At 31.8% G+C, this 70,315-nt stretch overlaps 7 protein-coding genes and 1 pseudogene across 11 annotated transcripts; 3 read left to right on the plus strand and 5 right to left on the minus strand.

Annotated features, from left to right (window-relative positions):
* Positions 1–5,229: 5,229 nt before the first annotated feature.
* Positions 5,230–6,214, plus strand: LOC112421754 (uncharacterized). Of its 2 annotated transcripts, none has more exons than XM_024783316.2 (4): positions 5,230–5,370; positions 5,468–5,552; positions 5,652–5,732; positions 5,836–6,214. In XM_024783316.2, the coding sequence occupies exons 1-4, from the start codon at positions 5,357–5,359 to the stop codon at positions 6,073–6,075; spliced, it is 420 nt and encodes a 139-aa protein (XP_024639084.1). In that variant the 5' UTR covers positions 5,230–5,356; the 3' UTR covers positions 6,076–6,214. The 2 variants fall into 2 exon arrangements, 1 of the variants encoding a protein (XP_024639084.1); XR_003011977.2 differs by having other exon boundaries at positions 5,235–5,370; positions 5,464–5,552; positions 5,836–6,189.
* A 1,239-nt stretch (positions 6,215–7,453) lies between these two features.
* Positions 7,454–8,107, plus strand: LOC11415795 (18.1 kDa class I heat shock protein). The gene has a single exon (XM_003616488.4). It carries the CDS (start codon positions 7,528–7,530, stop codon positions 7,978–7,980), a length of 453 nt encoding a protein of 150 aa, XP_003616536.1. The 5' UTR covers positions 7,454–7,527; the 3' UTR covers positions 7,981–8,107.
* A 3,528-nt stretch (positions 8,108–11,635) lies between these two features.
* On the minus strand, positions 11,636–15,222 carry LOC11409666 (uncharacterized). 3 transcript variants are annotated; one of them, XM_024783394.2, is made up of 4 exons: positions 15,096–15,222; positions 14,496–14,768; positions 13,803–14,171; positions 11,636–12,368 (listed from the first exon to the last, which is right to left on the minus strand). In XM_024783394.2, exons 2-4 carry the CDS (start codon positions 14,661–14,663, stop codon positions 11,748–11,750), a joined length of 1,158 nt encoding a protein of 385 aa, XP_024639162.1. In that variant the 5' UTR covers positions 14,664–14,768; positions 15,096–15,222; the 3' UTR covers positions 11,636–11,747. The 3 variants fall into 3 exon arrangements, with proteins under 3 accessions (XP_024639162.1, XP_024639161.1, XP_003616538.1); XM_024783393.2 differs by lacking the exon at positions 15,096–15,222 and adding an exon at positions 14,995–15,068; XM_003616490.4 differs by lacking the exon at positions 15,096–15,222 and having other exon boundaries at positions 14,496–14,986.
* Positions 15,223–20,476: 5,254 nt separating this feature from the next.
* On the minus strand, positions 20,477–23,109 carry LOC11413730 (uncharacterized). Its single transcript, XM_003616491.4, has 2 exons — positions 22,446–23,109; positions 20,477–21,103 (listed from the first exon to the last, which is right to left on the minus strand). The coding sequence occupies exons 1-2, from the start codon at positions 22,844–22,846 to the stop codon at positions 20,869–20,871; spliced, it is 636 nt and encodes a 211-aa protein (XP_003616539.1). The 5' UTR covers positions 22,847–23,109; the 3' UTR covers positions 20,477–20,868.
* Positions 23,110–35,658: 12,549 nt separating this feature from the next.
* On the minus strand, positions 35,659–36,962 carry LOC120580688 (rRNA 2'-O-methyltransferase fibrillarin-like; annotated as a pseudogene).
* Positions 36,727–37,918, minus strand: LOC11406067 (glycine-rich cell wall structural protein 1.8). 2 transcript variants are annotated; one of them, XM_003616494.2, is made up of 2 exons: positions 37,758–37,918; positions 36,727–37,664 (listed from the first exon to the last, which is right to left on the minus strand). In XM_003616494.2, the coding sequence occupies exons 1-2, from the start codon at positions 37,840–37,842 to the stop codon at positions 36,985–36,987; spliced, it is 765 nt and encodes a 254-aa protein (XP_003616542.1). In that variant the 5' UTR covers positions 37,843–37,918; the 3' UTR covers positions 36,727–36,984. The 2 variants fall into 2 exon arrangements, with proteins under 2 accessions (XP_003616542.1, XP_024639643.1); XM_024783875.2 differs by having other exon boundaries at positions 37,749–37,899.
* Positions 37,919–51,814: 13,896 nt separating this feature from the next.
* On the minus strand, positions 51,815–57,692 carry LOC11406068 (FHA domain-containing protein DDL). Its single transcript, XM_013598786.3, has 7 exons — positions 57,565–57,692; positions 54,984–55,050; positions 53,910–53,967; positions 53,718–53,810; positions 53,505–53,619; positions 53,195–53,265; positions 51,815–52,024 (listed from the first exon to the last, which is right to left on the minus strand). The coding sequence occupies exons 2-7, from the start codon at positions 55,026–55,028 to the stop codon at positions 51,921–51,923; spliced, it is 486 nt and encodes a 161-aa protein (XP_013454240.2). The 5' UTR covers positions 55,029–55,050; positions 57,565–57,692; the 3' UTR covers positions 51,815–51,920.
* A 5,521-nt stretch (positions 57,693–63,213) lies between these two features.
* LOC11422552 (proline transporter 1) lies at positions 63,214–68,089 on the plus strand. Its single transcript, XM_003616498.4, has 7 exons — positions 63,214–63,597; positions 63,688–63,912; positions 64,704–64,798; positions 65,594–65,783; positions 66,726–66,850; positions 66,954–67,169; positions 67,657–68,089. The coding sequence occupies exons 2-7, from the start codon at positions 63,765–63,767 to the stop codon at positions 68,032–68,034; spliced, it is 1,152 nt and encodes a 383-aa protein (XP_003616546.2). The 5' UTR covers positions 63,214–63,597; positions 63,688–63,764; the 3' UTR covers positions 68,035–68,089.
* The last annotated feature ends 2,226 nt before the right edge of the window (positions 68,090–70,315 follow it).

Consider the following 70,315-nt stretch of genomic DNA (forward strand, 5'->3'; position numbering starts at 1 on the left):
TTCATCCTCAATCTTGTGTTTCCATAATTTTTATTTCGATTTCGATTTCAACCTCTTTGAAATTCATCCTCTTTTTCGATTTCGACCAACACTGTGTTTCCAGAATTTTGATTTGGATTTGGATGAATTTGCTAACAAAAAGGATTTTGATTTGAAGAAGATGAATTTTGTTTTCTAGAATTTTGATTTGAAGAAAGATGAATTGATGAATATGATTGAATGGAAGGTGAAGAAGAAGAGGAAAGCAAAAGAGATCTGTAAATAAGAAGAGGAGGGTGAAGTAGAAGGGATATGTTGTTTTTAATAAATTATTAAAATAAACATTTTTTATTTCATAGATATATTTTTTGTTTTTTTAAAATGTTTTTAAGTAGTTAAAATAAAATAATTGTCACTTGTATGCCACATGTACTTGATTGTACAATCATTAACTGCAATCTAGACCAAAATGTGCCAAATAAACAGGAAAGTGCGGCTAATGACTTTTTTAAAAAATAAAATTTTGCAGGGATGAATTTCAATTTTTTTTTTACTAGGGATCAAAATCCAAACTCGCTATATTTGCAGGGACCAAAATCATATTTTAGCCTTTTATCAAACACTCTAATCTAAATCAACATTAGTGAATATGTAACTTTGATCATTTTTTTCTCAAACTAATGGTTACTTGTTAACTTAGGGTGTGTTTGGATTGAAAAAGAAAGTGTAAGGAAAGATAGTAAAAGGAATGATTGTTGTAGGGATGAAAGTTAAGAGAAAGTGATAAGAAAGTAAGATGATTTTTTTAGTTGTTTGGTAATAGTGAAGGTGAATGGAAAGTGAGAGGAAAGAATGATGACTATTCGATAAAAGACATAAATATCCTTATAGTAAAATGAGTTGTATCTTTATTTATTACTTTTAAATAATATATTCATAATATATATAAATGCATAAAGATTAATAATTTAACAAATGTACATGAATATAAATATTTATTTATGAAAATATAGATAGTTATTCATAAGTGTTCCGTTGAATAGGAAAATATATCAATTTTATAATTTACATATTTTTACGTGCAAATATGGGTAAAAGTGGAAAAACACAAAAAACAAGCACTTTCCTATCCTTTCCGCATGCGTGGGTCCCACAAATCTTTCTTTCTTCAAAACCAAACGGTTGAAAGTTTTTAGATTTCCATGCTTTCTATCCATAGGGTTTCTTTCCTTGAGCTTTCATGGGAACCAAACATACGATTAGTGATTCAAGAATATTGAAATTTATTTGGTAGGACAAAAATGTAAGACCAAGTACAATGAGTATGTTGAAAGTAGGGGTGGACAACAATAGTCGACCCGACCCGAACCCAGCAAACCCGTTGGAAAATTGAAAGTCTGGGTGGGTAGCGGGTCGGTTTTCGGGTTGGGCGGATTGAAGGAATGGTTTCAGATGGGTTTAGATGGGCGGGCTCGGATTGAATTTTCAGGCCCATCGAAACCCAAATCCGACCGAGCCCAACTAATATTCAATCAGTATTTTTTTACCCCTAAGGCCCTATTCTTGTTAAGTTGCTGGACTTTTGCTTGGATCAAATTTAAGCCCAATTCTTTAGATCCATTGACAACAAACTAGGGTTATATCAAAACACACACTCATACTTATCCATTCATTGAGAGAAAGAGAGAGAACGAGTTCTGGAAGTTGAAGGAAAGCCAGTTTCACTGCACCGCCGTCGTAAACATATTGACCACCACTTCCTCCCTCTCTCTCGATCGATTTCATTTTGAAACCCAAAGAAGATGTCTGTCCATTTTCGTTTTCGTTTTCGTAAGTGTTCATTTTCGTAAGTTCATTTTCGTTTTCGTTTTCTTCACTTAATCTCTTGATTTTTCTGTTATTCATCTAATTAAGTTCATCTTTTACGGATGTGTTTGACAGATGTTTGGTACTAGTAGATCGATTTTCACAAAGGTACGTGTTGTATCGTATTCACTATTTTGTTGGCTAGGGTTTGCATTTTTTCATCATAGAAGAAATCAAAGTTTACTGATCCATCTAACCAAGTTTTCTTTTTTACTTTGTATGTTCATTTTCTCTTATCTGAAGAACAAATCAAAGCTCAACTTAAAGAAATAGAAGGTATATGACTATATGCTTGTGTTCATTGTTTTTCTTTTTTGGTTTGTTTTTACTTTTTTGGTTTGTTCTTACTTTATTTCTAATAAATTCAAACTGGGTTTTAATTTGTAATTTTTGTTAGAAATGTAAAAAAAACTTTTTCTAAACTAAATCAAACAAGTTTTTGTAATTCTTTTTTGTTTTGGTAGTTTCTTTACTGTTTTCTTTCAAAGTAAACGCAAGGACTGTCATGATAATCTTGAATCAAAGAGTTGCTGAAGCATGCTTTATTTTCAATGTTCAATTCAAGCTCAACAAATATATTCGTGCAAAAATGATTTAACAATAAATTTGAGAGTAAAAAACAATTATAGAAACAAGCTTTACTAACAATTATCCTTTTTATTTTTTAAGGTTATTGGCCTTTTGGTGGTATTTAAGTTTGTAGTGATTATTGATTAAGCTGTTGAAAAGGTAAGTTTTTTAATCCATCCTTTTTGAACATGTAAATATAAAGCTATGAAATATTTAAGTTGATGTGGTTGACGTTTTTTTATTTAATCTTTATGTTTTCAGTAATGGAGAGTATAAGTCAAAATTTGTCTTCTACCTTAACATCTGGAAGCGCTAATGTTGCTGAGCCTACTGAACAAGTAGCAGTTGCTACTCAAGTTCCTGTTGTCGGGCTTCCTCCTCTCCCTTGTCTTGCAAAAAGGAGGAAGCCTAATGCTGGTGGTCCTAGGAGAACCTCTCCAGCCTGGGACCACTTCATTAAGTTACCTGATGAACCAGAACCTACTGCTGCATGCATACACTGTCATAAAAGATATTTATGTGATCCAAAAACTCATGGAACTTCTAACTTGCTGGCCCACTCAAAAGTATGCTTTAAAAATCCACAAAATGATCCTACACAAGCTTCTCTTATGTTTTCTAATGGGGAGGGTGGTACTTTAGTTGCTGCTAGCCAAAGATTTAATCCTGCAGCTTGTAGGAAGGCTATAGCTTTATTTGTACTTCTAGATGAACATGCTTTTAGAGTAGTTGAAGGGGAAGGTTTTAAGCTCTTATGTAGACAGTTGCAACCTCTCTTAACCATTCCATCTAGGAGGACTGTGGCTAGGGACTGTTTCCAGCTCTTTCTTGATGAAAATCTGAGATTAAAAACATATTTCAAATCAGACTGTGTTAGGGTAGCTTTAACCACTGATTGTTGGACATCTGGTCAAAACTTTAGCTATATGACCCTCACTGCCCATTTCATTAACAATGACTGGAAGTATGAAAAAAGAATCTTGAGTTTTTGCACAGTCCCCAATCATAAGGGTGACACAATTGGTAGGAAAGTGGAAGAGATTTTGAAAGAGTGGGGGATAAGGAACGTGTCTACAATAACAGTGGACAATGCATCTTCTAATGATGTAGCTGTTGCTTACTTGAAGAAAAGAATTAATAACATGGGAGGTTTAATGGGTGATGGTTCTTTCTTTCATCTTCGTTGTTGCGCTCATATCCTAAACCTTGTGGTGGGGGATGGTTTAAAACAAAATGAGCTCTCTATTTCTTCAATTAGAAATTCTGTTAGGTTTGTGAGATCGTCACCCCAAAGATCTGCAAAATTTAAAGAGTGCATTGAGTTTGCTAGAATTACTTGTAAGAAGATGTTGTGTCTTGATGTCCAAACAAGGTGGAACACAGCGTATTTAATGCTAGATGGTGCTGAGAAATTCCAACCAGCCTTTGAGAAGTTGGAGGGTGAAGATTCTGGGTATTTGGAGTTTTTTGGGGAAGCTGGTCCTCCTAGTATTCATGACTGGGAGAATGTTAGGTGTTTTGTCAGGTTTCTAAAAATTTTCTATGATGCTACCAAGGAGTTTTCCTCATCTCAGGGAGTGTCTTTGCACAAGGCATTCCACCAACTAGCTTCTGTTCATTGTGAGTTGAAAAGATCAGCCATGAACCTGAACACAGTTTTAGCTTCAATGGGGTCTGACATGAAGCAGAAATACAACAAGTATTGGGGTAAAATTGAAAACATCAACAAGCTTATTTACTTTGGTGTGATTCTTGACCCTCGATACAAGTTTAGCTATGTGGAGTGGTGCTTCAATGACATGTATGGTGACCAACCTACATTTTTTACTGATCTGATTGCTATGATCCATACTCAGCTGTTCAAACTGTTCAATTGGTACAAGGATGCCTATGACCAGCAACATAATTCTGGTCATCCATCTGCAAGTCCATCCGAGTCTAGTTATGTTAGCGAGAATGTGATCCCAGCTGAAGTCCCATCTCATTTGGCAAGGGCTGAAGCTTTTAAGGAGCATCTTAAACTGAAGGAATCAATAGTTAAAAAAAATGAGCTTGAAAGGTACCTAGATGAGGAGCGTGCGGAGGATGTCAACTTTGACATCCTTCTTTCGTGGAAACAAAACTCTTGTCGTTATCCTGTTTTGTCATCCATGGTGAGGGATGTTTTAGCTACACCAGTTTCAACTGTGGCTTCTGAAAGTGCCTTTAGCACTGGAGGAAGAGTTTTAGATACATATAGAAGTTCATTGAACCCACAAATGGCAGAGGCATTGATCTGTGCACAAAATTGGTTGAAACCCACTTTGAATCAATTCAAAGACCTCAACATAAATGAGGAATTTGAGCTGTCTACCACTGTTGTATCAGGTATTTAATATGTTTATTTTAACTTTTAAATGTGTGGCATTTATTCTTGTTTAAATGCCATTAACTAATCATATTGCTTGGTCCTTGTATTTGTATATAGAATTTGATGGACCATCAGCTAATGGATCAACATCTTGTGGTGTTAGAGCAGCTGTTGTACAAGGAGATGCATCATCATCTCAATCACAGCCAATGAGCTGTGATTGAAAAAACTAATGTTAGTGATTATATTATTTTTCATTATTTGTGTTTATGTTATTATTTATTTTATTAAGTTATGCCATTGTTTATTTTATTAATGTAGTTATTGTTTTTATTTACAGGTTCTTAACCCTTTTTTGGTGTCATTAATCATAATGATTAATGACTTTGCTTAGTGCATTTTTTGGGAGAATCTACTTTTTGTGGAATATACACAACAACTCTTTTTGGAAGCATCTGGAAGATGATGAAGGATTTTAATCCAACTTGTATGTTTGAAGACATTTTGAAATGTAGATGCTTGCTTGGCTCCATGGTCTCTCACATTTTTGCTTGATTGATAGCATATACACTGCTGTTTAAACGATGTTTAATGCTTATGCTAAGGTATGTTAGGCTTAGTAAGTGTTACTTGATAATGCTTGTAGTTATCATAGTTTTAAATCCCTTACTGTTTGTTTTATTCTTCTTTTTTTCAAGTCAGGGATGCAGTTATAAATCTAGAGGTCATCTCTAGTGATGGTAATGTAGGAGAGTTCACTGTTTTTATCCCAAACTGTTGCACAAAGGTACAATAATGTAGGATGCATAATGATTTTATTGTGATGATTTTACTGTGATGAAATGTGTTGGTAACACATTGCTTTTGATTTTCATTATTCAAGCAGATTATTGATGTTAACTTGGGTCTGGCTACTCTTGTACTTGCTGAAATGATGAGATGTGATATTAATTTGAACTCAATCAAGGTTAGTTTTAGTTTATTTATTGAATTTAGTCTTGATTCTAACTTCATCTATAAAAAAATACAAAATTTATATCTTATAATATTTTGTCCCTCTTGTTGTGCAGCTATATTTGTGTGACCATGTTGCAGCATCAGCAACTGCAAGCATCTCCTGCCAATGTATTTGTAGAATTATGGATGATTGTAATTATGGCATTGTAAAGTTTAAGTTGTTGGTTGTGTTGTGCAGTCTTATCAACTCTAAACGTATTGCACAGTCGTACTTTTATTTATTTGAAGTTTGTAATATTATGATACAGGAATACCGGATACCTATCACATGGATGATGAATTATCATGAATGATGTAGTTGGGCTTCTTTAAACCAACTAAATTCATGTTTATTTCCTATTACAGGGCTGAATCATGAATGATCAAATGATGTAATTAGGCTTTTCTAAGCCAACTTAACTCTTGTATGATATGACAAGAAAATATGCTTAATTTATTTGTATTTCATTGGCAACTTAGATTGAGAGGGGATGGAATCATGAACTGATCCAATTTGGAAATTATGGTTAAAAATATTTGAAAAACAGCGATGGGCCAAAAATCCATCACCGGCCCAATGTTGGCCTCATCCGACATAACCCACCCATAACATCCGCTGAAACCGATTAACCGAGACCCGCCATAACCGTTGCTTCATTTGGGTGAAATTGGGCCTTGAATTCTCAACCGTGGATTGTTTCGGATTGAGCTTTCTGAGCCCGAACCCACCCATACCCGACCGTTGTCCATCCCTAGTTGAAAGGCACTCTCAACATGTTGAACCATTGCAAGGTGTGTTGAATTTGGTTGAGAGATGAGGTGGAGGAAAGAGGTGATGAAATCATTCAACATGTTGAAGCTTGACACATGGCTGAATCTGATTGGTTGTTTGGATTTATCTCATCTTAATAATTTGTACTTAATTATTTCATTATAAATTAATTTTTTTTTAAAAAAATTTATACCAAAATTCATGATTTTATTTTTTCTATAAATAGAGACGAAAAAAAAACTAAGTTTTTCACTATTATTATTATTATCTTTCTATTAATTTTTCTTTTGAAGTTTTAATCTTCTTTTCAGTGAAATGAGCCAAAAGCTGTTTGGAAATTAATTTCAATCAAATATTTGTTTGTATTTTGAAGTTTGTTGTCTTGCATTTTAAGTTATTTGTGTGTCCATGCTTAATTTATTGTATTGCATTTTAAGTTAAGAAAATAAAAATAAATTATTTAAATAGATTTTGTTTTTACAAAACACTAAAAAATAAATTGTTAAGTGTTTTTTTATTTTATTTTAATTTAATTATATTGATAAATGTAATTGTATGTAATTATAAAAATAAAAATATAAAATTAAATAAGAATAAGAAATAAAAGATGGTGGGTTAGATTGTTGAATGAAAAATCAATGGAGAGGGTAAAAGTTGAATGAGTGTTGAATAAGAAAGAAAATGATGTGGAGTGTTGGAAATTGAAAAAGTGAAGTGTTTTTGAATGAAAAAACCATTTTAAATGGTCTAAGAAGCTAAACTCCAAATACTATTAAAATAGAATAGTGTAGAAATTTATAGAACATCCTTTCGGTTCACTTGCCTCAAAAAGAAAACAATCCTTACGGTTCATCCCTATCTCTCTATAGAATATTCAAGAAAATCCTAGATACTTATTTTGTCTCCTATATAAACCTTCCTCTCTTTCTCTATCAGCAACAGAAACAGCAACTACGAAACGATCAAATCAAGAAACTAAAACAAGGATTCTACAATGTCTCTCATTCCAAGCTTCTTTGGCGGTAGACAAAACAACGTTTTTGATCCATTCTCAATGGATATATGGGATCCACTCCAAGGTTTTCCATCATCTGCTCGTGAAACAACTGCACTAGCAAACACACGTGTGGACTGGAAAGAAACACAAGAAGCTCACGTGTTCAGTGTAGATCTTCCTGGTTTGAAGAAAGAAGAAGTGAAAGTTGAAATAGAAGATGGAAATGTGTTGCAGATAAGTGGTGAGAGAAACAAAGAGCAGGAAGAGAAGGATGATAAGTGGCATCGTGTTGAGAGAAGTTCTGGGAAGTTTATGAGGAGGTTTAGGTTGCCTGAGAATGTTAAAATGGATCAGGTTAAAGCTGGTATGGAGAATGGGGTTCTTACTGTTACTGTTCCTAAGGAAGAAGAGAAGAAGAGTGAGGTTAAGTCTATTGAAATTTCTGGGTAACCTTCAAACCATGTTGTGATGTTCCTTTTGTTAAACAATGTTTATTTTGTTTATGTTTTTTTTTTTCCAGCGTTGTAAGGTCTTGGTAAATGGTAATAATAATGTATATGCAGGGTGTTGTAAAAAATCTCACTAAATAAATATATTAAATTAGTTTTTTTGAAGGAAAAATATATTAATTTAGTTATTGTTCGATTGGTTCCATAGGTTAATTTTCATTAGGTTAATTTTCATTTGTCAATGGTTCATTTCTCAAAATCAATTATGCACCACTAAAATCAATTTTTAGTTATCCAAAAATGAAACGATATGCACGTTCAAAGTTCCAACTTATTTTTTCTCAAAGAAACTATAAAAATGGCTTTTTTTAAGGAAAATTTACTTATAACATTTCATTGATAATAAGAGACCTAATATAAATTGGGTATGGTATATTCCCGTTTTAAAATGAGCGTCGCTTTAGCAAAAAAAAATTGTTTCAAAATGAATGTCACTTTACATTCCTAATATAACTTTAATTTTTTTCTTCCAACTTGACTCTCCTCAACTTTTCTCTCACAATTATTAATTAAGTTTGTCTTTTTCTTATAAAGTAAGGGCAGTTTAGTAAAATTGCTATGTCCAATGATTATTTTATTTCATTCCTTAATCTGTGTGTAATTGGCTAAAGCGATACTCATTTTGAAAGGAAGGGAGTAATAGACACTGAGACTAGCTAGTAACGTGGTGTCTCTTGCAAGTGCATGAGCAATTCCGTTTGCTTGTCGCCTGAAAAACTCTACCCTAGAGTTAGAAAATAAAGAGTTAAACAAAGAACGACAAGAAGTAATAATGCAACCAAATTCAGAAGTGTCATTCCTGTCATAGAGAAAAGCATCAACCGTCAAATTAAAATCCGTTTCAAAATCCACATTATCAAACTGCATATCACTGAGCCATTGCAAAGCTAAGTATAAACCAAGTGCTTCGCCCATATCTATCGGAAGAAAACATGGATGCAACACCATTTTTGCCAACACAAAACTATCGTCTGACTCCCGAATACATAACCAATACCTGTTCGATTAAGAGAGTTAGAGAAAGCTGCATCGATATTGCACTTGTACCGTCCCAGCATAGGATGTTGCCAATGATTGCCATTGTGTAATGTCGAAGTAGAAGGCCCCCCATTGAGGGTCGATGAAGACGAACTGGGAGCAGTGGAAACAATAGCGTCAGGGGCGTTTGCTAATTGTCAATCAACAACCATGTTTCAAGCTCTCTCCACCACTAAAGCATTAGTTTCCGTTACATCATCCGATACTCTAAGATTACGATGTTTCCAAAGACTCCATGTCACAGTTGCGAAACGCTACGATAAATTAGCAGACAAGTTCTGAAGTAGTGAAAAATAGCATCTGTAGCTGATACGGTAGTTGAAGGAGCATGTTGAATAGAACTCCATAGGCCAATTTTCTTTATATTTTACAAATTCATCTAGTTAAGGATTAATATTAAATGAGATATGATTAAACAATGTATTATAAGTGGAAACAATCTTCACTTGATAAGTTAACTTTGTAAAGTTGATTTAGGCTCGACCTAAATTCTAATATGGTATATCAGACCTGATTATAGTTCATGATCACGTGGGTAATCGACTCATCACATTTCTGTTACGTCTCATGCTATTCAATTAATGCTATTAGGCCATTCAAATAACTCTTATTGGTACCATGTGGTATCGTCTCCTAGGTGTGGTTTGTTTTAGGGGTTACACATTGAATGACATATGACCTAATAACAAGGGACAATGTGTTTTTTTTATTTTTTTATCAGGTAATCTAGTGGCTAGAATTCAACTTATAAGGTGAATAAGTGGGATGTCTTGGGTTAGAACCCCGACCCCTGCATATAATAATACATCTACATTAATATACAAATTACAAAAAATAATTTTTATGCATCTTCATCGGTGATCTCTGTTTAAAGTTTCTTAATAACCTCTTAAGCCACAACTTTTGAAGCAAATCATTTAACTTTTTATTTTAAGGGTGAACTCTTTAAGAACTCAAAATGGGTCCAACAATTTATTTCACTCATTTAGTTAATTTTATTTTAAATTAATTATTATTATTTTGGTACCATGAACAAAAGTAAATTAGAACTAACAAGATGAAAAATTGAGTACAAATATAGTCAAAGTCAAATGAAACCTAAAAGAAAAACTATGAGAGCAAATTCAATATAAAATTAAGAACAAATTGATGAAATTCTTAGATGAAAATTGAGTGTGATATTTTCAAATGATTACAAATTATAAAACAATTTTATGAAGTAAAAAGGGGTAGAATTCTTCAAATGGTAATCTTTTTCTAACCTCTGCAGTGCATTCCCATAAACGTTGCTTAAGGAAGGAACACATATTATATCACACGTTTGCTAACTCCGTTGAAACGAACTTAAAAAAAGTGAAGTTCGTGGATGAAAAAGCAGAGAACGAACCTCTATTTATGGATGAAAATATGAATATTGAAATGATAAAGAGGTCATACATGAACTCAACTTATTTTTATCAGGAATAATAACAAATTAACAGCTACTAAAAAAAAATCAAGTTGTAAATGAAGTCCATTCAAACTAGAATGCACGAATAGAAAGCATAACACAAAAACACAGAACTTAACATACACTAATTAGTACAATGCCATGGCAGACAGCAAGATACAGACTTGGAGCAACAAATAAAGTACAATAAGACACTTGACACAAAAATCAAAACACAGAGCAAATTTAAAACATAAAAATCAAAACACAAAGCAAATTTAAAACATAAAAACACTTGATTATTTTAACAGAAGAACACAACAAAAGTACATTAAATTCCTTCAAAAAAAAAACAAGTACATAAATATTATTTGTTGGTCTACCATGGATGTGGATCGTCGTGTACTTAAAGAAACTGTGTGTTCCTAAAGTACACTTGTTTTAGATTTTTTTCCTACTAGATTAGGAAATGCATGTAAATAAAGACAAAGGAAAAAAGGTAAAGAGAAATATAATGCAAGTAGTCTCTCTTTGATCGATTGTTTGTCGAATACATTGTACAAAATGAGTATTTATAGAAAAAATGTATTCCTATTAGTACTCGTCAACATGACATGACTTAGAGTGTTTATCATTGTTCGGCTATCTGAGCGGGTAATGCATTATTTTCTTCGTCGAGGGGGTTCGTGGTGCCACACCTTCGTTCGATAGACAACTTCCTACTTCACGGCATGGTCCATTGGCAAAGTCCAATGTGTGCGTCTCTTTCTCAAAATGTGCATCCTTACTCATTGCTCCTTGCAATTAGTGGTGCTATAAATAGGGGGTGTGGGTTTAGTGACTTGTTGTCCAGTTTTATTGAGCTTTGACTCAGTTTGATCTCTTCAAGACTCACATACCCTTCGGTAGATTCAAGAAAGAATCGACTAACTCTCGTATGGTTATAAGGTACGCCTAACCTTCCATTGGCTAGGGGAAGCTCGACTAACCTAAATTTGCTCATCTACCGATTTCAGCTAACATAATAATTACTTTTAGGATTAAACTGATTCTATTGTTTTTCTTTAGTAATCTTCCATTGATCATTGTAAATTTTTCATCCTGAAATTAGTGGGTCCGAATAGAATCCAAAAAGAAATGAATTAATTTATGCAACATATAATACTATATCATATTGCTCAACTACAAACTTGACCAAACCAACAGAACTAGTGCTATTACAACATAAAACATAGTCAAATTTACATATCTTGAATGTTTTCACTAACACATGAATCATCCACATCAATAGCAGCTACTTTTGAAACACTAATCTTAAAGGAAGCAGATTGAATCTTATATGGTAACTTAGCATTACTAACAGAAACCACACCTTTTTCTTCATCTCTCTTCAAATCACTAGGAGGTAAAAAACAATCCAAAGACAACCCTTTAATATTAAAATCAACTTCTTCAATTTTCCAAACCTCATTTATACTTGTCCTTGAATGATTCTCAGGTCCTTCACCAAACCTTGACAAAGTGACCCAAGTTTTCCCACAATGTGCTATTTGAATACCATCCACTATTCTATAGTCTTGTATGAGAGATTCTGTATTTGTTTCCCAAAATATGAATTCAGTTTCAGAAGATTTTAGTTTAATCAAGTTGGTGTCTTCTAATTGAACCAAAAGTCCAGTCCTTTGGCTGAAATAGCCTAAAACTGTGTGACCAATTATTTCTATGTTGCTACTGCTTCTTGTTTGTAATGAAGTGGATTCTGCTTCAAGTTTTAGAATGAAACATTCTTCATTGTTTACTGTTTTCTCTCCTATGCATGTTGAGTTGTTGAATAAATTGGCAGTGGACTTCGGATCAAGACCCTGTTCAAATTAAGGCAATAATTAATTATTAAGAGATATGTATCATGAACAAAATAATAGTAATTTGTACTATAAACTTATAAACTAGTATATGTATTTTCTTAACACAATAGCATCAAACTAGCATGTGTATTTTCAAAATTTTCTCATATTAACATCTTTAAAAACCGAACCGAACTGCATTGTTCAACCGGTTGACATAGTTCACATTTCTTTCAAAAAAAGAAATCCATTTAAATGTTGCAGTTAATTCTTTTGATAAGGAGCTCTAAGGAACTTTGGCTTATTAGGCTTGTACATGAACTTTGTTTGGTGATATGTAACTATATAGTGTTTCAAGAAAATGAAAATGAAAAGCTGCAAGTTTTATTAAAAAGCGGGACTTAAGTCCCATGAAAATTAGCATTTTGTACTGGCGTGAGTTAAGTCACGCTACGTGACTTAAGTCAAGCAGCATTTTGTACTAGCGTAAGTTAAGTTATGTAAGGGTAAAAAGGTCATTTATTTTGCGAACGAGCAAAACCTGTCATTTATTTTGCGAACGAGCAAAGCCGTTTGGGAAATGAGCATAATTCTTTGAAGATCGTGTGGGTTTGATGTCAAGGCCCGACTCCAATCATCTCACATTGGCCCATCAAAAGGTTTGGAAGGGTAGGAATTAAAGTAAAACAAAGCTTTTTGAAAGAAAAAAAAAAAATTGAAACAAGTTGTCATGCACTAAGCAATGAGAATGACAAGCATTGTTGACATTTAGGGGTCACAACTAATTAATTGGATAAATTCAAATTTCAAACTTAGGATTTCCTTGCATTACCTATTAAATTGTTGACTTTTGATATTAAATGTAGACCTTCACTTTATGGTAGGGATAAGTTAATTTCTATGAAAAAACAATTTGGAAATTGACCTTTTTCAAATGAGAAGGGAGGAAGAACCTAGTTTTAGGTAGGGTGGATTCAATTGGGCAATGTTTGGTTAGGTAAGCTTGCAACATCCAAACTTATATTTTCTGTTATAGAAAGCTAGACCTTTATGTTAAAAAGAGAAGGGAAAAAAAAAGTGAAGTGGGAACACAACATACATTTGAACACATTAAAATCAGATTCACACTTGAAATAATGTGAAACAAACAAATTTGAAAACTAACACTAAATTTTCCAGCACTCCACCATGGAAATTGAGTCCATTGTCATAAAAATAAAGTGAAGAAAAATGAATTATTATTATTATTAAAATAGCAATAATAGTTATTTTACAATCGTTTTTTAGAAGATTTGAACTTTGTATTTTGAGGTACATAATCAAGCTTTTAACATTGAGTTGACATCTCAAAGACACTTTGAGTTCATTTATAATGGTCAGAGATTAATACAACTACAACACAAAATTAACACAATAACACAAAATGATTAATGAACTTTAAATTAAATTTACCTGAAGTAAACGTTTAAGTGGCCTAGGTGGACCTCTTGAAGCATGAGAATGATGCCAAGGTGTTTGCCTCCAAGCCACTTTTCCATCACTCCCTGCACTAATTTTGTACCCAGAAACCACCAATTCTAAACACCACAATTCTGGTCTCTTTTGCCACAACACAAAACCTCCCAACTCTTCTTTCATATCCACCTTCTTCACTTTCTTCATCACCTTCTTGCTATTCACACCTCCTTCCCCTGCCACAAACTCTGATGTCCCTATTCTCACTTCACCCATTGCATACATACTTTCAACATTATTTAAAACACTCTCTCCTCCCACGGCCGCCACATATTGTTTTACTATATACTTCGCCATCGACGCCTCCTTCAAATCACAAAATAATTTAAGAAAAATTATTTAACAAGACAAAACTTATGTATATTTCATTATTTGTTGTTCTTACCTTTAATATTTTTTTTATACAACCACAAAAAGCTTCGAGAAAATCCATTTAAATAAAATTTTGAGAAAATTATGAATTTAAGAAACTCGTGGTAGTTATGAATATTTTAACTTAAGAACAATACGAAAAATCACCTAAGTAAAAACACATGAGTTTTGTCCAATTAAAAATTGTAGTATTGTATTATAAATTTATAATTAATCTCAATCAAGAAACCAAAACAAAAAAGTTTCTTCTATACTTACAATGTTATGGCCTTTAATGTTGCGAGTGATGATGGGTTTGTACTCATTAGTGATAGGAAAAGGAATCAATGGAGCTCCTACAACACCAAGCAAAAGTTGAATATTTGTGTTTGGATCTTCAAAACGTGATGATCTTGATTCATTGTTTGGTTTCATCCATTGCTTCATGTTCTTCCATGTGGTTCCACTCTTGTTGGTGAAAATATCTTCTGGGATGGGAACTTCTAGCACAGTTTCAAGGCCATCTTCATGATAAAGGTTGGGACAAAGCTTCTTCATAGTAGAGAGAAAAATCAAAATAGAGAAAAAGATGAATAAGAGTTTAAGAAGATAATAATGAGAATATGTATCTTGGGTTGATTTGAATATTTCATACAATAGAAAGACTTTAGAGATAAAAGGGTTATATGTTATGTATGAATGACATGCGTCATCATATCATATTTAGACTCGCGTGGATATAGACGTCTGATCTTGATTAGGTGACTCATATACTGACCTCGTAATTAAGAGTTGATTTATAGAACTAGAATATTGTTCGTCTAGTTAAGATCGAATGGCTAAGATCGCGTGATTGCATGAATGTGTGATTTTTCTTACCAATGGAAATGGGATTGGAGTCTTGAATTGAAAGGGAGAAAGAAAGGGATGTATGTATGAGATACTTAATGTGTATGTAACTTTGGAAAAAGATCACCAACCAAACTATATTGGGACCCCCTCTTTGTCTATTTCGTCGTGATTGCACGCATCTCGTATACTATTACTTATTGGAAAGTTAAATTACGGTTAGTTTAAAATTTATGCTTGTTGTACTTGTTTAATTTTAAGGATTAGTATTACTACTATATTTTAATAAAGGAGACATGTTAATTACTGTGGATCGTTGATATTAAATCTAAAACAAAGGTTAGTGCTAAAAGTCCCCAAGTCCATAGAGTGTTAAACTCATCACTCATGTCATTCATTTTTATTGGTTTTAATAATATCTGAATTTATTTTATTTATATATACTTGTTTAGTCTTCTGCATATCATTGATCCCATTCATAGAGGTTTTAAATGTTTTGGTTTAATTTCATGGTATTCATTTTTATGAGTTGAGATCTTCTCCATTTTTATATATAATGTGTAATTAAAATTTACTAAGTTTGATATTACACGTTATTAAATGATATATATGCTGATACAAAATCTTTACATGTTGAGATCTTCTCCGTTTTTATATATGATGTGTAATTAAAATTTATGGAGTTTGATATTACATGTTGTTGAATGATATATGTTGATACGAAATTTTACATATTGAGATCTTCTTCATTTTTATGAGTTGAGATTTTCTTCATTTGAGCATATTTGACACAAATTTTTTACATTGATCTCTTTTAGTAGTATTAACATAGTTTTTTTAGTAACAAAGTAATAACATAGTAAAAAAATAAAATAATATAGGTTGGTACAAAATTGGATGTTGCACAAACGAACAAAACATGTTTTTCCCTTACTTTTTAGATGATAATTCATTAATTTGCACTCAAATTTAATAATGCAACAATATGTTCTCCTTTGTGTACCAAAAGTATGTTCTCCTTTCTTTTTCACATAGTTTTACCATGATTAGTTAACAATTTATAAACTGGCATTATCGATATATCATATATCATATGTGATAGGTAGGTAAAATATATCCCATAAGAAAAAGGTAGGTAAAATTCATATATTATATACTTGGTGTATCCGTTAGTTACACAAATAAGATTATGCTTTCTCTTCAATTAGACGTATAAATGTACACACTAAGCAAATTTGATTAAGATGTAAATGGAGCTTAAATTAAAAGTGAAACCAGCTAAAAGAAAAGAAAAATTCATTGCTTATGTTACAATTTACCGAAAAAAGAGGGACACTTGAGTTCAAAAGAGATTTGATTACCCCCACAACTCAAACTTTGTTACCTTATATTATGACATACTTTCACTAACTTTATCTTTTACACAACAATCATTAACTAGGTAAAGGATTCTATAATATCATATCATCATACTTATGGTTGGATGCTCTAACATTGTACCTCAAATAATGTCCACAATATACAATAAGAAAAACAATTTTATTCCTCCAACAACTTTTTAAAAACCAATCACGTCCATAAGTATCCATCGAGACAGGAAAAAAATGTATTATCCCATCCAAATGTCTACTTCTGGACGGGGTCGATTTTAAAGAATCATGAGAGTAAGAAAATGGTTCCTATATAATATGATATGGGTGCAGAGAACATAAAGATGCAGGGGTCCCAAGTATATAAGATATGCAAAGAAGATGTACGACCAACATTCTAATTCAAAAATGTAATCAAGAATGGTAACCCATGGCCCTGCCCATTGGTGGTTGCTTGCTTTGTTATTAGCTAGGATCACATGAATCTATTCGTGTTCCAAATAGACAAGGCCATGTGAGCTGTGCTTTGATCCTGTTTCTGATTTTCTTTTTGGTCCTGTTATGCTGACTAGGATGGTATAAAGCGACAAGCTATTACATTGTCCTTTCTAAATTACGAATCATTTCATGCACGTTCTTGTTCTTGTTCTTGTGAATATGCTACTATATTGATGATATTCATATTATCATATATATTGGAGCTGCAACCTCCTAGTAACTTCAATTAATCTAGGAGATCACTTATTTTGTGTGGAAAAGAATAATAATGTATTGGTTGAATGGTTCTTTTGCTATAGCCTATAGTTGATGTTGATGGATTAAAATTGTATATTTTTAAATAATTTATAAATATCCTTCAAAAAAAAATTATAAAAAAATTAATCCATTATTTCAATCCATCAATTAAAACCCTGTCCAAATCTATATGATTCATTCAATTTTTTACCTTGTTTCATACGTTTTTTCTATTGAAATAAAAATGTTATGTTCTACTAAAAAAAATCTGAAGTTTTTATTTTCCCTTGTACAATCTCGGGTAGCATTTGGATGTCATTGGTACCTTTGTATCTATCTCTCTTAACAACTTATTCTCTCTTTCATCTAAATAATTTATTTTAATCATTCATTTATCATTCTCTCTCATCTAAAATGAACATATGTCATCAATGACACTAAAAAACTATGGCACCCAAGTATTTCCCAACAATCTCCGTAACTAGTTAGAGAGTGTGTTTTGTTTATCGATTACAACATAATTGAAATCTACGATTCCCGCATAAAGAAAATGAAATTCCAACCATTAAGTGGAATGAGAATGTTTTAAATATTATAATAAGTTGTAAACACGAACAACAACGACCAAGTCTTATATCACTAAGTAAGATTAACTGATCAAATTACATAATAATGGTCTATCATAAACAATATTTAGATCGAACTTATTAATCTACAGGTCATTAATATTAATTTATCTTATAGTTTTTCTAGATCTTCCTCTACCTATAAGGATCCGAGCCGATTACCTTTCATTTGATCTAAATTGTGTTTATTTATGCTTTTCTTTGAAAAAACAGTCTATTTTTTAATTAAAAAAAAAAATCATTTTTGTCTTTTTTGTTACCGCTTGTTTAGGATTTTCGATAAAAAATAATTCATAAACAAAATCATTTTTGACTCTATGAAATGCTATAGGACTAACTTTCCGTGAAACAAGTTAAAAAATATTGGTTTTAAAAAAAGTGATTATTATGGGTGGTCGATAAACAAAAACATCTTTAGATTTTTTAACAACAAAATTTATATAGGTTTAAATATGTCTTTAGTCCTTGCACTTTCATCAGATTTTGACATTGATCCCTACATTTTTTTTTTTGGAATTGGTCCCTGCACTTTGCAAAAATATTGGTATTGGTCCCTCTATTAACTTTCTGTTAAAATATTGGTATTGAAATATATTTATATTTATAGACATGATTTTATGCTATTAATATGGATGATGTGAATTTGTTCACAAATCCATCATTTTTATTCTTTCAATGATGGGCAATGAATATCATATATTTTTGTAAAAATACCAATGTGGTTAGTGTAGATATTTTCTAATATTATATCTTCAAAACTCGGCCCCTGCGAACAACGATTTGCAATGGAATTTTTAGGATAGTGATCTTTGTGATATGATACTTCAATTCTATTAGAATCTTTATACTTCTCTTAATTAGTGGCTTTTAGAGGAGGACAGTGTCCTTCAAAAAAAGAGGAGGACAGTGTTATTTGTGATATGATACTTCACTTCTATAATAATCTCTATACTTCTCTTAATTGATGGCTTTTAGGGTGCACAAATCTATCTATCTATCTATATATCTTTGTAATCTAAACTTGCATGGGTTCTTATGCAAGTATTGTGTCTACGTGGCATCTCTAAAAAGCTTTTCTCACACTACTAACAACTTGATATCCTCTCTTATTCTATGTATCTCTAAAGAATTGATTAATTCTTAGCTCAACTGGCAAAATGCCGAAATTGTTAGGCCGGATGCCATGACCGGGGTTCGAACCCCGGTACCTCCACTTGTGTGTGTGAGTTTATAATGGCTTTGCCATTTCGTCTATCTACCAAAAAAAAAAAAAAAAAAAGAATTGATTAATTCTCTATATCTTAAATTCTTAGTCTATTGATATCCATATTGTTGTTCAACTTAGAAACAGCCCTACCATACTAATTATTGCTATCAAAATTAACTATTTATTTTTTCATATCATCAATATTATAATATAAACCATTTTGATTTTCTCATATTTGTCCAATTCATGAGGCAAAATATAAAAGATGACTCATGAATATCTATAGCAATATATTTATGTGTGCGTCAAAATAACAACTCATCTTTTATATGTCATATACAAATAATTTTTATTTTATTTATAATATTAGACAATTATATAATAATAGAGGATTGTGCCTATTTTATTTTAGTGGTTTTTTGTAAGATTGTTTTTTTGATGGTAGTATATAGTATTGATATAAAAGCCAGTTACATGTTTAGTTAAGTGCTATACATATATTCTTATTCCATTGTTGTTACATAACTATACATTTAGTTTCAGTTAAATAATATAATTTTTAACAAGCAACCCACGGATAATAAAATAACATACACTACAATTTTAACCACATAATTAATCAATTAATTAGTTACAATTTTCAATAATGTCTATTGTCATATTATTTTATTTTTTAAAGATATTGTCATATTATTTAAAAAAAAATAACTTTAGCACATCAATTACCTTTAAACTACAATTTGATTAATATTCTTTAACTTCCATTTAAATCCTTAAATATGACTCTTCATTCACTCATTGTATTAATACAAAATTTTAATAATAAGTTAGTTAATTATAATTTCATGTTCATAGTGATGATCATTGTGTATAAATATGTGGCAAGATTTTGAGATCTTTTCATCTTATCCTCCATCCCAACAAAACGAGTGTCCATAGAAAATTAGAAGAAAAAAATGGAGTACGAAGAAAGGGCTCAATTGTGAAGTTTTGGATCATCGTCCCTTTTTCCTAAGGATTTTTGGATGATACTCTTAAATTTTGTATGATAGTTTCTATTTCTTTTTCCTACTTTTCACATATTTCTTAACTATTTATTAGTTTTTGTGGTAGACAATAACAAAACATAATGTCAAATGAGAGATGTCCAAATATCACTATGGTTAATGTCAAATGGCATAGCAGTGCAAGAATTAGAAGAAACAAATGGCAACTTAATATGTTTTTCAAGAGATTCAATTCTCTGCAAACTATGTCACACTATGTTGGATGCAAAACTCTCTTATTAGTCAAAAAGATAAATGAAGCAAAACGAGGAAGCAAAATACAATATATCACGTGGCATCATGGAAGTGTGGTTGGATCCAAAGTTATTCCATATAACAACAATTAATAGTTCCCAAAACAAGATCTCAATTGCAGTTAAAAAACAATCAAAATCAACCTTCATTCAAAGTCAGTTAAGCACTTCCATAACAATAAATTCATATGCTTCCTTCACTCATGAATATTAATCATATATACACCAAAACACAACATTAAACTAAAGTATATTTTTTTCCTCCACATGTCCAACATGTGTATCAATTTAAACAATACAATTTATACATGATGGAGAAAAAAGACTTACAATGATATACAAATTTAAATAAAGATATTAAGATAACATCCTTTTGATACTATCCTAGGTTGAACAAAACAAGAGAAACAACAATAACATCATAAAAACATATATGAACATCATATATGTAAAAAAGTACACATCTCCAAATCAAACTATGGAGAGACATAAGGTATTGAGTTTGATACCTGTGTCCATAACCCTCTATCATGTTACCTGCTTCATCCTCAAGTTACACAGGAATTCAAGAGGGAACATTAAAGTGAAAAAGCCATGATATGACAAAGGCGAAAACCATACATGCTAGAAGGAAATTCAAAAACCGATGTCCCTGCCAAAAATTTCGAGTTTCTGATGGCGGTGAAGGTCCAGTTGGAGGTACAATGGAGGGATCACTCGATTCATTGAACTGTTCTGTCATTTGAACTTCAATAGCACCGGCTACGTTGTGTGCAATTGATCCACAGATTTCACAAGTTCTGTTAATCAAGCAAGTCAAAAAAATTATTGCAGTTCATACCACTAGTAAATATAATAATATTCACAAATATACTTGCGAATAAAGTGTCAAACTTAGGAACCAACATCAAACATCAAATAATTCAACTTGCTTTTCCTATCAATAATTAGTTCTATCTGCATTTAATATACTAATCCTTTCAAACTTCAACTCCTTTACATTCAACAGTATATTAATCTTCATGTAGTATAATCATTAGATATACGCGCATTTGGCTTTTATCTAGTTTTCTGAAACTTGATGCAGATATGAAAATACTCGTGTTTACAATGTCAAACCTCCAAAAGTAATCGAAACACAAAACAGAACAGATGAAAACAGATGAAACTAATACTTTGAGAAATGCAGGTATCACCAAAACTGATAACTATGCTTGAACACTAGTTGGGATGTAAATGGGATATTTTCAGCTACATTCCAATATTTTTCTTTTAACCATTATTACCTAAAGTCCTAAACCCTTTTTATAATAATGTAGCTCAGCTGAGCTAAGTTTTCATCATGTCCTTTTGATTACAAAAGAAGAATTAGATTCACATTCCACTATGAATACATTTCATAGGCACTATCTTAAAACTGCATTATCCAAAGTATTTGGCAGCAAATGAATATACTAAGGACAAGCAACAAATGGAAAAGTCAAATAGCTTAGGATAAGGTAAAGGATATGTGCCTTATCCACAATTTTTCCACAAAAAGAAAAACAAAAGAGAATTCTAAAACACTCTAGGATCATCCCATTATGCTGCAAACAAGCACGCAAGTGATCTAAAGACTGAACACCACGTCTTCAAACAAAATTTTAAGACAATCGGTATATGTATCTCTCATCACTTAGCCTACGTTTAGTTTCATGTTTGTTCCTCCCAAAATCATGTTTGGGTTAGTCAAATGTGATTTGATCATAAATTTTTATGTTTGGCTTCCGGTTGAAGAAATGATTCCGTTCCACAAATCAATTCTACCTAAAAGCTAATATACCTCGCTTATGCAGCAACTTAGAATCAATTCTGAAATTTATTGGCATACACAAAGAAGCAATTCTTAACAAAACTATTTAAACATAAATTGATAAAATTATTTTTTTTCGTGAATATATCTAAACATAAATCAATTAACTTCTGTGACGGCAGAACCAAACATACTCTTATACATTGTTCAACATCTACAATTTCATTCAATGTGGCTTCTTACTCACACATAATACTAGAACACATATCTACTCAAATATAGTGGATAGCAATATCATTCATAAATCTCACAAATTCATAACTTTATTCCAAAAGGGTACTAGTACTTACTTGTTGCCTTTAATCTTGAACCAAGCCTCAGCACAATGCTTATGAGCAGCAGCCAAATCATTTTTGCAAAAACAACCAAGCTCCATAGGAATTCCAGATTCATGGTTTGTCATATCCATACTAAGATGACAAATCCTACAATCCCTCTCCACCTTATCCAAATGCACCTTAACATCAGAAACTACACCACCACCATCCAGATCCAACTCCACAGAACATTCTGATTCAGATGAACCATCTGAATCACAAGATCCTCTTTGTTTTTCAGACACTCCTACAATCTCACACCTTTGATCCTCATTTAACCGGTCACCGGAGTTAGAACATCGTTCATTACTCCGGTGACATACATTGTTGTCTATGTCCACAACAACATGAAACTTGTCCTCATTTACCTGCATTTTGTAACAACCAAGATGAGAATCTTCATGTAATGACTAAGTGAAGCAAAGATCATTAATACTCCACCAAAGTTTGATGAAGATAGTTTGAGTTTTTATGAAGCTCAACAAAAAAGAACCAAAAGGTTAATGAATTGTGTGAAAAAAGATATTACTCTACACTGTGGTAGGTAACTTATCACTCTCTCTCTCTCTCTCTTCTGTGTCCCTATAGAGAGAGAGAGAGATGCAACAACAAAAGCTGTTGTTATTATTAACAAAAGTAAGAAACAGCATTATGAATTATGCAGTGAATCTGATAGAGAAAAATTTGGCAAAAAAATAAATAATTTTTTTCCTATTGTTTTGTTTGTTTCTATGAAATAATAGAAAAATGGTTCTTGAAAATCTAACTGTATCACAAAATGTATAGTTTTTTAATTTGTTATTTTCTCCATGTCCATGTCTATGTTGTGATGACAAATTAAAACAAGCAATATAGAAAGCTTAAAACAGGATTAGATTATTCAACAAGGGTCATGCTCATGTGAAAGATACATTTAAGAAATTATACATTTGACACAGTTGTGCATAGTAGATTTTTAAATTTAGATGTGATGTGACAGTTCATATTTTAATTATATAGTCTTTTTCTAAAGATTTAGTTATATAGTCGTAGTTGCAACATAAATTCGAAGTGTTTATAATCGATAATCCAATGCACTTGAAAGTGATTGGTCATTGGATCGAGATCATTTGATCTCGATTCAACAGGAACCACGTGAATGCATGGGATTATCAACCATAGTCAATGTGTATTCAATTAATATTTAAGGTGCTACATCTTAATGAAATGCTCTACGATGTGCAATTTAGTCAAATGCTAGATTTGTCAAGTGGTGCAAATCCAAATTAATGGTCTAATGAGATGTGAAATAAGTGGACCCCACTTTTTCTTTTTTCTTACTCTTGGCGAGTTTTGCGGGTAGAATACTGTGTGTTTTCTATTGTCTGCTGCCATATCATGAGAACAGAAAATGCATGGAACAAGGGAAAAGAAAATTAGGATTGAGATTGAAAATGAAGTTGAAGAAGGTGCTTACTTACGATATAGTTTAAACTAAGAAGTACAGAGGAAAGTGTGAAAAGCAGAATTTTTTTTGTCCTTTTCGGCATTCACTTTTCTCACTATGAATGTACATAATACTCAATATGTTGAATGTGTGTTCTTGCTTTCAGTACAAGAATTCAAATATAAACTTTAAATTCAAATGAGGTGTATTTTGATTATGAAGACCCTCGAAAGAACATACTTTTTAATACGGTCTTACGCACTTAAGGAAAAACATTAAATGCTACTACCAAGAACTGCACTTAAGTGTAGCTGAGCACAACGGTAGTTAACTATAATTCGTTTAGTGAACGTAGTTAACTGCAGTGCAGTTGGGGATATATGTGTGTGATAGCATTTTTTGAAGTGGACACATCAATTTCCTTATAAATTAGCAGTTTTGCAGTTGGGCTAGGCCTAATGGCACTAGAGGGCTCAGTTTATTGGATGTAGGAGTAAGTAGAATGAATGAGGAATGGATACTCGAGTTAGATAATTGCTTTATAGACTCCCCTGCGTTGCTGTAATACCCCTCCAACAATCCATTGCTGAAAAATACGTTATGATAGGTTGAGCAACTCGAAAGCCTCAACAATCAATCATCCTAAGGATCACATATGCAACAATAGCACAACATGATAAACTTGTACATAAGGAAAATATACATAAAAGGATGAGGAAATGTGATAATATAATGTTTTAATTCAATGTTAGATGCTGACGTTGTTGAGTGACAATTTCACGTATAATATTTTTTAATTAATTTTAATTTATTAAAAAAAATCCAAATTAAAAATGGTAAGGTTCATCAGACTTACAGAAGGAAATCCAAAACTTCATTTTCTCCTCGAAAAAATGCAATTTGCTTAGGCAACAAAAATAATGAAATTGATGATTTGAATTAGCTATCTTAGCATCTAATATTCACCTGAACGTTTTTTTTAATTAAACAAATGACTACAACGTGCACATTTTGAAACTTAACAATAACCAATATTAAAAAGAAACTAACAACACAAAATGAAATATATTAACGAAAAAGTATTTCTACCAAGCACATGATAGAAATCAAGAGTACAAATATTTCATTGCATAATCAAAACGCGGAACTAAAAACCAACAAGCTGGAAAAAAAAAAACTAAGACAAAACCATATATAAAATAGGATTACGACATCAAAGCTGGAGATCATAAGCTAAATTAAAGATTTTTATCTTCAACCATCAAAATGATAAACGTTTAACTTTATCGAACAAAGTTAAATTAGAAATTTCCATCTTCAACCACCAAAATATAAACATATGACTTTGTTCTGGCATGATAACTGTGTTGGGGAAATTCGGTTAAGGATTAAATTTCCCCGCCTATTTGATTTGGCCGTGAACCAGGAGAACACGGTGGAGGAGATGGAGAGGCTAGGGTGGGGGGGTGTGAGAGTGTGAGGGAGTGTTCTGCTTTGTTACATAACATTGCTTTGTAGAGCATGTTCTTGACAAGTGGAAGTGGTTGCTTGATCCTAATCATTGTTACTCAGTGCGAGGTGTCTATCGCTTTTTTACTACGACCGATGAACATGTGGTTAGGAATCTTGTTAATGACGTTAGGCACAAGCATATCTCTTCGAAGGTATCTCTGTTCGTGTGGCTTCTCCTTCGCAATAGATTACCTACTAAAGACGAATTGGCGCAAAGGAGTATTCTTCAATCTAATGACCTGGCGTGTGCAGCCGACTGTGGTAATTCCGAAACGGCATATCATCTTTTTATAGGTGTGGGATTTCTGACAGTGTTTGGTACAATGTGCGAACTTGGCTAGGTATATCTTCGGTTGCTCCTAATGTGCCTCGACATCATTTTATTCAGTTTTCTTATATGGCGGGTATGCCGCGATTTTTGTAACACCCTATTTCTATTAAAGCAATTAAACATGTGAATAATTCATATATTCAAGAAATAGTCGCTACTTTCACCAAATCAAAGAAAAACAAAAGCAAATCAACGGTCAACATGCATGTATATAAAACCTCATCAGTCGCAGCGGATACAAATCTCTTACATCAAACATACATGTCATGTGATCTCAAAAATGCATAAGCATAAAATCTCCAAGTCCGACACATGGACAAAATCTCAAAGTATAAAAATAATCCAACAAGATCTAGAGCTAACAACAAAACCCTAGATCAGAGCCAACTCTACTCTAAGACCCGATAGAGGAGAAAGCTCCCACTATCCACCAACATCAGGAACTCACCAAGCTACTAGTCCTGCACAACGTCTACCCATCCATACAGATATGCAGGCGGTCCATCACAGATCCACTGGGGGTAAGTATTACATCATCATAATCCAAATAACAGTTAACATGAATATTTCAATATAAACATCATGCACTTGATCAATAATAATATTCTCATATCAATACTTACATCAAACCCCAATATCTAACATTAATAATCATCAATCACATGTGTCATGAACAAATATCAATTCACAGTTATTCATACACAATCACCAATCACATATATCATGAACAAATATCAATCATATTCCATGAACATTCATTAATCACATTTCATGAACAATCACCAATCATAAGTTATGAACAATCACCAATCACATTTCATGAACAATCACCAATCATAAGTCATGAACAATCACCAATTACATTTCATCAAGTCACATATTCAATTATGACATACTTCATCAACCAATCAAATGCATGCAATGTTCTAGACTCTTCTAGATGCATGCGGTACCAGTCTCACCAATATTTAGGTCGTCGCCCATGATGCCGACAGAACATCATAATCTCACCATTTGGATATATAAAAATATCCGTCTCCATCAGTCATGTATGCATGAACATATGACTCAACAACAATGCATATGTTCACACAAACAACTCACCACATTGGATATAAAATCCGTCACCATCAGTCATGTATGCATAAACATATATCTCAACAACAATACATATGTTCATACAAACAATTCACCATATTCTCACCAATATTACTTGCATAAATGCATTCACACCAATTCGTCATTTCTCGACATATATGCACTCACCAACAATTCACAACAACATATATATTCACCCACCATATCATAATAAACAATGTATATGGATTCACCAATATCATCACCTTCACATAATTTCACATCAAATACATGATTTGCCCACTTTCCAAGTCAAGAGGAAAATACATCACCTTAAGATAAACATCACATTCAACACTCAACTAACAATCAAATACTTCCATATAGTCATACAAAACTAAATATGAAAGATTTATAAGGTGATTGGCTTTAAAGGATATTTTCATCAATGTTCGTCTCTCTTGACATTTTATAAGAATCTTCCATTTTCAAAACCAAAACCAAATAAAACTCAAGGAAACCAATCACTACCATTTTCAGTAATCATATAATCTCTATTCTATCTTAATCCCATTCCATTTCCTTGAAGATCCCATTTTTCGGAAAAATCAACGTTCTTGAGCAATTTTCAAAGTTAAGTTTTGATTTCACAAACCAAGTCCAAATTTCATTCAAGGAGATGTCCCAGTAGGATTAAGTATGAGACTAATGATTATACAAGTTAAAAGAAGTGTTTTAAGAAGTTCGAATTGGCCTCCGGAAGCTCAAAACAAAATTTCAAAAGTGCTGGAAAAAGAACTGCTCGCTTAAGCGTCCACCTGCACACTTAAGCGTCCAAATTCCAGTAGCTACTGTAACTGCACGCTTACCAGCTCGCTTACAGCACGCTTAAGCGTGCAGTCATCAGACAACACTTTCCAGCGTCGCTAAAGCGACCATTCAAAATTTCTGCAGAAAAATGTTACGGGTTCCACCCCTTTTTCACCCAAAACTCCCAATTTTGATCTCCCAATACCCAAACATGTTTTCAAAGATTGTTTATAGGTCATATAACTCACAAGGATACTCAAAAACACATTGAACATGAAAATCAATCTCACTTTTAGCCAATTCACCAAATTGTCCATTCACACCAAAACACCAACAACAATTCAAATTTTCATCACCTATTCATGAATATGCATACCCAAGCAGTGATTCATCAACAACAACATCAATTAACAGCAATAACATCAACTGAACAAGAATCATAACTCAATTCACAATGACTTAGCAAAATCCATCAATTGAGCACAATTTTCATAACTTCACATTTTTACATAATTGAACATGTGATTTCACCAACAATCATACAATTATCATCAATTCATGCATACAAACATAACATCACAGTTAGAGCACGAATTTAGCAACAGTTATCCATTTATTCAATTCAACCCATATTCATACAACAAATGAGAAATTGCAATAAATGAACATGATTATGAAGAACACTAACCCCCTTACCTTAGGTTATGATTAATTCACACTTAGACTTCACTTTAGCTCCTAATTCTTCAATCTTCAAGTTTCTCCCTTTCTCTAACCCTTGTTCTTCCTTTCTCCCTCTTTCTCTCTCTACCTCTCTCTAACTTGTGAAATGAAATGAATGAATGAATTTCTCTCCAAGTTTAGGTTTAGGTGTGTTCCCACTCAATTGGGCTCAATTCTAGACCCTAATGGGCTTAACCCATTCTAACACAATTCTAAAAAGTTTATAAACACTCAACGGTAATTACTAACAATGGTAAAATATAACCAACGGTCACTAAACGGTAAAAACTAATCACTACACTAGTAACTTAGTAAAATAAGGTTCTCACAATATATTAAAAATAATTCTCACCAAAATTACCATTTTACCCTTACCCGCCAAATGACCAAAATACCCTTCTAATACGGTAATCCATGTAAATGCACCCAATGATAATTAAATACACACAAGCACAAATAGTCACACACAAACACATAATAAAAGTAATTAAAATAAATCTAGCTAAAAATCGGGCTGTTACAATTTTCACACATATTCTTTAAAGTTGTCTGGCTTGCTTGCGTTTGTGTTCTATGGAATGAGAGGAATAACCATATCTTTAAAAGTAGAGCTTCAGATCCATCTGTTCTCATTGACAAGGTTAAGCTAAACTCTTTCTTGTGGTTGAAATCAAAACAGGTGTCGTTCAATTTCAGTTATTACGATTGGTGAAAACATTCGCTTCTTTGTTTGGGTGTCCACGAGTAATTATTTTTGATGTTTTTTTTTATGGTGTCTTCGTTTTTAGGGCACCAATGACATTGTAACTCTTTTGGATGCTTCACTCTACACAGACCTTGTGTGGGATAAATTGTCGTTGTTATTAATATATCTCATCTTGACTTATTAAAAAAAATTAAGAATTTATTCCCGCTTACCAGAAAAGTATGACTATTCTTTTTCTACTTAGGAATCCAAACACAAACTATCTAAATCACATATTTAACGAAGACTAAATAGTTCTAAAAACGCCGCGTAAATTACCAAACTATACCAGGTGGATTTCAAATCATTGCAGACCCCAAATACTCTCCCAAAAAATTACTTAACCAAATTCTACTTTTCTTTATAAAAATATGATTGTCAATGTGGTTGTCAACCAAATTGATGTTCAAATAATTGTGCTAAAAGAAAGCATGTGTAATTTCACTATTAGTTTCATGGTATTATTGAGTCTGTGATAATGTGACACTGAAGTTTCATGTGGTTGTGAGAAAACAAACAAACAAAACAATTTAAATTCGATCTCTGCACATGATAATCATTACTGGGCTCTTGCATGTTAACATGTTTGTCACACCTAGACAACTTTACTTTTCGATATTAATGTGTTTTAATATACACAGTTGAATTGTGTCTTTATCCGTGACTAGGAATAAATATCCTAAACATAATTTCTTGCCTAATTTTGTCAAAAACAAAAAAAAAAATCTCGCCTAATTTTTTTTTTTTTTTGAATTTCAATTTATCATATTGGTGTGTCAATTTTGGAGCATGTCTAATAAACTGATATCAAAAGACTCCACACAATTGTTTATGTAAATAGATACCTTCTCACCTAAAAAAAAGTATAGATATCTAGCCCTAAAAAAAAGGCATTATTTTCATTATCACTTTTTTTTTTTTTATCACGTAGTGATTTGAGCGTTATAATGTATGTAGGTACCTCACCAAATTATTAGAACTTCTCTCTTTCGTAGTTTTATTGCCATGACTTCATCCATAACTGAGGTCCACTTCGAAGCAGAGCACATTAGTATAACTAGTCAACTCTATGTTACGAGCTTACGAGTCCTGCATCAGATTGAATATGATTTAAGGATGTATTTATAAATGGAGGACAATCATCACCTTATAAATTGATTTTAAAGGAGTTGAATTATAAGAAAAGTTGTTAGCCGATTTATGATATGGTCTGAAATTAAAAATTGAAAAAAGGTTTAAAAATTGAGCTAGATTCAACTCAAATTCTAAGAATATATACACATTATATTGCAATAACTGAGTTTTCTTTTGTTATTTTCTTTCCTTGTTGCTTTATCTCGGAATCAAAGAAAGGTTTAGACTTTAGAGCTGCAATGTGGTCCATGGATGGCAATTTAAGCATTAACTAACAATAAATCATAAAAAAGGACCACCAAACAAATTCTTTACAAAGATGCAACTACTTCCTTTAAGAAAGGGAAGGGTGAGAGCTGGAAAAGGAGGAAAATCGAATTGCAGAATTCATAGACATGAAAGTCAGCTTACAACCAGCACATGTTTAGAGAATTATAAATCAATTGAAATTAAAAAGGTCCAATGTAACTTTAGCTCCTTCAATATAATGTGAATATTTTGTTATATAGAAAGTAGAAATAATGAAGCTAACTTTCAAACTTGTCATGTCAAATTGGTTAAATCAGGTCGGTGGTGCACAATAGGCATCCTTTTTCTTTTTACAATTTGAGTTTGATTGGAAGACAAATGGATTACAGCCACTATATTTTAAGGTCACAATTAAATTGCCATAATAAAGTTAGATAAAAAGATGTGAGCTACTAGTAATTTATATAAATTAAAGTCAATTTTTTTTGTGATAAAAAACACTTTTCTACAAGGTAAAACACACTTTTTTTTATACAAGGTAAAACATACTTTTTTTATTACAAGGTAAAACACACTTTTCTCAATGGATTAAAGCACAAGAAAGAATAATTATATATATCTCGAATTTCTACCTTTTCTAAATACAAATCAACCCCAAAAGTACAAACATTATCTTAATCTTAGCTAACAAGAAACTATTATCCGCAATTTCCCCTTAAAAAATAATGATTCCTTGTTAACCAAATCATCCAAATAGTAATTAGTCAAATTAAATGTTTAACTTTCCGTAACCTTTCTCCCCTTAAGAATACTGTTATGCTGAACAAAGTGATTTACCCATTGTTATGAAAATTTACCTATATCATCCACCCATAAACAAGACACAACATATTATCAGGGTCGGCCCAACAATACATAATATATTTTTCAAAACATTTGTCAGAGCTATCTGACATGTGACATACGAATATCGTTCATATATGTAGACATAAAGACATATCTGATTTTAAAGGTGTACTGTGTACATGTTTCATAGCTATTTTTAGATGGATTCATATCACCTCTACAGAGAAGATGAACACTTGCTTCAATTAGCTAGAGCTGGTTTAGATCTATACTTATATCTTCACATTCAATACATATTTCTTTGCTATTTAAAAAACAATGATTAATTAAGTCATTCCCCAATTTTTATTTAAACATAAGTGATTGATATAGATATAGATACATACTATGACAAAATTTCACCCCAAAAATGGAACCATGAGTGGAAGTAAGCAAATGAAAGTTGTTGTATTGTATTTGTGTGTAGGAAATTGATGGAAGGTACGAGAAAAACATTAAGGGCATAGGAAGCAATGTAAATGGGACACTGATTGAAAGCCCTTTGTGCTCCACTCAATTGGTTACAAAGGCTGAGAGGAACTAATGTTTGTCCTTTAAATAACAGACATATATTGTCACCTACCTCACAGGTGGTGACAGGTCACAACCTGAACCAAAACCCTACCATTTTTAAATCATATATCAGACAGAACAGGATCGTTTTAACATTTACTTCTATGTCATTATGTATGTGATATGATATATATACCCCCGATTAAACTATATGTTCTATGTCATATAGTAGACTTATAGTTGACTCAATCCATGTATTACATGTTTTATTTGGTACGTATTTTGAGAGATTACTAGCTGTTATTTAAAAAGAAATATATATGTTTTAAGAATTTTCTTAGAATTCTTTAAGAGGATGATATATATATTTATTTATTTTTGTGACGGAAGTTAACTTAACTCATTTTATTAATAATAACAATTTCAATATAAAATGGTATATGATCATGAACGTGGAAATTAATATAAGATAATGACACACTTACTATCATTAGACAACATTATTTCCTAGTTTTCTAATAAAACTTATCATAAAGTTTTGGTGGATTTTAAATGAAGCTTTACAAATATTAGTAACACCAAAAATGTAAGAAAATTGTTGTTCACACACATAAGAAGGCTGAAACACACATATAAAAGACCGAAATACTCTTCAGCAGTAGCTGCCGTCAGTTTCACTATTCATCTGCAGTTAACTGCCGCCGGTTTTTTGAATTCCTCGATAGTTAAGTGTCGAGGCGCTGTTTCATTAGATGAAATAGCCACCTACTCCCCCTACTCACTGTTTCATCATCACATTTCTTTCCTCTTCCATCTAAACCCCCAAATCCAATATATTTTTCACCAAATCTTGCTCCAAAATCATTGAAGCATCAAGCATAGGAGGTATCAACACACTTTTGACGTAAAAAAAAAAAAAAACAGGTATTAAGCATTTTAATCGGTTTAATTGTAGCTATTTTTGGGGTTTTTTATGTCAGTTTACGTTAAAACACTGTCATGAGGACCTCGACAGTTAACTGCCGAATTATGGAGGCATCGACAGTTAACTACCGAAGGGATATTTTCGTCTTTTATATGTGTGTTTCAGCCTTATCAAATGTGTTAACAACAATTTTCAAAATGTAATTGGTGTTGAGTCTCTTAGCACCAAATATGGAATTAGTGTTGAGTCTCCTAATTGCTTGCAATTAAGTTCGATAGACATCTTACATAAACCCATATTGTCAAGCCATTTTATCACTTCCTTTCGTCACCTTATATAAATTTATTAATATATATCTGTTGGAGGCATAGTAGCTAGGTTTTACCTCTAAAATTGATTATTTAACGATAGTATTTGACGTTTATTCTTTCAAAAAAAAATTGTGAACATTTTTATCTATTTAATTGATTTTTAACCTTACATTTATTTCTTAACTCACTGTATATAAATATAATCAATTTACATTAATTCAATTCACTTTGAGTGTTGAAACTAATTTTACAAAATAATTCTTTCAAAACCAAAGACACACTTAGTTGGTGTACTAGTCACTTGTTTTGCTTCCTTAACTTTTTTGAGAAACGGTAGATGCTAAATGTTTTGCTTGCACAACTTTGACAAACATCTGTGCACAAACACATGAGAAAGCACGGTGTGCTCAGGAAAGTTAAATGTTAATGAGGTGGTAGGGTCTATCAACCACCTTAAATGGATCGTTATGTGCATATTGTGGTATATGCTCATTTTTTGCTTCATTAGTGTGGACAAAATCTAACACCATCCATTATAATTTGTAGCCGTCTATTAATTGGTCGAACCAAGCAGAAGATTACTTACAAGATAGCCAATACATTTTGGGATGGTTATAGGACCGAACTAAAAATTAGGTTTAGGAAGGACCGAGTTGAAAGTATATTTATTAAAGAAATAATACTTTTTCAAATGCAGATAAGAAATTTAAGAAATGATATGATATCTTTAAAGTTAAAATATATCCAAAATTATTAAAAAAAAAAAAAAAATAGTGTTAGCCGGCTCTAATTTTAGTGGGAGAAACTCCAAATTCTCTCTAAACTTTCTTTCTCCTTCGTTCATCGAAGAAGGATGGTTTTAGGTCATTTTTTGACCTAGAATCACCCTTCTACATCTTTTTTCCCCTTTTCTTTCAATCTAAATAAGTGGTTTTCACATCTATCAAGTTTTTCCTTTTGTGTTTTTGTGATTTCGTCGTCTTGTGCGGCATTTGATTTCGCGTTTTGTCGCGGTGTTTGTTCAGTTCCTATTGAAAGATCTACATCAGTCAATTACAAATTCAACCAATGATTTGGACGTCAACGTTGCAGATCCGGAAGCATGGGTATTTCGGTGACTTAAGTTTTATCATATTATTTATAGGCATTTTGTCGTTGTATGCTATTAACTTGGGTGTTGTGAGTTTGTTCGCAGATTCACCCTTTACGTTTTTAGCGATGTTTGTATCTGATGTACTCTATCGATTTTAATGAAAGAATATCGTTTTATTTTTGTCAAAATAATAATAATAATAATAATAATTCACAGATTTAGAAAAGACAGGTATTTTGAAGCTTAAGAATGATTATATTAAACGATTTTTAAATAGCAAAGAAAGAAAATATTAAACAAAGAAAATGCAAATGCAAGAGGATGAATTCATAACGAAATCGTGGGTGGTGAATCATTGGTAATGGTTGAGAATGTGCAAACAAAATCACAGATAATGAGTCAAAAATTCTAAGTCAAATTGCAACGAGGAATTCCAAAATTGGGATGCTAGTTAGTAGTTACTTAAAGGTAATGGTTCTTTTGTAAATTGCAGAAAAAACCCCCACATTTTTTTTTCTCTTTTAGGGATATGAGTTAAGGATTAGTGCAATTAAACCTAAAAATTTAAGAGTTTAAGGTCTAATATATTGAGTAAAAAAAGTTCATTATATAACATCATATAAAGTTCATATAAGAAAAATATAGAGACAAAAATATCGTAGTAATACATACTAGTATAAAAAATATTTTTAAAAAAAAGTTTAAGAGGATTTTGGTCTCTGTTGGTTCCCCTTCTAATTCAGACGTAAATAGTTGGATGCAAAACTCAAGGAAAATGATAGGAGCTAATGAATAAAATTCCATTATTCATTATTGAAGAGAAAGGTATGATAAAGATTAGTGACTAGTGAGCTAGACTCAAATGTACTTTGAGCATTCTCTAATAACCGTATAACTAACATTCTTACCTATCTAACAACTTTGGTTAAGTATCTAACACTATGGTTGTTGAGTTAGTTGTTGAGCTGACATCATTAGATTGTAACACAATCCCACAAATTGAAGCATGTTAGATGTCCACAATCGCACTTGTAAGTGAGTTGAGCAAACGGCTTATAACAGAAGGAGACGTGGTCGACCAACTTGAGTCTTTTTGTGAATGGTCTCTTAAAGCCACAAAGGGATTTTCAAAACTTGGTAGAGTTTTTGATTTAGAAAAACATTGGGGAATAACCATGTATACATGGACGAATGCATTATTTAAATATAATTGATGTAAATGTCAATGATGTAGATAGGGATACACCAATTGAACAAAACAATTTAACATAAAATTGTGTTGCTTCTTATTCATTTAAATATGATAACATAAGTGATAAAATCAAAGTATGATCATTGAAAGACATTTTAATTTAAGGTAAATATGTTAATTATATTAAAGACTAGTCATGCAGTAACATAAAATGTGTGTTTTTCTTACACATATTTCACGGGATCCATAAACCCCCGATTTCAACCGCATATGCCCTCTCATCCTACTCAACCATGTCATTCTTTTTATCCTTCTTTCAAAAATCCTTCGCGTCTTTTTCTTGGGCGTTCCCTAGGCCCACAATTTTTGCCACATCTTCTTTCTCTTCTTCTCAAACCAAATCCTTCATTTTATCCTCCTTCCCAACACCCTTCGTGTTTTCCTCTACCTTCTTCTTGGTGTTCCTCTACCCTCGATTTTTTCCACATTTTTCTTTTTGTCCTCCCCAACCAAGTCCTTCATTTTCCCTTCCAACACATATCTTTCACTTCTTCCTCTCTCTTTTCTTAGACGTTCCTCATGCCCTTGATTTTTGCTGCATCTGCCTTTTCGTTCTCCCTAACCAGATCCTTCATTTCCTCCTCCTCCCACCTCTCCTTTATTTCCTCCTCTATCGCCTCTTCTAGGTCCTCCAATTTCTACTGGTCCCCAAATTTCCTCTGTTTTCTATCCATTATATGCAACCTGACCAACTTCCCAAATCTCCATCATTATGTCCTCCTTCATGATCTCCACAGTGACCACCTCCTCCAAAGCCACCATTCATATCTAATGTTAGTTTTGTTTTAGAATCTTTAGTTTCGTCAAATGTAAATCAAACAAACATGTATATTAATTACAATAAAATAAGAAAGAAAATATGAAGACAACTTATTTATATGCATATACATTGTTTCCCATCTTTTGATGGCTTAATTGCCGCAACAAAAATAAGAATTAGTGCACAAAGAAAGAACTCGACCTATCTTATTTTGGTTATTATTTTTCCTATGACAATTCTTCCACTTATTTTTGTTGTATTTGCAGCATTGTTTTGATGTATTTATCTCGGTTATCAATGTTGTTGACTTATTTATTTTAGATCTTGACATGTTGTGTAATCCATTATGGTACCGTTGTACTATATATTTTTTTTAATGTTTCTTTATTTTTCATTACAAAATATTGCCTGAACATATTACATTTTGTTTTTAATTTATTCACTATTGAGTTATATTATATATGACAAAATTAAAGATCGAAATAAAACTTCTTCAAAAAAAAAAAAGTTCGAAATAAAAACAGCCAATTGAATAAAACAATTTGACATAAATTTGTGGTGCTTCTTATTCATTTAAATATGATAATATAAGTGGTAAAATCTAACGATGGTCATTGAAAGACATTTTAATTTAATGCAAATATGTTAATCATATTAAAGACTAGCCGTCGAGTAAGCTAAAATGTGTGTTTTCCTTATACATACTTCATGCCCAAAACCCTCGATTTCAACATCATATGCCATCTCATCCTACTCAACCTGGTCATTATTTTTCTCCTCCTATCAAAAACCCTTCGCGTCTTTCTCCTCTTTCTCTTGGACGTTCCCTAGGACCACAATTTTTGCCACATCTGCCCTTTCGTCCTCTCCGAATAGGTCCTTCATTTTTCGCTCCTTCGAAACATCCTTCGTGTCTTCCTCTTCCTTCTCTTGGACATTCCTTGGGCCCTTTATTTACTCTGCATGCGCCCTTTCGTCTACCCCAACATGGTCCCTCATTCTCTCTTCCTTCCGAACATTGTTCGCGTCTTCCTATGCCTACTCTTGGACGTTCCATAGGCCCTCGATTTTCGCCACATCTACCTTTTTGTCCTCCCCAACTACGTCCTTCATTTTCCCCTCCTTCCAAATATCCTTCACGTCTTTCTCTGTCTTTTCTTTGACGTTCCTTAGACCCTTGATTTTTTCCGCATCTGCCTTTTCGTTCTCCCCAACCAGGTCCTTGATTTTCTCCTCCTCCCACGCCTCCTTCATTTCCTCCTCTTCTAGGTCCTCCAGTTTCTACTCGCCCCCAAACTCCTTTGTTTTCTGTCCATTCTATGCTACCTGACCAACTTCCCAAATATCCATCATTATGTCCTCCTCCATGATCTCCACAGTGACCACCTCCACCAAAGCCTCCATTCATATCTACCGTTAATTTTGTTTTGGAATCTTTAGTTTCGTCTGTTGTAAATCAAACAAAAACGTCTATTAATTACAATAAAAAGAAGAAAGAAATGTGAAGACAATTTATTTATATGCATATACATTGTTTACCATCTTTTGATGGCTCAATTGCCACAACAGAAACAAGAATTAGTACACAAAGAAAGAACAAGAAGGTAAAATGTTTGATTTTCATCCTTGATCTATTAACAATTTAATTATGGTCAAATATAAATTCAATTAACAACTATTTATAGTAATTAGGAGACAATATAAATATAAGAACAAAAAGAGCTCGATTAGATAATATACATTTTTTTTAAAATATAGATAATATACTTATTGTATAGTAAAAATTTGGCTTATGTGAGAGTAATGAGCCATCAACACCTATTGAGCGGTGAATAGGGACATGTTTGTCAAATGAGGTAAGCAATATTTTTAGATTACTAACTAGCAAAGTGTATGTGATTTCGCAAATGTCATTTATGCTTTACTGTATGTTTAAAATATTATTTAATAAAAAATATATTTTTATAATGTTAATAGATAATTAATTCCTCTTTAATTAATAAGAATTGGGAATGAATCTCCTTCCCTTATTTTCGTGAAAATAATAAGAAACGAGTCAAAAATAAATAATTATGAAGAAACTTACTTAAAATACTATAGAATTGTTCAATTGGTTCCAATAAAAAATTAATAATTTTTCTAAATAGATATAAAAAAGCATTTTTTTTTTCAGGATGATAAATTAAAGCAGTTTTTTGTAAAAAACAATAAATAAATAGTTATGAAATAATAATTGAAGATAAATCGTGAAAACTCTAGAGAAAAATAAGGTTGATTTTACCTATATAATTTTCAAAAAGAGATAGTCCTGAATATGACTTAAATTTTAATTTTTTTAATGAATATCCTTAGTGGTTGTTTTTCTCTCTCTAAACCGTTAAACTAACTTTATCTGCCTATTCTTCAAAAGTTCGAAGCTACCTTATTTACGAAGACTTGCTTCTTTTGAACTCCTTTTGGGCTAGTCATTAAGATCTTCACCTCCTTTACAGCGTTGGAAGATGGTTCTTGTGGGATTGAATTTGTCTTCGATATGAGATTCGATCGTTTCCGTTGTTTTAAAAAAATGTGTTTCATATGGGTTCGTGTCAGTGATGGTTGGTTTAAACTAGAGAGGTCCAGCGCCACCCTTTCTATTGTGGGTTGTTGGGTTCTCTTTGGTCAGTTCGTCAATGTGTGGGTTATGTGAGAACTTGCTTCCAATTTGTTGTTAATTGTCGACTCTTGGCCTCTTTCTTCGACGACTAGTTGCTGATCTGTTTTTACACAACTTTTAGATTGCTACTATTGCCTCGGATGCTTGGCCAGAAATGGCTACTTTTGAAACTTGTTGTGGTCGATGTAGTGAGTGGTGGATGGACATGTGTTCCATGTTTGCGGTGAGGTTCATATCTCTCTTGAGAGTTGTCACCTAAAACCCTACTTTTTTCTCATTCATCCACCAAAGAGAGGTGGTTTATGGTCAATTCTTGACCCAAAATCATCCCCTCTAAATCAGTTAAATAAGTGATTTTTACATTTATTTATTTTTTTTCTTCCTGATTTCGTCGTTTTAGAGTGACTTTGTTTTGTGTGTCGTCTTTGTGCGTCGTTATTTGTCTTTTCCGTCTTGTTTAGTTTAGATTGTAAGTTCAGTTTGGATCCACTGCAGATCCAATCAATGATTTTGGTGTCATCAACGTTTCAAATCCAGAGGCATGATTATTCCAGAGATTAGAGAATAGTCATATTTGTAGACTTATGTACTTTTTCGTTATGTTATTAACATGGATGTACTCTATGAATTTGAGTGAATGAATATCGTTTAATTTTAGTAAAAAAACGCATTGTTATAAGTTTACTAAAATTTTGTTTCTTTTAAATAAAGTTAAAATGAAAATCCTTAAAACATAGATTTTTCCTTGAAAATTATACAATATTATATTAATTGATAAAATTAATTTTTTTATAATAATTTCAATTAAATATTAGAATTTGGGGGTAAAATAACATTAATTTTGCCTACAAAAAATTCAACATGTCGCTCCATTTCACCAAAAAAGAAAATTACAATCTCTCTTTCTACTTCGGTGAGGTGACCATCAAACTTATCATATATTTTTTTTGGTAAGGCATTGTATTTATATCTTATCATGTCTTTATGAATAAATTATATTTTTTTTATGAGAAGATTAAATTATAGTCCCCTCCTCTTACGTTAAAATATATATTCTCTCTACCGAAAAGTAAAACTTATTCTTTCTTTTTTTATGAGATGTTTGAATTATAACATTATCCTTAACAATTAAATATGCTACTCTTTAATCTATTTTAATATAAATATTTTTATTATATCTACTAGCTTTTTTTAAGGAATGATATCTACTAACTAACTTTGAACCGCTGTCTATTTTAACATAAATATTTTTATCATTTCTACTAACTTTGAACTACTATATTTAAGAAAAATAAGTTTATTTTTTTATATAATTTAAATATCAACGATAATTAATTTAAATATTTTATTATTAATTTTATAATTTAGAATATAAAATTCACTTTTAAATTACCTTTTTTTTATCAACTCTCAAAAAAATTAATATATATTAATTTTATTTTGTGTCGTTTCATATTTTATAATATCATTTAAAACTGGATGTTAATGAAATTGCGAATAAAAAAATAGAGAAAAATATGCATTCAAATTTTAAATATATTATAATGGATCTGCAACACTATTTTTCTTTGGAGTGTGTTAGATTGTTTTTTTGTTAGGTTATTAGATATAACAAAACAATCATTAAGGAGAAAAAATGTTTATTTTAACATAAAAGAGTATTATAATTCAAGTTTCTCTCAGAAAGATGGAGTAAACTAAAGAGAATGTTTAATTCAAGCATATTTAAAAGAAGAAACATGTAATTTTCTCTATCACTTCTTATCCTATCATAACCACCAAATATCATAAAATTACAAAGATCTTCATAACACTACAAGATTTTTTATGGGTAAATCACAAGACAGTTTCACGTGGAGATTTTGATAAAAGTTGAACTCTTTGGTTTCATGGGTTGCATAGTAAAGAAGACAAATTTAGTCCTCAAGCTTTACGAATAATAGGAATATTTGATTGATAAGCATTTTTGTTTTTGAAAGGTGATAACATAAGCATGGTTGATGAGGCCCCTGATCATGTGGGAAAGATTTACATCAGAAATAAAAAAAGAAAGGAAAAGATTGCAAGGATCTAGACAGCTAAATTACAAGATTAATAGTGTCTCCCATGTGCAAATTTAGAGTAGTGATATATGTACAATTATTTGGGATAACTTTGATGACAACTTTTATTTTCTCTCTTCTTATTGGTCCAAAACAATAGAGAGAGAAAAAAGGAAGAGAGAGAATAAAAATATAATGTGAATATGAGAGAGAAAGTTGTGAAAATGTTGTAATAAAGTGGTTGTACAAATATCATTTCTCGCAAATTTACTAGGACTAGGATGATGAATTGGAAGGAAACAAATGCCTCTCTTTTGGGTGATCCTTATGTATTTGTCTGCCCATTAAAAGGATGTGATTAAAGAAAAAACTTTCTTCTGATTAATCAATTTGTAATACCAATTAAGTTTGTGTGGTCCGACTGGTAAATTAACATCTAGAATCCTAAGTGTGGTCCTGAGTGTGGTCATTATGAGTTTGATCATGACTTCAACGTATAAAAATTTATCATTTAAGAGAGATAACTTTTGAATATGATGAAAATTTTCAAAGGAATTAGTCCCAATAGTTGCATGTATAGAGTACATCGAGAAATTATTTTAAAAAATATAATAATTATCTATACTAATGTTCTCTATACAACTGCAGGTGATCTCTAAATTTCTTTTTTGTAAAAAAAAAAAAAAAAAAGTGTATATGTATGAGTTAGAATCTATTAATATCGGATGTCAAACGTTATTTTAAGACCAAATCATAATCATTAATCTCATTTAATTTAAAGGCTCTCGTTGTTTCACTTATTCATGTACATAACCCTCACATTCTCGTGTCATCAATCTCTCTTATTTCACATATATATAGATACACTATCAAGGACTGGGATTCTCTCCCGTGAGGTTTTCAATGGAAGGCCTACAATGTTAATCTTTGTCGTTCTTTTTCTTTTCAATTATTAAATATACAATTAGTAAACAAAGATAAATGAACTAGATTTCACTAGACAGTGCAGTCACGGGAGAGGATCTCCTCCCCACTATTACTTATTGTATATTATTGTAACTCGTTATTGTCATTAGGGTCTAGTCTAGCATAGTGTATTTGAGTGTTGCAAATTCAGAGTATCAAGTTTGATCTCTACCTGTAAATTAAATATCTCAATATTATTGATGATGCCTTTTCCGATGAAATTAGCGTATCTTCTTTTCATCAAAGACAATCATAATCATATTGGAGAAGTCACTTGACACTAGTTTTGAGTGATTTCAGATTGGAGAGATCTAGTGAAATCTCAACCATTCAAAATAATATTGGAGATATTTAGCGAAATCTCAACCATTTAAAATAAACGATAAAAAATATTTAATATTGAAAGCAAGAGAGAGAATACATTCAATGGTTTGGATCTTCAATGGAGGTAAAGTGATCTGAGAAATTCTCTTCTCTAAATTGAGATAGTTCTTCTGTTGTGTCCAACCAGTTAGAGGTTAGGAATACTAATTAAAACTTTGTGAATAAATAGCACTCTCCAACAAATAAGATATTATTTTATAATAGTTTAGTTGATCAATCATGTAGCAGATTTCTACTTTATTGCTTGATGTTTCATAAATTGTGTTTCCTAAAGGTTTTTAGTTGTTTTTTCTTTGGGGCTTAAGCCCCTTTGATTATAAAAGTTGATAATTTTTTTTTGGGCTTAAACCCTTTTGATTAAAAAAATTGGAATTCTACTCTTCATCTAACACATTTTGTTCGCGCCCTGCACTTTTTTCAAATACAACCCTACGTGAGTTAAGTAATGCAGCAACACTTAACATGCGCACCTCACAATCTATGCGTGACTTAAGTCGTGCACCACTGAGCCTATGCGCGAGTTAACTTGCACAAGTTGGCTGGTGGTAAAAACTGAAGCACAAACGTTTCTTGGACGGTAGTCAATGGTTTTAATTGGATTTTACACGTTTTTGGACCTCATTAAGTGTCATATACCTTATATCACCTATAAAAACCCTCACATACTTCCTCTTTTTCTCACATTTTCTCCTCCCACTCTCTCCCCCTCTTTCTCTTCTTCTTCTTTGCTTCTATAGTCTCTAGGGTCTTTATACCCCTTTAGGTAAATATCGGTGGCTTTTGGGAGAAATAGTGGTCCGTTAAGTTGGGGAAAAGGACATCATCCCTTGAGATAAAATTAGGTTTGTTTCCCCAACATGACGGATCACTATTTTCCCCAAGAGCTATTGGCATATACCGAAGAGGGTAAAATATATGTATTATAATGTAATGTTTGAATCATATTAATAAAATGAGAGTTATTTTTATTAATTTTGTTTTTTATTTGTATTTATTTTTCGCATTTATTTTATGTTTATACTTATGTATTGAATAAATAAAATCAATTTTATTTTCTAATTTTGCATTTAATGAATAAATAAATTAGAATGAAAATTGAATTAGTATAAAATCAAATTTATTTTAAATGCATAAATAATTTAGAATAAAATAAAATAGAATTTATATTTAGACTTTGCGCCATATTAACTAAATAAAATAATTTATTGAATCATATTGAATAAATAAAATATTTTCGACTTTGCACCATATTGAATAAATAAATAAAAAGTAGGCACTTTGCACCACTTAAAGTTTGCACTAGTTTACACTTGCGCCACTTAACATGCGCCGCGCTATTTAACTTGCGCACAAGTTTACACTTGCGGTAGTTAACTAGCGCAGGGGCATTTTAGGCATGGCTGCAAGGTGCGAGCGAAATGTGATGGGTGAAGAGCAGAATTCAAAAAATTGATAAATCATATGAGTTAGGGCTCATTATATGTTTAGTTATAACTTAAGAGCAGGGTCAGTTATTGGTAGGTGCAAGCAGCTCTAATGGACATGACTTTCAAATTTTAGGGGTCCAAATTTATTAAAAAAAATATAACATTAAATAGAAATATTTAAGTATCTAAATACTATTTAAATTTAAAGTTTTGGGTTTATTCATATCAATAAATCTTAAATTTTGAGCATTAAGTCTAAATTCCTGCATATACCAATTTTTAAGGGCCTAAATTTCTGCATATATGCTAATTTTTAGAATATAATAAATTCATGTATATACCAATTTTAAGAGTCTAAATTCTTACATATATTAATTCCGACATCCAAAATTTTGAAGACCCGAAATCAAAAGAGGGCCTCCAAAATTTTCAAGACAGCCTTGCGTAAGAGTAGTAGAAGTGCCAATATAGATGTCAATGTATTCAATGAAAAATGATATTTATACAACTATTTTATAAAAACTTTTGTATAAATTTTCTTATATTCTCATTGTGTTCTTATTCTTTCTCTTCATTTTAATCTATATTGTTTTTTAGCAATATATCTAAATTACCCATTTCTTAAAAAATATATTATTACTCGTATTCAAGCAGACACCACAAGAAAGGTTAGGAATTCAAAATCTCCTACTCTTATCCAGTTTGGACATTGTCTAATTATTTACAACAATATAATATATTAAGCAAGAAAAAAGAAAAGACATACTAAACGATAAATTTATTTATGTATAGTAACAAAAAAAAAAGTAGAAATATAATTTTCCGGTTAAGTCAGATCTTTGGATTTTGATGTAAGAGGATGGGAAAAGATGATTGAGTGTAAACATGGAAACTTACTAGAAATGGGAACATGATATCGATTATTCCTACTTTTTAAAAGTATGGTACCACTAAATCATATGGTCATTAGCAGTATAAAAATGACACATTGTACTAATTCAACTGTCGATAATTAATGTGTTGTGTTAAGCATCTTTGACCAATATACATTATTGATATTTTTCAAACAAAAAAAAAGAGTAAATAATTTTTGACAAAAAATATCTATTAATGCATATAAACAATGTGCCATAATTTTGTAATATATAGTATAATGTATGTATACCTTGTGAAAAAAGTAATATTAGTGTTCATTGTGCGTCAGTGGGAACATGGTTTGGACCACAAATCTTTCATTTAAATAAAGAGGGAAAAATATTGAGAATCATATCACTTGTGTTTTCTTTTTGGTGAAGAAAGAGAATGAAATTCTAACAAATATATTGCTGGCCACTTGTAGAGAATTTCCAATAATGGATAGGTGACCCATTGTCGGGTAAATTTTCTTTCCATATGTCTGGATTTTTTGGGAATGGGGTCTACATCTAATAAAATATCATAATTTTGTGCAAAACATTTTCAGATTATTCTGCAAATCTTAATAAATACTACCAATTAATGGAAATTCAGAAATAAATACATAGACATTATCATTATGGAGGGAATTTTTTTTCATCTATAAAATATCTCTTTAAAAATATCTATTAAAATTGAGAAAAAATCTAAATATTTTCAACGATACATATGGATCTGAAGGTCCTAACTACGCCAATAATTTTAGGTGAGTATATATAAATTTCTTTGTAAGTATTCTTGCCCCTTGCACCGGGCATCACCTCTCACCCTAAAAATGCGAAAGAAAATAAAAACATATACCTTTAAAATTGTGGTATTCAATTTCAAAATACTTGAAGGGATGCATAAAATTTACAATTTCAAGAAAGAAAGTTTTAGATTACTCAAATCAAAAAGGTCTAAGTATTTTTTAGTCTCTGTAAATATATATTATTTTTTTTATTTTTAGTCTCTGTAAATATTTATTTTTAGTTCTTGTAAATATACAAATTTTTATTTTTAGTCATTGATATTTTATTTTGTCTCTGCACAATTTATTTCATATTAGAATTGGTATTTTATCAATGTTATTTGATTGTAGTCACTCAAAGAAGGACTAAAACAAAAATTACACAATATAATATCTAAAATAATGTAAAAAAATATTCATTTAGCTAATAATTCAAAGGCTCAAATAATTTAAAAATATTCATTTAATTTATAGAAAATAATTTAAAAAATATATTCATTTAGCTAATAATTCAAAAACCAAACATACCATTACATATAGAATTATCGAGTATACTATAGAAATTCTCATAATTTACATATTTAAACAAATAAAAAATGATGGTGTGGCAAGAGAAGAGAGAGTCTTTGTTGTTATATAAGGACCAATTCTCCTTTACATTGAAAGCCTCTTCTTCAAAGGCTCAAACTCATAGCCATTCAATTTCCTTTCAGCCATGAGAGAAAAGAGAAGAATTATATTCAAGATTTGGTTATAATTAATCCATTGCAACTGGAGGAGGCATCCAAAGGGATCGCATTGATCCCAAATCTAATTAAGTCCCTAGCTACTTAATTAACAACTTAATTTCCTTAATATCTCATAATATTTGGGATCATGCTATCCCTTTGGATTCATCCTTTGGTGGCTTCTACTACAACTTATGCACATCAACAAACTCAAGAAAATTCTTCACATATAGCAAATGCTTTTAAGTGGATGAAAAAGAGTGACATCATTCATGTAAGTTCATATTTTTAGCCTATTTTTTAGCCCTATTGCACTTACCAAGGAAATTCTTCAAGTTTTTTCTTTTTTGAGATGAAGGAAATTCTTCAGTTAATCCATTAATTTCTTGCCCTTTTTCTTTCTTAATTTATATTCTTTTCAGATGCAAGTTATATATTCATGGTTTTAAGCATGGTTGAATTCTTAATCTAAATTTCCCATAGATCCAAATGTTTCAGGTAAATTATTCATGAATAATAATAACTGGATCTCTGCGAGGTAAATTATTCTTCAACTGGGTCTATCTATTTTTTCATCCCATATTTATGCTATATTTTACCAAACTTTTCTTCTTCCATGAATGTCAATTTGTGTAATATAGTTTCAAATCATGGTTTGTGTCTTAATGATGTTGCAGAGAATTGTGGTCCTATTGGTTGGTGCGATCTCAACCACAGTTGCTTTGTGGTTAATGATATGAAATAGCTTTAATATGTGGTAATCTAAAATGCGTTTAGGACCTTTTTTTAAAAACCGTATGTAAATGTATATACAGCACCACGTACATAACAAATAGATTAGATACACATGTTTGGTTTTAAGGTGTAGTTTTTTAAAGATTGAAAAACGATTAAATTTGATTAAACATGGATACTATATATGTAGATATTACAGTTTACAGATATATCTTTTATGAGAATAATTAAGAAATATGTTAATGCTCGGTGAGACTCCTCGGAGCTTAAACAAAATCACAGTAATTTCATTAAACTCACCCAATCTCAACATATACTAATATTTATCAAGTATTGTTATATGATCTTTGGATTGAATAGAAGAAAATGTGGTTTCTTTTAAAGACTATATATGCGCATATTCTCACTCTTACTAGTTCAGGATATGTCAGTAGGGTCGAAAAAAGTCATAATTTTGTTTTTTGAAAATGAAAAACATATAGAAATTGTAATTAAGTAATTAAGTACAATAACAAAGTGGAAGCAAGCTTTGTTTGCAAGGCTTTAAATTGTGTTAGCAATCCATTAATGGTACTATGAATAAAACAGTGTTCATTGATTGATGAGAAGATGAATATATATCATCATTCTCTTCATTTTTACCCCATTGGGAATTTTTGAATTTTAATCATTACATGGGGATTTCACTTTTTGATAAAGAATTTTTTACCCCCCATTGAACATGATCATTTTCCTTTTAAGTATAAAAGCTAACTGGGAAAGCTTTGGCACTCACAATTTTAAGACATGCATGATATTCATCTTCATGGTCACACAGTAAAAATATCTTTATGACAGCCTTATGCATGGTCCTAAATTTCATGTAGAAATTGTAAAGATTTTCTTTTTTAGTGGTAAAAAAAATATAACTAAAAATTAGCTTCAATTGAGGCGCAAATTATGAGTATGGAAATTTAAAACCATATTGTGCTTGAGTCAATAATACTCAAAAACCACATGATTTCATTGACATATAAATTAGAATCCAAGGCAATGAAATTAAAGTTACTCTTTATGTATTCTTTATATTGATTTGAGCTATCATAGTACTGAGTGTCCCATAGGTAATGGAATCACTTACATGTGCTAGCTAAGAGCCCAAAGATTTTAAAAATAGAAGGTTTTTAGTATGGTTAAATTTTGTTTGAATTAAAAGTATTTTTTTTCCTCATACGTCATTATTCTTAGCACATGACCCCCCCAATGTTTTCTATACATAATTAATAAGCCCATACCTATACTTTCCTCTTGATCCCTTTTATCACATGGTTTCCAATCCAATCCCATTTACCCATCTCTCTCCTATGTAAAAGAGTTAAGTCTATTTATCAATTAACCCTCTGGTAAATATAGATCGTACCATCAATATAACTCTCTGAGTAGTCTATATCAAATCTATGTTAGACCAAATCTTTAGTTCGGTCTAACATATTTTAAATTTGTCGCTTAAAAGTAAAAATTTCATTTTTTTTAAGCGTGAGGGTGGAGAGGACCGTTAACTTCTACTTCTAGAAGGCAACTTCTAGTCATTGAAGTTTTGAAGTCAGTAAAAAATAATTCAAAAATTACAAATGATAAACTAAAGTAATTAGTGGTAAAGAAAACCAACTACCAAGTAAGAAATAACTCAAGTTAGTAAAAAACATCTTAACTACGGAACAACCTCAACTAACAATTGTCGTAATCTAGTGGAAAAAACATACGTGATATTTCTGTCTCCGTGTTTCATGAGTGCATGGACTTGAAATTTTCTAATGAAATGACATTGAATTGAAATTGTACACGAAAATGGGGTCCTAGGTGAGATGGAATTTATGGACAAAAGAGTACTATGCAAATTGTCTACGAGAGTGATATGTAACATAAATGTCTCCCTCTTGGACTACATAAGCTTTATGAAGAAGACATAAGCTGTCTAAAGAAAAAGAGAGTTAGATTTTTCTTCATAAATAAAATTACATGTGTTTTCAAGGGATTGGATATATATGCTTGTTAGTGGTAGTGGCCCCAAAGCATTTCATTTGTCCTCAATTTCTTCTCATTCTTTTGCATTAATTGTACTTTGTGAAAATAACTTGCAACTATAAATTGAGTATCTAAAGATTTGGGTTTATCTTTTACTTATGAGACAAGGATTTGATTTAGATGTGTGTTTATAAAACTCCAAGATATTTTATGTGTCTTAAACATTTATTTTTATCGACAATGATGCTTTTATCAAATTGAACACTTTCATTTGAATTTGAATCCGAGATCTTGCAATTATGTGATTTTTAGGTGGTGTTTGACATCCACTTCATCGACGTTAAAAAAAAAGAGTTTTATCCACCATATTGCATAGAGTAGTCAATTAGATATTTGAAACATCGACATATGTATGTGGTTGCCCACTAAATTTGTTTAGAGCACTCAACTCTCAAGTTATTCTTCCATTTAACATAAGCGTATGTTGAATGTTACGAAATTTAATTAGTGAAGTTTACATGAATATGCAACTATGGAAACGTGTCCTAACTCTCGAATGATTTTTGACAAAGATACGGTTAATTTTTTTGAAGAAAAAAGATACGGGTTAATTGGTTCACTCACAATTCGCTTTTCTTAATTTGTAATAATACAATACATTTCGTATTAAATAAGCACATTTGAAAAAGGTATATTATCGTGAGTCTTATGGATTCTACAACATAGGCTTACTTGAATATGGAAAAATAGATCATTATAGTTGATGGATTATTTGCAAGGAATGAGAAGATGGAGTAATCGAAAGTAAAAAGAAATGGAGAAAAGTGAATAACAAAGAAGAAAGTGGGATGATATTCATTGAAGAAGATGATGGGAGAGTAAGGAGGATGCATGGCAAGAAGAAGATGATTTTTATTAGAAAAATAGGTATGATTGGGTGTATGACATTTCATCATAGTTTATGGTCCGTCCAACACATTAAGGGTTTGTTTGGTGAACAAAATAGAAAAGAAACATTTCTTTGAAAGAAAGATAGAAAAGAAAAATGATAGAATACGAAGTTGGATAAAAATAAGATATATAGTTGGATAAAAATTATACCATGTTTTTGGTACACACCTCATAATATATGATACGATATATAAAATTTAAATAGCAAATAAGCATTCAATTTTCCTTTTGTATTTTTTTAACAAAACTACAAGCCTCGAAAAATATTTTACCTTGACAATTATATGAAGAGGATACCCAATTCAAAAAAAATAAAAATCAACATAACCGAAGATCCACGTGAAAACACAAGAACGCACACCACATATAAAAATGTTTTTTCCTTATGCATATCCTTTATAACAAATTGTTCATGTTGTGCCATTAATTTACATCAAGCCAAAATGTCATAAAAAAATTAAAAATATACAATAAAAAAAACACTAAAAAACTATCAACTACTACCCATCCTCTTTCGAACTTTGGCTCTCCCTCCTCCCATCTCTCCTCTTCCTCCTTCGGACAATCTGTAGTTCAGTCACCGGGTACATCTCCTCCAGGATCCTCTTAATCATATTGTGATAGTATGGATGTGGGTAAGGATAACGCAACGCCTCCTCGGTAATGTTGTAGATGTTCCGCATGACCTGGAGTGGGTGGGAAGCTCTCTCGCATATTGCTCCTGAATAATGACCTCATGATTAGGAGGTCTAGGAGGTGGCTCCTCAACAACCTCCACTAGATGGTTTATCACCGGACGAGATACACAGTAGAACCAAGATGCGTAACCCGATCTAGTCTGCCACGGACCCCATGCCACCTGACCCTGATCAGAGTAAATGTATGGCATGGATCATATAATCTCTGAAGACTTGGGCTATCTCCTCTGGCTCAAGAAGTGCCATGTTCGTAGGAGGTCTCCGAATGTTTTGTACAAGCCCGAATTGCCTCTCTCCGAATGATCAGAGTAAATGTTCGTAGCGTGTGTGCAAGTACCACCCTCTTTCGTCTCACCGGCAACGGGCTATCTTACATGGATTCTGGCGAGTTCTTCGCAAAGGAGACATCTTCTTCATTAATTCATCATCAATGTAAATATCGTTAAAGATGAACAAAATCGAGTCCTACTAATAACCTTAAAAGATTCGAAGGAAGATTTGGTAGAGTGGATTCTATACAACTATGTTGATAAGAAACCATCTAATATTTAGGTTAAGATTGGTGTTGGGTTTTCTAGTTATATTTGCATTCATGCTTTATGTTTAGATTTTGCTTTATGCTTTATCTTTAGTACTTTTGTTATTTGGCATTTGGTATTTTCCTTTTGGTTGAGAATTTTGTATTGATATTTATGCAATTTTGTATCGTTCAAGTTTATGATGTGTTATGTTTCTAATATTGGATTATTTCCCGACTCGTTCAAGTTTATGATGTAGGGCCAAACGCACCCTAAATTCACTAAATCATCTTTTTTTATCTTGCTATATAATCTAATGATTTAACTGTGAGAACTGAACACTTTATTTTATTTGAAATCCTAGATTTGATGCTGAGTCAGCTACATCTCCTTCTACTCATATGTGTTTATTTGATCACACCTCTAAAAAAAATTGAATGCTTGTTCATATATATGCATGTATTTTTATACTATAAACTATATTCTCTTCTTTTTCAAACCAAGCCCGAGTAATACACATATAAACTTGAGTTGTGAGAGCGGTGAATTTGGAAATATCAACTTAACATTAAATGTTCACATGTACATTTTTAACCGAGTTTAATAAAAACATGATAAATGATACAAATATTTTATAATTTAAAGACCAGTTTGTAACAAAAAAAACTTAAAAAATTAACTTGTTATAATCATACAATTTAAAGGAGTGTAGATAATATTTGACCTATGATATAATATATGTTTTTTATGTTTTCATGTTTCTTCCTCCGTATCTTTCATATAGAGTGATTTGATATTGTGAATGAGTTAGAATCTGTGTCTTGTATAAATATTAAAAAAACTCAGATAAACTGCCCTATCTGAAAAGAGGGAATACACAAAAGTTGGACTTGATTAGAAAAACTACTGTTACAATGTTGTTTTGATCACTTCTGATGAGCAGGATGGTACAAATTTGGAGAGATCATCACTAAGCAGAAGCAGAGTTCTCGTGCAGTAATACATATTCTCGGCTGAAATAAGAAGAAAAAAAACCATTCCACAATAAATAAATATACGTTTATAAGCATTACATTACATGTGCATCCTTTGAATGGTATTAACTCATTTTGGATTCTTAACTTATTTTTGGTGGACTCTAAAATGTCATTACAACCAACACAAGAAAAGCAAGAAAATTCATTTGCATTAACAAAAACCAGACTAAAGCAAGCCAGGAATATTTTATCAGTCACATTAAAAATCATCCGGGCGAATCAACAATGTCCTGACGTCGAAAAATCATCCGGGCGAATCAACAATGTCCTGACGTCGAAAAATCATTTTCAGGTTCATGACAAGGAATCATGTTTCTTTCAGAGAGTCTTATCACCACCTTTTTTTTTTAATTATTTATGGATATTCCTCTCATTTTCTACTCAATCAAAAAGAGAATAAAAAGTTTTATTTTCCTTTCTTTCCTTCCAGTATATCTCCTAACAAACAAAAAAACCGCCTCACTTTCTATCCACCGTGGTTCCATTAACATGATTAGCTTAAGACTTCTAGAGAAAAGCCAGAAAGCAGTCCTACCGGACAGTTTTCACACCCAGCTGGAGGCCAGAACAAGATATGGTTCCATGGATTCAAATATTGTTCAATTTTTTTTTTTTTTCGAATTTCTTTTACCTAAAGATGCTCTTTTCCACCTAAAGATCCTCCTTTCTCATTACTGCACTCTAAACTTTCAGTAATATTTATGTTAAGTTGTAAAGATCCTAAATAAGATCCTCATTTTTCATTACTGCACTCTCAAGATCCTAAATAAAACTGTAAAGTGAATATTACTGAAATTCCCATTTGATAGTCCTAAAGATCCTATTTTTATCAGGTCTGAAAGTTTAGAGTAGTTGGTGGTCCTAAATATACAGAATCCTTTTCATTACTGAACTCTAAACTTTCAGACCTGATAACATCAACTCTTTTCCTCAATAATAAGTACTTAAACCTCATTATTACAACATTTTAGGTCTAATAATAAATCCTTCAGATTATATGTTAAAATAACTGTATAATGAAAATTTTCTTAATGGAATTGGACATTGCTAAATATTCACATTTTTGCCTAATATTTTTTAAAAATCAAACAAGAAATTTGTTGTTTGAACATTATGAAAAACAACTAATATCTACCTGTCGCTTACCTACTATTACCGAATTCGATGGTATCCTGCTCCCTAAGTTCATAATACCGTTGAGGTTCAATGGGACTATCCTGCAAAAACAAAGTATCAGATAATCAATAATGACCACTCACATTAACGAATGTTTTGTTTGTGCTTCCAAGGTCCATTATGTAAGGTCTATTGCAGATCACAAAGATGTTAGGGTTTTACATGCAGAAATTTTTCAACTTGCCTAATGAGAATAAATATAATAAAATCAATCCGTGTGAAAACCTTAAACACCAACAAACAAAGAAACCCCCATGGAGTCGGTAAATTAAAGAAATACCGGAATTGAATAACAGCATGTTGCTTGCTGCAAGATGGATGATCTGTTGGGATATCAGCAACCCTTCTTTCCCTTCCAAAAAGGTAACAACTTTGGCGATGTATATATAGAGGCTCTGTCAATCATATACATTTCTTTTAGAAAAATGGAGGTTGTTTATAATATTAAAAAAAATGAATATGTTACTCTTAAGCAGAAGCTATAAAGACTTACCATTCAACATTTCACCAGTCTTGAAAACGTAGAGCCTCCATTTAATATCAGGTTTTCGAGCCTCTGGTGGTTCGTTGAACAACAAAGTGACACCTGAAAAATATAAATTGTTTAGCAAACAATTAAATGCAACATAAACTCACTTAATAAATCAAAATAGATAGCCTTACATGTAAACAAGTAGTCTCTCACCTCTGACTCGATTTGTTTCAGCAGCAAGTTTTCCAGAAAGTTCAAACGAAGGTTTTACCTACAAGTGATGGAGTATTTCAGAAAAGCAAACAGGAACAGGTCGCTTAACTTTTTTTTCCCTTGCAAAGCAACCTCCTTTATAGTTTATACAGAAAGATAATAATTGTTAGCTTTGAATGTTAAATCATATTATGATTTTATACTTTTCATTAAATTGCAATGCAACCCTAGTTAATATTGTCAAACTAAACAGGGGCACGTTTCTTACTCTGCATTCTATCAACATAACCATCAGAGAAATGTTGTGGACACACAACACAGCTTGACATCTGACATTGTATAAACATACGGATTTGTTATCATTACTTTCTCCAACCATGGATGGAAAACAAACTAAATCGGAAGTGTATTTTGTACGATATTGGATAAGGTGTCGTGTTTTGTGTCCAAAATAACACAGCTCTAACCATAAATGTTGTCATAAATTTTGTACGTTTGTGTTTTTTATTTTTTTTCCTATTTTCAAAACTCTTTTGTTTTTCCTTTTTGAATGGTGAAATGAAGTCTCACTAACAAATTTGGCAGTAGTATACTTGTATCTAGAGACTGAATTTCTCATTCTAGCCTCCTTAGAGGGAGAGAAAACCAGATTGAAAATTATGGTAGCCAATGAGAAAAGAAAAAAACTGTAGCAAGTACTACAAACAGTACAAAGCATCCATGTTTGAGTGCTGCGAAGAATAATTTCTAAACCATAAAGTGGTAACCTTGGTTAGATGTGATTCTTCCATAAGAATCTAAATCTAAATGAATAACAAAAAGGGACAACTCAATATAGTGTTCACATGAAAATATGGAACTCGCCAAATTACCAATAGAAGCCTCGAGTAAGGCTGAACAATATGAAGATTAGCAATACGGTGTAAGGGAGTAAACATGTTATAATTACCAAAATTAATCGACAGGTTAAATTATCTGACAGAGCTTGACCCCTACCCCAAAAGCACAAGGATACGGGGATGACTGCATAATATTCCAGGAACAAGATCCCATGTAAAAAAAGCACATTGTTACCTTCTGTTTTTCTTCCAGAGCCTCTTCAGCAGCCTTCATCTTCATAATGGAATCGTCCTCTTCAATCCTGCCAATGCAGCAATCAAATTGCCATTAAAAACTATACCAACTAATTGTAATCTATATGAGAACAAAATGACAAAGTTTTAAACTTTTAAGAAAATATAGAGATATGAGCAGGGAATATAAGGATCAGAAGGAAAGTGAAATACTAATGTCATTTCAGTTTTATTACCATTACTTTAACAATTTCAACTTTATTCAAATAAGATGCTGAGCGCATCGAGTTCCATAACCAAGGTTTGATTATAAAATTTCTCTTAAACGAATGAGACTTGATCTCTTTTCATTTGCAAACAGAAAAACTGTTAGAAAACCTTCACATTCAGTCTCAATAAAAATTAAAAATTTAATATTTAGCTTTGCATGCTATTCCAAGATCCTTCACTTACATCCAAATCTATTCTCAAAGCCAATTAATCATTTCAAAATCATATCTCTGATATTGCTATTTGTACCACAACTTGCTCAACTATTATTCTCTCTGATTAATCAAACTCACTCTTTCAAATGGTAAAATTTACATATCTGTCTCTGTACAACACAGCTACAAATTACAACCTATTTATACCATTCAGTACCATTTGGACTTCAATTGAAGCTACCCTTTTCTTCAAGCAACAACTGTCTTCATTTTATAACACACTAATATATCTTTCGTCATTACTAATAAAATTTATCATTAAGTGGGTGTCCTTTCTATGCATGTTGTCTCTCAGCATACCAACATTCTGATCCATACACCGTCATTGTATGATCACCGCATACATTGACTCTCACAATATAGCCTTCGTTTCCACCCTAGCCACTTGTTTCACAGTAGGAAATTTTTAAACGAATTTTATGACGTATATGCTATCATCTCAAGTCATATAACATATACCCAGCCAAGATTTATCAAACTTTCTTAAAACATTTATCTTCAATGCAAACCAGACTTGTTGAAATTTCAAGCATGTTCCTATAGATTTTTCTTCTCTTAAGCCAAATGCTACTAACAGCCAATAAAATTAAGTCTTGACCTACTAGGCAGAGTCAGCTACACGATTGATTAATGTGATTAGGCTCCATAAAAAAAATTACAATAAAAATGCATTTTCTTAATCCATAACTCGAGTAATTAAAGTCATAAGCTATACATAATATTAGTACATTTATTCCATTCCAATCACCAAAGCAATAAATCCAAGACAGACTCTTGAGTAATTATGATATGCTAGGTAAACTATCCTCACAATTTGAATCGTTATCACAATCAGTTAGGCACACATAGCTAGGTAAACTATCCTTTCAATATTCCAATAAGCAACAATCACCTATTAGGAGGTTTGATCTAGTAATTATGATATGCTATGGTATGATTTTGACTAAATTATTAATCTTTCATAGTTATGTGTTTTTCTCTTATGTTCATCTGTTGAAACTTTGGTGTTTTGTGTTACTATATGCTTTCTATGTACAATTCAAAAATTGGGTTTACATTTTTAGTTTACTGATCATATTTGTTTCGTATTCAGTATTGATTTTGTACAATTATGCTTTGTTAGGCTTATTTTACAATACATTGTTGATTTGTAAATTTTGTATCGCTATCTATCTGCTGTTGTTTCCAATGATTCTGGATGCTTAATTTGAAATAAGAATTGTTTTCTTGTGGCTTAGATCCATCTATTTGATTGGAAATTGAATACAACAATTGTGTTTTGTTATCTTTAATGGTGGTGTGTTTCTTATAATGGTTTGTTGATCTGATATTGTCGACATTATGAATTTGATAGATCAAAACCATCCGACAATTCCAATAAAGCACCACCGGCAACACCAAAAGTAAGTAAAGTTAGCAAACCAGTGACCAAATCAGCATCCGAGCCGCCATCTCCATTGCAAAATTCAAGTCTTTCTGTGGAAAAATCACCACGATCTGTGAATTCAAAGCCCGCTGTCGAGCGGAAATCAGCAAAAGCTACCGCCACCCCACCTGATGTAAGTTATAGACTGCATTTCAATACCATTCCGACTCTTCTTCTCACATTTAAGTAAGTTAACGGTCAAATGTGACTTGTGTCATTTGATCCTCAACTACTTATATTCTTTGTTCAATTAATTAACATAATCTGTTTAACACATTCATATTTACTTGTAATTCATACTTCAACAGACACTACAATATCAATATTCAGATAATATTTTATCCATTGTTCGTCTATTAACCTGTCAATCCATCCTATGTAGGAACTTCAAATGAATACAACATCCTTACTTCATCTGTTGAATATCAGTCCAACCTAAGATTTTCTTAATCTTAGTCCTATTAAAGTAGTTTTCATTCCAACTAAATATGATTGATGAGTAATTCTATCTAAGACCAACACAAATCCAAATTCTCTCCTTAAAAGTTTAAGATATGCGGCTGAACACACATACACAATTAATTGAGCTAATTCATTAGCACTTCTAATTAAATTTTAAAACAGAATTCACATATATATATTATATATAAGTAAAAGCCTAAGAAACCCACCTCAAGAGTTGTTTTCCAATTGCATGCAAACTTGATTATAGCATCAATGGAGATTTATTGATTTTTGGTGAATGAGGGAAAGAAAAAAAAAACGCAGAGAAGAAGAACACTGCCCTGCCAAATTGCCACTCCTCTTCTAGTTATCTATAAATCTGCCATTACTAATTAAAAAAATAAAAAAGAGTTACACACGTGGCGTCCACGTCAGCTTTGACTTGGTCAAAATTCGTCTAGAGGCCAAAAATGTAAAAGGGGCAATACTTAGGGGGCGGTTTTGTATTATATTTTGTTATGGGTCCAAAATCGCAACTTCTTAAAACATAGAGGGCCAAAACTCTTATTAAGTCAATTTAATAAGAATGAAAAGCGCTTGCTATGGTTGTGTTGTGTGCTTGATGAGAGAAAATTAAAAGGGCTTCTTGAAGTGAAAAGTGAGGGGAAAGTGTTTACAATGTACTTGCGTTCTTGGGTGTTCGCAGTGCAGTTAGGTTCGGTTGACTTTTAAAATAAAATTTAAACCTAATCAAACCAAACCAATGTGATTTGGGTTGGATCGGTTGATGCGATTTTTTATGGGACAATACAATTTTTGTTTTCAACATTAAAATCAAGTTAAAAAACTAAAACACAACATACTTCCAACAATCTTTTAAATTTCATCAAATATTAAAATTTCATTTTCACTAAACAACATAGATCAAATTAAAAATGTGGATGAAAAGTAATTATATTATGTAAAAATATAAAAGACTAAGATTTCATCATTCTTAGTCTCACTATGACCTATTTAGGTCCGCCCCTGCACGGCTCCTATCATGCTCGCATTTTGGATTGTGTTTGGATTGAATTCTCTTCAACCATTTGGTTCATGTAGAAGGAGAACGAGAGCAACGAGAAGAAGGGGGAGAATCTGGTGAACGAGCTGAATGTCGTTGCTTGTCTCACTGTGGAGGAGAGATGATGTGGTGGCTCCGGTGACGGCGAGAGGATGGAGAGTGACAGCCCATGGTTGTGAAAGTAGCCTGCCATCTAGTGTTTTTAAGCAAGAAATTAAAATAAAAAATAAACAACGAAAAATGGAGATAAGAGAGTGATCTTCAACATTCTAATGAAAGTATTTTACCATGTTGAATATTTTCAATGTTTTGTTTTTTATCTATAGTAATGGTGGAAAATGTCGTTGATAATATTGTTCACTCAAAATCAAATATTGAATTCTCCTTCTAATTGAAATTAAATATCGTTGATGCTTCTCTTGATGTGAATAGAAATGTTGACTCTAGTGTTTCAAAGCTTATTTATAATGAATCAATGATGTAGATATGCTAGGTCGTTTGATAGGGGCATACAACTTAACTTATTTGAACTCTAGTCGGCCAAGTGCATTTGATTAAATATCTAGCTCAAACTTTTTATAAAATCTATTTAAAAATAGGTCAGACTAAGACTTACAAAAAAATCTATTAAGACAGTCAGATCAGCCTATTAAACTTTCTATATATAATATATCTTCCATTATTGATATTGTAATTTTTAAAACTCAAGCTTTCATATGATTTGGTTATTTAGTAGCAGGTATATTGGTGTGATTACACCTTTGTATGATTTCGTTATTTAGCACCAGACTTATTCATGTGTTTTAGACCTTCATAAGATTTTACCTATTCAGTAGTAGGCTTATTGGTGTTGCTAGAGCATAGTGTAAAATATGCTTTTAAATAAGCTTTTAGGTTTCATCGGACCTTTAAAATGCCGCCTTAAAAAATGAATCTATGACGGGTAATAAGTCAGGCTCATGCATGTAATTTTTTAAGTAGGTCAGGTTTGGGCCTAACAAAGTCCGGCTCTCCCTAGCCCATTTCCACCGCCTTACTTTTTGACTTAAGAGAAATGGAAAGTTATATATGATATATGATTAATTGGGTTCATAAACAAGCAACAAAGGTGAGATTTACGTTAATTATAGACAAATCTTATCTTGATGGTGGTAGAAGGGCGCCAATGTTATTGTTGGCTTATGAAAGGGGTGGTGTGTACAAAGGAACCAAGAATAACCTAAACCAAGAAGATACAGAGTAACCTCAATAGAAAAAGACATATTATATTAGTTTTGCTTTTATAACGTCTGAAAAAGATGACAACTTCACTTGGATTCTACAAAGGTGTTTTGATCTTCTGAAGTCTACAGATAATATCTCAAAGGTGATTGTGATTGACTGAGATATAGCACAGATGAATAGTGTTGCCATTATTTTTCCTAAAACTACTACTTTAGTGTGTCGGTTTTATATTTTAAAAAATATTAGAGCTAAATACAAGGCATATTGCATAGTCAAATCTAATGATGCCAAAGTGATGAATATCAAAGGGAAAGATTCCCAAGAGGTGGATGTGAAAGAGAAGGAAGTCACAAAGGTGAATATATGCCCAAATTGACAGTAAAGGTTTGATGTTATGTTATGGAGTTTCAGTTATTTGATGTAATGTTGTGTAATATGTCGTCAAATTATGTGATGTTGGACTCTTGTTGAATTTCAATCATTTATGTATTGTTAATGTAATGTTGAATTGGCGTAATGTTAATAAATTATGATGATGATGATTTCTTGTTGATTATTATGAGCGATAATTGGTGTTGCTTCTTCAAAATAAAATGAGTGATAATTGTTGTTGAATTTGGTGTATTGCTTGTTGAATGATGTTTCTGAGTTACATGTGTTTTGACAAGTCGTTGTATCTTGGTTGTGCATTTAAATGCTAGAGAATGCAATTATTACATACGACATTTAACTATCGTTGAAGAGCAAACGATAGTTAACTGCAGTTAGGGATAAATTGCTCATTTTTGGACTGATTGAGAGCAATTTTCGAGGTCTAAAGAGCAATTTTCTTCGGACATAGACAACATGTCAAATTATCCACTTTTTGCATCTTACACTGATACTCGACTTGCCCAAGTGTTTTTTTTCTCAATATATTACAAAACCCAAGAGGAAAAAGAAATTAAGAAAACGAAGAGAAATGTTTAGACGTGCAAATTCTAAAAATGTCATAAAAATGAGCTTTTGAAGCTCACTTTAATTCAGGTCTTTGATCTCTTCCAAGCTGCAACATTTTTTCTGCTTCCGTAACAATGACAAACTAGTATTATGTTTCTCCATTATTAGTAATAAAGGTTGAAGCATACGTGTACCAAGATTCAAAAATTCTTTCATAAAATGGTAAATAAGTTCCGTGAGGGAAACTACATACACCTTGATTGCTGCTTTACAAAAGAAATAAAAAAATTTGACGTACTAGTTACAATTATTATATATCAACAAAAAGAAACGCTGGTCACAATTTCTCTAACTTATTTTATTTTTAACATTTTTTACGAATTCTTTTTTTTTTTTTGAGCAAATTTTTTACGAATTCTTATTTAAACTTATATTTTGTCTTTCTTTTTTTCTTTCTCTTTTATCTTTTTCATGTACCATTTATTTCAAAATAAATATCACCTTCGGACACCATTGATCATAAAAAATAAAATAAAAAGATACACTTTTTCATTTAGTCACACGCATATAAAAGAATAAAACTATAAAAAAAAACAATAATTAAGTCATGTGTATTTTTAAAATAATTAAATGTATACCTAAATGATTTTTATTTGAGATTATAAGTATTTTTTGGATCTTTCGTCAACAAAAAAAATACTCCCTCCGTTTTAAAATGAGTGTCGCTTTAGCCAATTGCACACAGATTAATAAATGGAATAAAGTAGTCAAATGTCGTATCAATTTTACCAAATTATCCTAATCAACTATTAATTTGTTTTTTATTAAAGAAAGAATAATACTTTGGAAACATAATATTCATTGAATGGTACAATTAAAAATAAAAAATTATTATTGCATTGGAAATTGAATATGGTGCTTATATGTAAATAGTAGCGTGCATATGTAACCTTCAATTGAAGTCGCTTTCTTCTTTTTTTGAAAAGAAGTCGCTTTCTTCTTGACTCACCACCATAATAATAAATTAATAAAAGAGATCTTAATAATATTTTCCATGATTCACACATAATTTACGAGATGGATGGTAATATTTTATCGTATATCGTTACCTAATTCATCAACATCACAATATTAACGTAATTTCAAATCACATAAGCACATTTACGTAGTGTTCTTGTCTCGGACACAATATTATAGAGAATTATAGAGTAATCTTACGGTGAAAGTAGCTACATGGAAGAAATCGTTGTGTTCTTCGAGATTTCGTGGAAATTCATGGAAAAGCCCTATTGTTGGTGGTTTTAGCCAAAATCCATAAAAGATGTGTTATTTAGGAGGAGTGCATGTAAAAGACACTACAACGCTCAAATCAATATGTGATTGAAATTGGTGAGATATTTAGAGTGAAATAATCATCATACCTTGATTGATAGTATTGTTGCTTTTATATAGTAATCAAGAGATATCACTGAGTTTGACGCCTTATTAGACGTCACCCTTGTGAATGGACTTTGGCTCATACGGAATGGGGTTTGGTATGGTATGAAACATAAACCCCCTAAGTTGATTGCTTAAATGAGTGTAAAGAGTCGACTTAAGCATAGTCGTATGTGGTGTATCAACTTGTAAGGTTTGTTGAAACCAACAATGTTGATGTATATGAAGAGAGTGGTAAACTGATAATGCATTTTTTTTGAACCTGTGTCACCATCATGTAGATATGTGACTTTGAGGGTTGTACTTTAGCATTTGTTTGCTTTTGCTATGGTGATGATTCCCATATAATTTTATTTAGAAGTAGAATGACATCTAAGATATGAGCTTAGAAGTTGAAAGGAGTCTCAGATTTAAGTTGGATAACACGTCAAAGAAGATCTCACCAAAGGTTCTTCTTAAACTTCAATTTCAGAATCATTTATGTTAGGTGGTCCCTATGTATTTTGGAAATATACCAGAATACGCAGGGACCACGTAACACAAATGGCTCTGAAACTTGAAGTTTAAGAAGAACCTTTGGTGAGATCTTCTTTGACGTGTTATCCAACTTAATGTGATTTTTGACTTTGACTAACAAAATGAATAGAAACAATTAAGGTAACACAACTTAATGAAATTAAAAAACAATGACTTTTTTTTTTGTTAGGGAACCAATATGAACACACATAAATATATGTCATTTTCGGTTTTCGCCCTATAAAATTTTCAGTTTGATTTGCACCCTCGTAAAAAAATTATTTTCCAGAAACACCCTTAATAGGCCATTTTAAGAATTTTTTTTTAAGAAATTTTGGTTTTTGAATGGCCTATTAAGGGTGTTTTTCGGAAAATAAAAATTTTACGAGGATAAAAATCAAACCAAAAATTTTATAGGGACGAAAACCGAAATTACATATATTACAGGGATGAAAAACACTATTAACCCTTTAATTACATCTATTTTTTTTAAAAAAAAAAAAACAAATCTGTTCACCAAAATTGACATCTAAAAAGAATTAAACACTAATCTTTAAAAGGAGTACACTCCAAAATCTTTAATCCATACCTTGATACATTTGGAGATTGCTATTTTATTTTAGTTAAAAAGTTAAAAAGAAAACGTAACTCATAGTCATCATAAGTAACTACATGCACGGAGAAGGAAATAGAATGTGCAAAGTGCAAGCAACATATACCTCGAAGTGCTCTACGATTCTGCAGAACAGAAAAAGCTGTGGGACCCATGATAACCCAATAACAAACAACTACATAGTACAATACAAAACAATAGCTTCAATCATCAACAGAAACAAGTGGAACAAACTACTTTATAAATCATATTGGTACTAGATTCTATAAACAGAATTTTCATTTTCATTTTCAATTTTGATCTTATTTATTTTTCTTGAAGAAAAAAAAAAAAAAAAGAGGGTTGTAGCAAAATTCACGCTGGCGGTGAAGAATGTTTCTGTTGATGAGGAGGAGCAGATTGAACTGCTACCTGATGTTGATAACAACGATGTTCAAATTCCAGACACTGCACATCAAATCAGCACTGGTTTGGTTCAATATAATTTTCATCAATGAATTTTTGGGTTATTATAAATTAATTATTATTTTTAATGATTTTTTGTTTTTGTTGTTGTAGATTCATGGTTTCAAGTGGGGTTTGTGTTGACAACAGGAATTAATAGTGCTTATGTTCTTGGATATTCAGGGACCATTATGGTTCCTTTGGGTTGGATTGGTGGTGTTGTTGGTTTGATTCTTGCAACTGCAATTTCACTTTATGCAAATGCTCTTATTGCTATGCTTCATGAATTTGGTGGGACAAGACATATTAGATACCGTGATCTTGCTGGATATATTTATGGTATGTTATTTTATACCCTTTTAACTAGATAGATAATAACACTAATGTTTGGATTATCAGCTTAATTAAGTGTTTGTAGCATAAGCAGTTATTATTTGAGTGATTATGTATAAACTATTTCTATAACAAAAGATGAAATAAAGTATAAGCTATAAATTGTTTTCGTAAGCTATCCTGGAGAGCTAATGGAAATAAGCTGAAAACGATTTATGGATATGTCATACTATGTTTGGATGAGCTCTTTCAAACAGTCTCATAAGTGATTATGTTAGTAGATAAGCTCAATAAGTCAATTCAAACAACCCCTGACTCAAGAACTTGATATTAGTGAGTGCCTAGTTTCTTTTCTTATCTTGTAATCAAAGCCATGATATCAAGATTTCTTTACTGGATAAATCAGCTTTTTGTCTTTGAAATTATAAGGGTCGGACAATTTAGTTTTTCAAATTTGCATTATGACAATTGTTGAATGTAGATGCCGTATTGTTTTCTACGGAGATATCTGTTTTCAGGTACTAAATTAACAGACATTATTTAGTATAAGAGACTAAATTGCTATTTCAAAAATTAAGGGACTAGGTTGTCTGACACTTGATTTTCAAGGACAAAAAAGCTCATTTTCTCATATTTTTCTTCATGCTTTAGCAAATGCAATTGTGACTGTAGCAGCAATATTGAATAGTATCAAGAATCTGGATGCATATGTGATCTTAAAACCTTGCTTGTCACGTCTTTTTGTTGTGTAAATTAGCATATCATAGCTGCTTATGTTTGTTCCATTTTCATTGTAGGTAGAAAAGCATATTCCCTCACATGGACTCTGCAATATGTCAATCTTTTCATGATAAATACTGGTTTCATCATTTTGGCTGGTTCAGCTTTGAAGGTAAAAATATGAAATAACATAATCAACCATAATCTCATCATTCGCTTTAGACTTTAGTCATTTATCTTTTCTGGTTGCACCCAAAAAAAAAAAAAAACACTTTTGAAGTCTTGTATAAAAAATTTGAGTAGTTATTCCATTTTTCTGTTTCTTGGCTAACCTGCTAACGGTTCTGGATCTTGTTTTTTCTGCGTGCTTCATTTTGACAAGTTATCTACTTCTTCTTTCTGTGACTTCATCAATAATGATACATCAACTGCTCCAATTTTGCCAATTTTTTTGTGTCTAAGATCATGTTAATTATGAATCAGCGGGTGCAGAAAACAAGATTAATGATGGAGACATTAGAAAGTTGAGTTGATAATGTTACATTCTCTCTTTATGTGGTTTAGATGTGTGCAAAGAAGACTTATAGAAAGAATACTACAGAAATTATATCAAATAGAAATAGTCCAATAAATCAATAATTAGAGGTAAAAAATTACCAAAGAAAATAATAAGCAAAAATCTTAAGATTGACTTGGATTTAAATTATCTGTTACTATACATGATTCGTGATATAGTTTCGTAGTGGTGTTTGATTCGACCTCATCTAATGGAAAAAAGGTTTTGATTATGATTTTGTTGGCGACTTATTCTGTTTCTGGTTCGGCAAAGAAGTATGACAACTGCAACAATAATCTTACACTGTTTATATTAACCCTGATGTCAATTTGTGCATTCATTAAGATGGTGTTTATACAAATCTTCTGCTTTGAGATATTTTCTAAATCTTATTGATTTATTGTTGTGCAGGCTGTTTATGTTCTATTTAGGGATGATGATCAGATGAAGCTTCCGCATTTTATTGCCATAGCAGGACTTGTGTGTGCAATGTTTGCCATTTGTATTCCTCATCTTTCAGCTCTTGGAATTTGGCTCGGATTTTCGACGGTCTTAAGCCTCGCATATATTGTCATAGCACTTGTATTGTCACTAAAAGATGGTAATGTCATTTGACTTGTACATCATAGCTACATTTTCATTGACACTCATTCGATTAATATACTTTGGCGTGAAGAGAATAATTCACATGTTTAATACTTGGTTTTCTGTTCCCTAGTGCCTCTGTAACTAATTGTTTCTTTGCTTTATGTTCATGTTATTAGAAATTATAGTTGATTCTTTAACTTCATATAACTAGTGTTATGGCATACATCTGAAACTGTTGTTCAGATCTTGAACGTGTTCTGAGTTTCCTCTTTCCCTCTCTCTTTAGTCTGAACATCATTGAACATTCTCATTCATGTTCTCTGCTTACCAAGGAATATAATGTCACTCTTTTGTGATTTTGGTCTTCTGCTGATATTCTGAGAAACTGTAATTTGATTTATTGATAAACTATATATACCTGAAAATATCCTTCTTGTATGTAGTATTTCAGCTGATTTTTTTTTTAATCAATCAGCTGATATTTTGTGTACTATATCTTTAAGCGATAACATTTTTTGAGAAATTTGCATCCCGTAATGTTAGTTTATATTTATATATTAACCATTTTCTATGTCTCAATGCACGTGAAGGTATTTTTTTAGAGTTATAAACAAGATCTAAACTTACTCATTTATTCATAAATTAACCAGAATACAGTTCAGATCATATCACTGAATTCAATATAAAATGATTATTAGTTTCTAGTTTTCTCTTACCTTTCCAAAATTTGTCTTTATCTTGTTGTGAAGGTTACGGCTCTAAGCAGTAGATAGTTCGGCTCGGCTATCGGGTGCCTATCAGCATTCTCCTGACTTCTCTAAACGATTAGTTACTTATTTGCAATAATTGAGAATCACAAAGCTTTACTCATTATCAACAATTGCTTTTCACTTTGCTTGCATGATTAATTCTGTCTGGGTTTGCATACTAACAAGCAGTTTATTATTACTATTAGGAATAAAATCACCAGCTCGAGATTATAGTGTTCCGGGGACATCAACAAGTAAAATATTTACGACAATTGGGGCATCCGCTAATCTCGTGTTCGCATACAATACGGGAATGCTTCCTGAGATACAGGTATGATTCAAGGTTATATTATTTCTTCCTGGAGTTTTTGTGTGGAGTTGTAACCTTTCCATTTTTAAAGTGAGCTTTACTTTATTTGGTTGTAACCTAATAGGCGACGATCAGACAACCAGTTGTAAAGAACATGATGAAAGCGCTATACTTTCAGTTTACCGTTGGAGTTCTGCCATTATATCTGGTTACCTTTGCAGGATACTGGGCTTATGGATCTTCGACACAAACTTTTTTGCTGAATAATGTCAAGGGTCCAATCTGGGTGAAAGTTGTGGCAAATATTACAGCCTTTCTTCAATCAGTCATTGCATTGCATGTAATCACTTCTAAACCAATATTTTACTGCTTATAAAAATTTGGTTTAAATGCTATTTTAGTCCCCCCTATTTTGTTCCACTTATGATTTTGGTCCCCTCAGTTTTAAATACACGAATTTGGTCCCCCAGTTTTCAAAACGTCTGATATTTTCCCCATCTAAACTTTTGGGGTTGATTTTTGATGATTTATCAATCAAGTGAGATACTGATGTGACAACTGAGGTGATGACATGAAAATGAGTTGTTTAGCGAGATGGTGCCAGGTCATCAACTCTAGTTGCCGCATAAGCTTTCACTTGTCAAATCATCAAAATTCAGTCTCAAAATGCAGTGGAGAAAAGGTCTGTCATTTTAAAATTAGGAGCTAAAATCGTGAATTTAGATACAGGGGGACCAAAATCTGAATGAGGTACTGAATTCGAGCCTAAATATTTTATAACTTGAATATATTCAGTATACTAATAACCTCTCTTATGCTTCTGGTAGATATTTGCAAGTCCGATGTACGAGTATTTGGATACCAAACATGGGATCAAAGGGAGTGCTCTGGCTTTTAAGAACTTGTCATTTAGAATCTTGGTAAGAGGTGGCTACATGACTTTGAATACATTTGTATCAGCTCTATTGCCATTCCTTGGAGATTTCATGAGCCTCACAGGAGCTATAAGCACATTTCCTCTTACATTTATCCTTGCAAATCATATGTACCTAGTTGCAAATAAGAACAAACTAACATCCACTCAAAAGCTTTGGCATTGGATCAATATTTGGTTCTTTGCCGTCATGTCTGTTGCCGCAACTATTGCAGCGCTGCGGCTTATTGCTTTAGACTCCAAAACTTATCATGTTTTCGCGGATTTATGATTAATAAATTCCATATTCTTTCAGCAATTCGAGTGTTGATGAATCTTGCTTCAAATATGCTTTCATTAAAAAATCTGAATTACTTTTAACATCAGAATGTTTACCTGTATATTTTGTTAAACACACCTTGCACCCCCACTTAAATGCAAATTTTGGTTCTAATTATGAATATGAATTGTGGACTTTACTGTAAGCCGTTTATTTGGTTATAGATCAAATAATTTCATGAGTTCCTCGAGATGAATCAGTTAATAACAAATCACCAATCAAACAATAAACAATTGAAAACAAGTTGAAGATGATACAATGAAATTGGCCCATTTTAATTAATTCTTGGTAACAAGTTAAAGTTGCAATAATAATGATCTCCATTTCTGACTACATATGTCATGGCAGCAAGCTTGATTTCGTGCTTAATAATATCGATGTATCAAAATCACAAAAGAAATACTTTCAATGCATATTCTTACAGTAGAATTTATCAAATTTTCCTAACTAAAAACAACTTTAAATCATATGATGTAAAACTCCAGCACCTGCAACAAACTAATAAGAGACTAGATTAGTGTTAAACATCATGTCATTTCCTTAAACCGCACAGCATGACCCCTTAATATAAAAAATAAACTAACTATTTTTCAAAATGTATGAGAATGGAAGATGGGAGACAAAAATGTTAAGGTAGACAATAATGGCTCATCGTTTGCTGAGCATGACTTCACTATTACCAACTAGGTAAGTTAACAACTATTTATTTTGGTTGATTCCAATGTAAATGACATAAGTAGCAAAATAACCATACTTCAAGCTACATCTTAGCTACTATGACACTACTTAATTCATAAACTTGCTCTATTTCAGCTTTAAAATGCCAATGTGTTGGTGTTGGTTGAAAATATACATGTTAAAGAAGTCTTACATTGCTTAGAATTATAAAGGAAGAGGTTGAAGTTAGATACAAGCTTAATGATTCCAGATGGTGTGCATCTTGTAGCGAATAAATAAAGCATATATAGGCATCACTCTGCTTCTCTTACACTTTAAGAAACAATCATATGGCCTACAAGAGTTGTCAAGTAAGAAAGTAAACAACTGAAGGAATCACCTTGCTTGCCTTGCACTTCAAGAAACAACCTTGCTTGTCTTGCACTTCGAGAAACAACCTTGAAGTGCAAGTCAAACAAAGTTGTTTCTTGAAGTCCAAGACAAGCAAGGTGATTCCTTCACTTGTTTACTTTCTTGCTTGGCAAGTCTTGTAGGACACAAGGTTGGTTTTTTTTTTTTTTTTGAATCAACACAAGGTTGTTTCTTGAAATGCTACAATCCCAGAGTATACTAACAACTTATATTCCTATCCCTGAACCAAACCAAAAGTTATTATACCGATGGTTGGGGAAAAGCAAACATTGAAAAAATAAAAAGAACTAGCATACTCTATCGTAAAGAGTATAATCACTTGAAGTTAAAAAATTCTAAGGTGTGTTTGGATTGAAGGTTTAGGAGGGGAAGGGAGGGAAGGGTTCACTTTTAATTTTTAAATTACGAACAACGTAAAATATTTTTTTAAAATAAATTAAGTGTTTTTGAAGTATTATATAATCATTTATCATGTTGTTAACTCAATTTTCTATAAATCATTTTATAATGTCCATAATTTAAAAAAGAAAAGTAAGTCCTCCCCTCCCTTCCCCTCTTAAACCCTCCATTAAAACACACCCTAAGAATTTTCAAATTGTCTTCATGGACAATCATAGTTCAAAAGAACTATCATACTCCATCATAAAAAATATACTTCACTCGAATTTAAACCACTCCAATAATTTTCACATGTCAAAAATCATGCTAAAAACTTATCGTGCAACTTCCATATTGGTTGAAAACTCTTCAACCACTGACATAATCTCAAACACACTTTGCATCAATGTCAATCAATACTCTCATACTAATCAACACCTCGTGTAATCAAGTTTGTATCAACACATCCTTGTCTTGAAAAATCCACAACCTAAAATTGTGTTCCTTTATTTTCTCGCCGAATCTTCCAACACAATGGTCATCTCATTGATGCAAATTAATGAGTGGGTAAATAAAGGAATCACCAATTAATCATATCCATGAAACTTGAATTTGTCCGCAGATAAAGGAAACAATAATCAAAGAAACAATGTGACGTTGATTGAAAGATAAGGGAAGAAAGTTCAAGAACGAGAAATTGAAATTGAAAAACAAATACAAAAATATTCAGAAAGAATTGAAAATGGGAAAGAATATAGATGAAGTA

The sequence above is a fragment of the Medicago truncatula genome, chromosome 5 (assembly GCF_003473485.1).
Source record: "Medicago truncatula cultivar Jemalong A17 chromosome 5, MtrunA17r5.0-ANR, whole genome shotgun sequence".
NCBI classification, from domain to species: domain Eukaryota; kingdom Viridiplantae; phylum Streptophyta; class Magnoliopsida; order Fabales; family Fabaceae; genus Medicago; species Medicago truncatula.

Bases quoted from the DNA above. Each gene is read 5' to 3' on its own strand.
- LOC112421754 (XM_024783316.2), top strand. The intron at 5,553-5,651 runs GTACAATAATGT...TTATTCAAGCAG, and splicing joins TCCCAAACTGTTGCACAAAG to ATTATTGATGTTAACTTGGG. The intron at 5,733-5,835 runs GTTAGTTTTAGT...CTTGTTGTGCAG, and splicing joins TTAATTTGAACTCAATCAAG to CTATATTTGTGTGACCATGT.
- LOC11409666 (XM_003616490.4), bottom strand. From the start codon at position 14,774: ATGAAGAAGCTTTGTCCCAACCTTTATCATGAAGATGGCCTTGAAACT. The intron at 14,172-14,495 runs GTAAGTATAGAA...TGTGATTTGAAG, and splicing joins ACATTAAAGGCCATAACATT to GAGGCGTCGATGGCGAAGTA. The intron at 12,369-13,802 runs GTAAATTTAATT...TAATTTGAACAG, and splicing joins CACTTAAACGTTTACTTCAG to GGTCTTGATCCGAAGTCCAC.
- LOC11415795 (XM_003616488.4), top strand. From the start codon at position 7,528: ATGTCTCTCATTCCAAGCTTCTTTGGCGGTAGACAAAACAACGTTTTT.
- LOC11413730 (XM_003616491.4), bottom strand. From the start codon at position 22,846: ATGCAGGTAAATGAGGACAAGTTTCATGTTGTTGTGGACATAGACAAC. The intron at 21,104-22,445 runs GTAAGTACTAGT...CTTGATTAACAG, and splicing joins TTCAAGATTAAAGGCAACAA to AACTTGTGAAATCTGTGGAT.
- LOC11422552 (XM_003616498.4), top strand. From the start codon at position 63,765: ATGGTTCCTTTGGGTTGGATTGGTGGTGTTGTTGGTTTGATTCTTGCA. The intron at 64,799-65,593 runs GTAAAAATATGA...ATTGTTGTGCAG, and splicing joins TGGCTGGTTCAGCTTTGAAG to GCTGTTTATGTTCTATTTAG. The intron at 66,851-66,953 runs GTATGATTCAAG...GTAACCTAATAG, and splicing joins GAATGCTTCCTGAGATACAG to GCGACGATCAGACAACCAGT.
- LOC11406068 (XM_013598786.3), bottom strand. From the start codon at position 55,028: ATGAAGATGAAGGCTGCTGAAGAGGCTCTGGAAGAAAAACAGAAG. The intron at 53,811-53,909 runs GTGAGAGACTAC...TATATTTTTCAG, and splicing joins TGAAACAAATCGAGTCAGAG to GTGTCACTTTGTTGTTCAAC. The intron at 53,266-53,504 runs GTATTTCTTTAA...TTGTTTTTGCAG, and splicing joins CATGCTGTTATTCAATTCCG to GATAGTCCCATTGAACCTCA.
- LOC11406067 (XM_024783875.2), bottom strand. From the start codon at position 37,842: ATGAAAATCAAACATTTTACCTTCTTGTTCTTTCTTTGTGTACTAATT. The intron at 37,665-37,748 runs GTATATGCATAT...GATTTACAACAG, and splicing joins ATCAAAAGATGGTAAACAAT to ACGAAACTAAAGATTCCAAA.